The sequence below is a fragment of the Hemicordylus capensis genome, chromosome 16, assembly GCF_027244095.1.
Source record: "Hemicordylus capensis ecotype Gifberg chromosome 16, rHemCap1.1.pri, whole genome shotgun sequence".
NCBI lineage: Eukaryota > Metazoa > Chordata > Lepidosauria > Squamata > Cordylidae > Hemicordylus > Hemicordylus capensis.
In genome coordinates, this window is record NC_069672.1 from 4507808 (window position 1) to 4568238 (window position 60431).

At 49.1% G+C, this 60431-nt stretch overlaps 2 protein-coding genes across 3 annotated transcripts; both read right to left on the bottom strand.

Moving 5' to 3' along the window:
- Positions 1-1025: 1025 nt before the first annotated feature.
- LOC128338546 (chymotrypsin-C-like) lies at positions 1026-9757 on the bottom strand. Of its 2 annotated transcripts, XM_053281156.1 has the most exons (8): positions 9487-9757; positions 7804-7892; positions 6819-6916; positions 5254-5376; positions 4554-4690; positions 3382-3527; positions 2572-2721; positions 1026-1103 (listed from the first exon to the last, which is right to left on the bottom strand). In XM_053281156.1, the coding sequence occupies exons 1-8, from the start codon at positions 9524-9526 to the stop codon at positions 1086-1088; spliced, it is 801 nt and encodes a 266-aa protein (XP_053137131.1). In that variant the 5' UTR covers positions 9527-9757; the 3' UTR covers positions 1026-1085. The 2 variants fall into 2 exon arrangements, with proteins under 2 accessions (XP_053137131.1, XP_053137132.1); XM_053281157.1 differs by lacking the exon at positions 6819-6916.
- Positions 9758-13155: 3398 nt separating this feature from the next.
- Positions 13156-46118, bottom strand: EFHD2 (EF-hand domain family member D2). The gene is made up of 4 exons (XM_053281199.1): positions 45788-46118; positions 21209-21356; positions 18405-18539; positions 13156-17049 (listed from the first exon to the last, which is right to left on the bottom strand). The coding sequence occupies exons 1-4, from the start codon at positions 46099-46101 to the stop codon at positions 16915-16917; spliced, it is 732 nt and encodes a 243-aa protein (XP_053137174.1). The 5' UTR covers positions 46102-46118; the 3' UTR covers positions 13156-16914.
- Between the last annotated feature and the right edge of the window lie 14313 nt (positions 46119-60431).

Sequence of the window (60431 nt, forward strand, 5' to 3'; positions counted from 1 at the left end):
AGTAAGTTTTCCGTTTTTCTAGACAGTTTAGAACATCCTCTCCCATCACCTCAAACTGGCCCAATTTTTCAGCCTCCAAGCTTGAGAAGATCAGTTCCAGAGTGAGTATATGGTCAGTATCCTCTGCCATGAAGACAGATGCAAAGAATTCATTCAGCTTTTCTGCAATCTCCTTATCCCCTTAATAGTCCCTTTCACACCGTCATCATCTCAGGATCCAACTGCGTCCCTGGCAGGTTTTCTGCTTCTGATATATTTAAAGAAGTTTTTGTTATTGCCCTTGACACTTCTAGCTATATGCTCCTCAAACCTTCTTTTTGCATCCGTTATTCTCCCTTTGCATTTCTTTTATGTTCCTTTCTGTTCATTTGGGCAGGACTTCCATTTTCTAAAGGAAGTCGTATTCCCTTTTATAGTCTCCCTGACTCTACTTGTTAGCTATGCAGAACTTGGTGGTACCTTTCCTCCTTGGACTTGGCCCCAAATGCAATGCAATAAACCCCTGAGAACTGTAGTTATGTGAAAAGGCAGAGGCAGAGGCTCTTGGGAATTATAGTGATTCTAGGGAATCGTAGTTCCACGAGGGGACTAAGGACAGAAGCTCTTGGGAATTGTAGTGACTCTAGGTCATTTAGTTCTTTAAGGGGGCTAGGGGCAGAGGTTCTTGGGAATTATGAAACCATTGGTGGAGAGCCAAGTGGTGTAGTGGTTAGAGTGCTGGACTAGGACCGGGGAGACCTGAGTTCAAATCCCCATTCAGCCATGAAACTAGCTGGATGACTCTGGGCCAGTCACTTCTCTCTCAGCTACTTCACAGGGTTGTTGTGAGAAGAAACTCAAGTATGTAGTACTCTGCCATCTTCGGCTTTAATTCTTTGCTGCTGTTCCCCAGAACCACTCCCCTCTGTGCACCCCATAACAGACTGTTTGGGCATGAGTGTTCCTCATCCCCTAATAGTAAGAGGGTATGCAAATAGTGTCACATGTTTCAGGCAGGAAAAGACACAAACAACAAGGGCAATTGTGATTATTATTTTTTATTAAGCTTTTGCCGCATTGATCCACGACATAAAAGGTTGGGTTCCTTAGTTCTGGCTAATTTTCTAGTGGGTGGGGAAAAGAGAGAGGAAACAAATGTTAGAAAGGTTGAAACAATAATAAATGTTAAGACAAGCTTTGCAATTTCAGGTGATTATCCCTAGGAAGTGTGTGAAAGACAATATACATGTTTTATAGATTTTTAAACAGAAGGGTTATATGGTGCTCTGTGTGTGCACGTTGTTGTTTTTAACTAAATATATAGGTCAAATAAAATATCAAATCAGATCACAATCTATTTAGGGCATTTTCTGCAAAATGTGTTATGCAGATTTTACACAAACGAGGAAATGTCCTTGAACATTTTCCAGAAAATTTTCCAGGAAGTGTCTTAATTCAAACAATTTCCAGAAAACCCAAATCTCTGCTTGTATTCTTTCACAGAGCTGAACTATTGTTTCAAGCTTGGTGGTGATTTCTGTGGCCCCTCTGGTATTGAAGTGCTCTTCAAGGTGTTTTGGAATTGCACCCAGGGCGCCAATTACCACTGGGATTATTTGGGTCTTCTTCTGCCACAGCCTTTCAATTTCAGTTTGTAGATCTTTGTATTTTGTTATTTTTTTCTATTTCTTTTTCTTCTGTTCTGCTATCCCCTGGTATTGCTATGTCGATTATTTTGACTGGTTTTTCTTTCTTCTCGACTACAGTTATATCTGGTGTCTTGTGTGGCAGACGTTTGTCTGTTTGTAGTTGAAATACTAATTATAATAACAGATGATGATGATGAAGATGATGATGATGATATTTTTGTTCACCGCTGAGAGTCTTTGGAGGAGGCGGTATATGAGAAACTTTTAATAAACAAATAAACAAAATCTTCTGGAATGGTCCGGTTATGGTTGCCGCCAGCTCATTTGGTAGCGACTCAGGACCGGGCCTTCTCTGTGGCTTCCCTGGGGCTCTCTGGAATATACTCCCTGTTGAAATAAGAGCATCTCCTCTCTGCTTGTTTTTAGGAAGACCCTCAAGATGCACCTGTTTTCTCAGTCTTTTAACGGGAATTAATTTTAAACTGTTGAACTTGTTTTTATCTTATGAGAGTGTTTTTACTTTCGGGGGCTGAAATTTTAACTATTTTTCACTGTTTTATATTGTGTTTTAAATTTTGCACACTGCCAAGAAATGTACATATCAGGCAGGATTAAAATATGATAGATTGAGATTGAGATTGAGATTGAGAGATAGATAGATTGAGGCATTCACACAATCACAAACTGTGTTCTACCTGGGTTTGGGAGTTGTGTGTACTCCCAATTTTTGGTTGTATGGAAGCAAGGTAAGACGAAAACCTGGGAGGTTGTGTGGAAGCAAAGTAGGAGGGCAACTGCCCCTTGTTTCCACACAACCGAAAACTGGGAGCACACACAACTCCCAAACCCGGGTAGAACACAGTTTGTGATTGTGTGAATGAGCTCAGATAAATAATAAAGTGACAGGATCCAGGATCCTGCCCAGGGTTTCCTGCCCTCTCACCTCATTGACCCAGGGGATGTAGGCAGACACCCGTGTGAAAACGGTCGGCTTCTTCTTTGTGTTGCAGCCCAGCCCAGATCCAAAGCTCACGATCCCGTGCACTTCCCAAGTGTCGCCGCCTTGGCAGTTCAGAGGACCTCCGGAATCCCCCTGGTACAAGAACACACATTTTAAAAATCAGGGAAAATGCAAGAGGGTGATAGGAAAGCCAAGCAAAAGCATCACAGGCCATTCACAGCAGTCTGACACACAATGGTACCCAAACTAGCATGCTAGGAACATAGGAAGTTGCCTTATCTCAAATCAGACCCTTTTTTCCATCTAGCTCAGAACTGTCTACACTGACTGGCAGCAGCTCTCCAAGGTTTCAGGCAGGGGTCTTTCCCAGCCTTACCTGGAGATGCTGCCAGGGACTGAACCTGGGACCTTCTGCATGAAAACAGATGGTCTTCCACAGAGCTACAGATGTTCCCTTGTATGAGCTACTTTTTACTGAGCTAGACCCTTTCCCCATCTAGCTTAGTATTGTCAACATTGACTGGCAGCAGCTTTTCCAAGGTTCCAGGCAGGAGTGTTTCCCAGCCCTACCTGGAGATGCTGCCAGGGTGTAAACCTGGGACCTTCTGCGTGGAAACAGATGGTCTTCCTCTGAGCTACGGCCCCATCCCCATCCCCTTAAAAGGGAGCGGCTGTCTACTGAGTCAGACCCTTGGTCCATCTAACTCAGTATTGTCTGCACTGACTGGCAGCGGCTCTCCAAGTTTTCAGGCAGGGAGTCTTTCTACAGATGAGGAGTGGAGGGGAACTCACATTGCAGCCGGAAGTGACACCATCTCCTCCTGCACACACCATCGTGGTCCGGACCATGGAGCCCCACCAGTCACGCTTGGTACACGTCTGGTGATCCACCACGGGCAGCAGGGCCTGCTGAAGGTTGTCGGATATGGGCCCATTGGCTACAAAGGACACAAGGGGAGAATGACGGGTTGCATTTTCCAGGTTATGAACCGTTCTTTTTTGCAAAGGCATTTAATAGCACATGGTTTGACTAGAACAACGCCATTGAGGTGTCCCTGTGTGTCACTACAGCTGGAGCAAATTTGGTTCGAATCGGTGAGGTGGCTCACAAGTTAGCCCACTTGCACCTTGCGCAATTATACATCTGCCATCTTGAATTGAGGTTGTTGACATCATCACAAACTATGCCACTGGGGTATTCTTGTGTGCCACTCACTATAGCTGTAGGAAATTTGGTTCGAATCGGTGAGGTGGTTCTTATGGTTAGCCCACTCGCACCTTACGCATGTATACACCCACCATCTTGAATTCAGGTTGTTGACATCATCACAAACTATGCCACTGGGGTATTCTTGTGTGCCACTCACTATAGCTGTAGAAAATTTGGTTCGAATCGGTGAGGTGGTTCATACGTTCGACCACTTGTGTCTCCAACTTTTCCCCATCTGCCATCTTGAATCGGGATGGATGACATCATAATCTATGCCACGGAGGGATCTATATGTCCCTACATCTGTCGTAAATTTGATTTGAATCGGTTAGGCGGTTCACACGTTGGCCCACTTGGGCCTCAAACGTTTACACATCCGCCATTTTGAATGGGCATGGATGACATCATCACAAATGATGCCATTGAGGTGTACCTACAACTGTACCCAATTTGGTTCACATTGGTCTAGGCATTGTGAAGTTGATAGGGCAGACACACACACACACACACACACACACACACACACACACACACACACACACACAGAATGCCGGGTGATCTCATAAGCCTACTGGAAAGTAGGCTAAAAATGACATCATGTCCAAGAGAAGCCAAAGATCTTTCTCAGATTCAAATCTCCCCCCAAGCCAACATCGCTTCTCTGCTTCATAGCCCACCAGCCCTGACTGGGATGTCCTAGCACTGGATTCAAAATGCATCACCCCCAAGTCTGGGTAGTCAGCAATCCACTTACTCCACAGGCGGCCCCATCCGGTGATGAAGCATGGATAGTCCTGGGCCAGCACGGCCCCTTCAGCAGGCAAGCAAGAGGGCTGGATGGTGTCGCTGAACTCGACGTGCTCAGCAAGTTTGAGGAGGGCGATGTCATTCCTGAAAGACAGATGTTCAAGACAGATGTTCAAGAAAGACAGATGTTCTGCTTGAATGCCATAGCAGTTTTCTGCACTGATCCAGGGGTTGGCTAGAAGACCTCCAAGTCCCTTCCAACTCTGATGGTCTATGAACCAGGGGAGACTAAAGGGAGATATGAGGGTCATCTTCAAATATCTGAAGGACTTCCACAGAGGAGAAAGAGCAGGCTTGTTGAAGGTCTAGGACCCCTGAGTTGAAATGACAAGGAAGCATATCCAGGCTGCCATTTAGGAGAAATTCCTAGAAGACCACTCTAAGACTGTAAGAGCCGTTGGACACTGGAACTGTCTGCCTCATGCAGTGGTGGGAGCTCCTTTGCTGGAGGCTTTCAAAGGCTGGGTGGCCATCTCTCAGGGACGCTAATGCAGTTCCCTGCACTGAGCACTAGAAGACCACTAGAAGACCTCTGTGGCCCTTTCCAAGGTTATCATTCTGTGATCTAGAAATCGGCACGCTGCATGAACTCTTAATGCTCTGCAGTTCTCACTCCAGCCAGCCCTTTAGACACCAAGTGAACTTACAGCACCAGGAAGGAATTCCACTTCTCGTGGACAATCGTTTTCTCCACGGCAACAGCCACAGAACCAGCCTCTTCCTCTTCTAGGTTCTGCTTGCCCAGAAGCACCCGGTAAGTCCGGCTGGAGCTGCATGAATGTGGAGAAACAGAAAGGAACACATGGCATGCAAGACTCTTTGTTTCTTATGAACCTCGTTCTTCCTTTGGCCGCCATATCTCTTTTTTGCTAGATGTTCCCGATTCCCAGTTCCTTGGTGGGCTTACTTTGATCTAGGATATACTCCTTCTGAATTCCAGTTTAAATAAGTTAATTCCTAAAATGTATCCAACTTTGTTCGCTGCAGCCATAGCCTTGGGCTACGGATCACCGTTCAACACACACACACACACACACACACACACACACACACACACACACACACACACACTTCCACCACACCATCATGCCACACCTGCTGTATCAATAACTCATACGTCATAGATTTAAAAGCCTAAAAAGTGTTTGTTCTTTGAGTTAAGGGTGTATCACAAAAACACTGATTGCCCCACAATCAGTTGATAATATTTCCAGTAGACCTCAGCAGCCTTCTAGAATCTGAAGGGCCATCACCTAGAGCCAGGAGCGGTATTTAGGGGTGTGCACGAACCGGTTCGAGGCGAACCGGTTCAACTGAAACCAGGCCAGTTCGACAGTTCAATTGTGAACTGAACCAGAGGCTCGGTATCTCACCCATATAGCATCGTGCAGTTGAGCAGGCTCCTGGGATGCCTTTAGGAGGATCCCTCCACAACTGTGCCTGTAAAGGGTAATCCTCACCAGATTCCCCTTTTCAAGCAAGACCCCCTCGAACACCAAACTGGTTCGACCAGTCAAACCGAACCGGTGGCCGATTCGACCCCACACACTGACAGTTCGGTTCGAATATGGCTTGAATTCGAACCAAACCACCCTAACCCGTTCCCTGCACACCCCTAACGGAATTGTTCTCTGCTGCTCCTGAGGGCAGGACTAGAACCCGTGGCTTGAAGTGACAAGGAAGCAGATTCAGGTTAGACATGAGGAGCAATTTCCTAATGGCAAGAGCTGCGGAAGAGTGGAACAGTCCGCCTCATGACATGCAGCGGTGGGGTCTTCGTCGCTGGTTGTCTTCCGTAGAGGCAGAACAGAGATGCTGTAGCAGTTTCCTGCACTGAACTCCCAGAAGACAAAACACCTCCAAGGCCCCCTCCAACTCCAGAAACCAGAATACTTTGGATACTGCAGCCCAACTGGGATGCTTTAACATCTCCAATCCATCGGGGGGAAACAATCTCACCTCAACCTCATAGGAACATAGGAAGCTGCTATATACTGAGTCAGACCCTTGGTCCATCTAGCTCAGTATTGTCTGGACAGACTGGCAGCAGCTTCTCCAAGGTTGCAGGTAGGAATCTCTCTCAGCCCTTTCTTTGAGATGCTGACAGGGAGGGAACTTGGGACTCTCTGTTCTTCCCAGAGCGGCCCCATCCCTTAAAGGGAAGATCTTGGTCCCCACCATAATCCCCATCCCTCTCGGGGATTCTGTTTACCTGATGCAGTGGGCGGCTGTCAAGACCCAGTTGGACTGAATCAGGGTCCCACCGCAGGTATGAGCCCAAACGCCATTCTTGTTGTACTGGAGGGAGACCTGAAAAGCCCCACAAATGACAAAACAGTGTAAGTGGCATGGTCTGATAGCAACTATTGCCACGCAGGGTGTCCTATGCCCCATCCAACCCAGGAATGCTCTCCCAGGAGACCAGCTAGTCTGGTGGTCACAAGCATGACTTGTCCCCTTAGCTAAGCAGGGTCTGCCCTAGTTGCATATGAAAGGGAGACTAGAAGTGTGAGCACTGCAAGAGATTCCCCTTAGGAGATGAGGCTATTCTGGGAAGAGCATCTAGGTTCCAAGTTCCCTCCCTGGCAGCATCTCCAAGATCGGGCTGAGAGAGATTCCTGCCTGCAACCTTGAAGAAGCTGCTGCCAGTCTGTGCAGACAATACTGAGCTAGATAGACCAATGGTCTGACTCAATATGTGGCAGCTTCCTATGTTCCTATGAATGGCTCTCCAGCTCTGACCACATCTTGTGGCTTCAGAGGTAACAGTCAGGGCCTAGAGGCCTCCTCTGAACCCTGTCCATTTTATCAGTTCAATATTTCATGAATGTGTGGGTGATCCGTTACAGTTACATTGTTCATGTGAGGAGACCATTTGCATGAATGAAGGATGAGAGGATGATTTTCCCTCTTCTGGTTCTATTTGTCCCACTAGTTCCACTTTTCCTGAATCCTGATATAACTAGCGCCATTTCTAAAACTAATTCTGGAATTGGTGCATGCAGCTCAACATGTTCAGCAGTGGAGTTTCCAGCCCACCCCACTCCATTCCTAGCAATATGAAAGCAGCGACCACATTTATTCATTATTTAATCAACTCTCTCAAATTGACATTGATTGATTGATTGATTGATTGATTGATTAACATGTGGAACAAAACCAGATGTGGGCAACCACTAAGGTAGCCGTCTCGTTACCTGCCAAGGCCAGCTGTGGGGTCTGGCATCCTCCCCGCCGACGACGCGAGAGAAGTGTGGCGGATACGCCGATTTGCCACAGCCGTGGACTGGGGGATCCAGCGGGAAAGAAAGAGAGAGGAGCAACAAAAGTGAAACATGCAGGCCACCCATGTTGGGAGGTCCTCACCGGCCCAATTGCAATTTGAAATAAATTAAGTCAATAAATAATACATAATTGAGGTTCGCTCCCTGCTCCTTTGTATCTTGCTACTGGCTCAGAGAGGCCAGATGTATTCCCCTGCCTATCCATCATTTTATGCTTTTGGGATTATTATTATTTAAATGGAAACTGTCACTACTGTCACTACTACCCCTGATCATGGAGGTTGGGACCCAGTGTAAAACCTTCCTTCTCCCCTATATCCTTCAGTGCAGAAGTTCCTAATCTTGGGTCTACAACTCGTTCCTGGACTACAACGTCCATCATCCCCAGCTGCAATGGCCTTTGGCCATCTTGACAGGGGACGATGGGGATTATAGTTCACCTGGATGATGGGAGTTGTAGTCCAAAGGCCATTGCAATGAGGGATGATGGGAGTTATAGTCCGACAACATCTAGAGACTCAAGATTGGGAAAGCCCGCTTTAGTAGAACATACTCTGTGAAACCTGCCCGATAGTGTGTTTCACCATACTCACTAGTGGACACCACATGGAACATAGGCGAGGCAACTCTGTTTGTGATGGGCAGGATTTAGACAAAGAGTCCAGGTAAAGAATAAAGGAGAACCTCGCTATCTGCATCTGCAGATTTTCATCTGCAGATTCTTGAATCTCGTATCCGCATCTACAGATTCTCAACTGCAGATTATCGTATCTCGTATCCACATCTAAAGATTCTTGTATCTGCATCTGCAGATTCTCATCTGTGGATTCTCGCATCTGTGGTCAGGTAATTGACACCTGATCTCGGTATCCACAGGAAAAAACCAAAGAAAAGAGAGTTAATCTGGTGCATCTGCGGGTTGGATCTTGGAGGTTATTTTGAGCGCAGGAGCCACTTTGCGACTCAGCTTTTTAAAAAACCCCAAACCCAGTGATTTTTTTGCAGAATTTCAGGGACTTTAGACTTGTGGGCAGGTATCACTAGACTCCTGAAGTCCACAAAGCATGGTAGGGCGCTTTATTTGGTCCATTTAATGGGGTTTTTTTTTTTTTTTGCTGCTTTTTAGTGATATTTTTGAAGTCCAGGAACCTAACCCCTGCAATCCCATTGACTTTAATGCCTCATTATCTGTGGTTTCATTACCCGCTGTAGTCTGCAGGAATTGAACCACCATGGATAATGAGGCCCACCTGTACCTGCAGTACCTGGCCACTGCAGGCCTTAGTACTAAATGTAACTCAAGCCATAGTTGGATGGTTTGTTCACAGGTTGGTTCACGAGAAAAAGCGCTATACGAAGTGGAAGCAGTAGAAATGGTCTGCCTTTTAAAGTCCCATTTGGCTCTGGATTTTGTATTGAACATAGGAAGCTGCTGTGTACTGAGTCAGACCATTGGTCCTCCTAGCTCAGTATTGTCTACACTGACCGGCAGCAGCTCTCCAAGGCGCATCTCGAGAGCAGAGACTGGCCATATTCCCAGTCTGGGACTCACCACCTCCCAACTCAACACCCAGAAATCCCGCCAAGGAGACTCACCATATCCCAGGAGTAAGGTGCAGAAAATGAGCTTCAACATGGTGACAGATGTGATGTAGACTCAGCCGGGGCATTATGGAGTATTTATAGCGCAAGTCGACCTCAATCCAAAGCCAAGAGGAGAGTACCAACCCTGCATGAGATAAAGGACCATATCTGACCTTGCTAAGTTATCACTTAGCAAATAGCAAACACTAGCAATTTGGAAGGCAGCGTTTCTCTCAGTGACCATGACCAGATTTCATGTTCCACTTTCTCGCTGTGGGGCAACATTCAGACTATTTGGATGGCTAGTTGTGCCGTCGAGTCGGGGTCGATTCTTGTCGAGTCGGTGTCAACAGGCCGTTCTGTCAGGCCGTTCTGGCCCTTCCTCTGGTGGCAGTGGCCATTTTGGAGGCCACCATACATGCCCAATGGGCCACGCAGAGGCCCATTGGGCATGACCCAGCCACTCAGAGGTTGAGCCGAACCGGACTCGGTCTGGCTAAAGGTTCAGCTCTCAAGCCAGCCCGGTTCTATGGCGAACCGGCTCGACCCTGAGCCGTTTCGCACGTCCCTAGTCTGCGGGCTCCAGGCCTCCTCCAGCCTCAGAGGCAGGATGTCTCTGAATACCAGTTGCAGGGGAGCAACAGCAGGAGAGAGGGCAGGCCCCTTTCAACTCCTGCCTGTGGCTTCCAGCGGCATCTGGTGGGCTACTGTGAGAAACAGGATGCTGGACTAGATGGGCCTCCTTGGACCTGATCCAGCAGGGCTGTTCTTATGTTCTGAAATCTCTGTCCTGGTTTTGTCTTTTGGGTGATGCTTTATGGAGGTCTAGCATCCTCAGATTCATGGAGGGCGTGGGTAGTGGTGGCTACAAGCCTTGGTCACAATATACTATCATCAGGATCAGGTGGGGGGCACCGTTCCCCTGAACACCAGGTACCAGCAGGAGGGGGTGGTGGTTTTCCTCTTTTCTTCACTTGTGGGCACCCGGATGGCTGCTGTGTGGAGTAGGATCCTGGACTGGATGGGGCCTTGGCATGATCCACCAAAGCTTTTCTGACGTTCTCCCCTGACTTATCTGGGCTTCCTTCCAAAGAAGAACTGATGCAATGAGGCATGGTGGTGTCCATCGCTGGTCCATGTTTAATTTCCAAATTGTATAACGAGCCTGTTATATAATGTAGAGCTGGCCTATGGGAGGAGAGCTGGTCTTGTGGTAGCAAGCATGACTGGTCCCCTTAGCTAAGCAGGGTCTGCCCTGGTCGCATACAAATGGGAGACCACATGTGATCACTGTAAGATATTTAGGGAGCCGCTCCGGGAAGAGCAGAAGGTTCCAAGTTCCCTCCCTGGCAGCATCTCCAAGAGAGGGCGGAGAGAGATTCCTGCCTGCAACCTTGGAGAAGCTGCTGCCAGTCTGTGTAGACAATACTGAGCAAGATCGCTCAATGGTCTGACTCAGTATATGGCAGCTTCCTATGCTCCTATGTTTGGGGAGGGGGCTCCAAAGGCCTTGAGGTCCAGGCTCCTAAATTACCTAGGTGCACCTCTGGTATCACCACTGCTGTTGCTTCGCTGATGCCCTCCCCTCTCTAGCATATGGGAAAACGCACAACTTTCCCTACTCCAAGAAGCAGACAGCTCCTGGGACCAAAAGGTTCCGCACACAGATGCTGCCCGGTCAGGATGCCAAACAAGGGAAACGTTTAAGGACATTTCTCAGTCCTGTCACAGGCAGCTGTGTAACCAGCTGGTCATTTCCAGTGCCCCACAGTACTGGTATCGAATTGGGAAAGGAGGAAGCAAAAGTTGTCCTGTGTGTGTTTAATCAACAGACTTCAATTCTGGTGTGTTTGACTCGGCCCTGCTTATATTGAATGTGCCTGTCTCTAGGGTTTTGCATAACTAGGCATCTGACAAAAGAGTTAAGTGGTCCTTAATGGCTGGACAGCTCTCTTCAGCAGTTGGAATGGCATATACCTCAGACTTGAGGGGAGGGATGGGCAGAAGTGCTTGAAGAACTTTTGAACTTTTGGTTCAGACTGGGAGTCACAGAGGTGGATAAACGGTTGGGAGTTCAGATATATAGATCTGGATATGTATTCAGTATTTATTGAGAAGGACTTGATCATGACGACAATGAATGCACCACTGAGAGACCTTCAAGGCCAAGCTGAAGACAGATCATCCTGGGGAGAATTTATCTATGTGGTTGCTAAGAGTCAACATCGACTTCATGGCACTTAATCAATTTATATAGGCATATATTTAGGTATATACTTAATATGTAATTTGTGCAGGTGTTTGGAAGTCCATGCATAATACAGGCACACTTGGGGAGATGGGAGTGACAGCAGCTCTGGAGAGCCACGAAGGATCCATTTTGCTATCTCAGCACCTCAAAATGCCACCAGCCTAGGTTTATGCACAATCTCTTATTTCTTAACCTCAATACCTCTTGGAAGGGCATCATTTAATCCGCCACACCACCCTCTGCACAATTCCCCAGCAGGCTGCCGTTTTTAAGAAGACCTGCTTGCCCCTTCCCATTCATGCCTCTGCTGCCACCAATGCTTGCAGTTATATATAATATAGAACTCTATAGAGCCTCCATGTTGAGGGGCAGCATACCACTAAATACTAGTTGCTGGGAAACAGCAGGAGAGAGCTGGGGCCTCCCAGCCCTGCTTGTGGGCTTCCCATTGGGTCACCAGGAAGCAGGATGCTGGCGGGACCTTTGGATTGATCCACAGGGTCTCCTTCTTCCATTCTCCTGCTTAATAAGTCAGCCAAGCATTCTGGAAGTTGAGAGTGTTCTTCTGCCCACAAGGGGGCAGCATTTTCTTGAGCCTGGAAGACACATCTTAGGAAAGACACCTTGCTTGGGCCGGTCCCAGAATGGGGCCTTCTTCCCACATTACACTGTACACGTAAGCTGGGAAGTATATGCTGAAATATGTAATTTGTGCAGGTGTTGGAAGGCTGGTGCATCATAGAGGTATACTTGGGGAGATGGGGGTGGCTGTGGTTTCTTCTGGGACAAACCCAGCTTCGTGGTTGTGCAATGTATGAAAAGGGAAACAGCCTTCAAGGGTGAAATGGATCGCAATTTTTCATTGTGCCCCATGAAAAGCACATGGTTTGATTGACATGCACGAATGAGTGGTTAAATGCTCAGTGTATGGAGCATCGAACCCCAGTGGAAACTACTAACAGTTTGCACAGTGGGCAGATTGGTTCACCCTGCAAGAAACCAGAACTGAATTAGGGATGTGCACGAAATGCACACAAATCTATTTCAATCGATTCAACTTGAAACCATTGAACAGAGTGGAGATTCGTTCAAATCAATTTGAATTCACCAACAGTCAAATCAACATTGGGCCAATTTGCTCAAATTCAATTTGACTTTGGGCAAATTTGAATCGATATATTTTAAAAAATCTCCACTCTGGTGAATGGCTTCAAATCAAATCAATTTGAATTCAATTTCAAATCGATTGGTGCAAATTTCATGCACATCCCTAAACCGAATCAATACGTTGAACCTGAAAAAGACGTCACAGAACAGGTCCTCCCTTGATTTTCCAGCGTAATGAAATCAAAAGCTTGGAACTCAAGCCTAATTCCAACCTGAAGTGGTTGGGTTTTCTGCAAGAGAAACAGCCTCTGGACACCACCACATGCTTATGAAATATACTTTTATTTTTGGTTAAAAAAAATAAATCATACCACTGAAATGGAGCAGCTTTTGGAATCAAAAGCAAAACACAGTTTTTAAATCCAGCCATTTGAACATATTGGAACAGCTGCAGAAGAATGGAAAGAGCTCTTTCATATAGTGCTTTCTCCCCATCCCAGGCACCCAAGACTGCCATATGAAAAAATAAAGGAAGCCTCTAAAATCCACCACTGGGACTTTACAATCTTTGACCAGAAAAATAAAGGGAGAGCCTGGAGACAAGTGAGCAATTCAAAACCTCCCATGTTGAACGAGGAAACACAGTAAAGTCTGCGGGGTGGGGGTGGGGCAGAGATCTTGTCATTTGCAAACTTTTTGTTTGCAAAGAACAAGATATTGCCAGTGTACAATACAATGAAATGTCAAAACTCAAGTTTGCTTTGGGAGCACAATACATGAAGGGTTTCCACTTCCTCTCCACCCCTCTCTCAGGTCCCCAAACATAGTTCTATTTAGGATTGCCAACTGATTTGTATCACAGTCTGCCCTGTTCCTGTGCCTTTAGCTGGATTCTTCTACAAGGAAACTTTGCATAGCATGGAGCTAAAGATGATCGCCTACTAAGATCAGCAGATCACAAGGCTTGGGGAAATGCATACTTTGCACGCCCACCTCTTTCAAACTGCAAGGACCCTGTGAGGGTGCACTGCACACACACACATACACTCAAAAACCCCTCCCCAAAATCTTGCTGTTAAACGCACAGGATCAGGCGCTGGGTTAGAAGTTGGCAACTCTATTCTATTGGGTTCCTTTACAAACATAGCTTGGTGAAACAACAGAACTTTGAATACTATTTCCACCCCCATTCAAACACGTTGAGATTTTCTATTACAAAACGAACCGGACACTTAAGGGTCACCCCTTTCTTTGAAGCTCACAGTGCATGCACAAAAAACCAAAACGAAAGGAGTCCAGATAGCCCACGTGAACATTCAAAAGCACTTAAGGATGGTCTCCCAGCCTGAATATTTAACACAGATGGAATATATAAAGAACACACATGCTGTATTCTGGAAACTGTGGTTCTAGATGGGGTGGGGGGTTCACCCCAAAGATGTAGGTATGGACGAGGTTCTCCTTTTCACAATCAGATCACACGTTCTGCCAGAATGGTTTGGTGTGGTGCCACAATGTCCGCACTTGGATTATTGCCTTGATTAAAAAAACAAAAACAAAACAAAACAAAACACACACACGGTCTGTTCGTAGCCCCGCCCACTATTGCTGTGACATCACTGCATCGTCCACCATGGGCGGGGCTTCAGATGCAAAAGCCCACCCACATGGCACAACCCAACGTTGGTACCATTGGTGCTCCAAAAGTGGGGGACCACTCCACCACCCCCTGAAGCATCCTCCATTGCCAGACGCCCATGGGCAGGTCGGTGTCTTCAAATGGGGGACGGAGAGAGACACATTGGACAACAGGGACTAGAACCTTAGAAACTGAAACTGGCGACGTACCAGAACAAGCCCTTTCTTTTTGCACTGATATTTGTGGGACTAGAACATTCACAGCACTGAGTGGGTGCAAGTGAAGAGTGGCACGCCGTGGAATTCAGCAGCAGAAGCGGCAACGTGCCAAGACGCCCAGCTCAGCCAGAAAACTCCCCCTCCCAGTTCTTTGGAACAACAAGGCTAAACTCTGAGGGCCGTCACTCCACCCCACTGCTTTGCAACTAACTGCAAAGCCCTCTTCCTCATTCCATGCACGTTGGAGCAGCTTACAGAATTTGAGAGTTGGAAGGGACCTTTGAGGTCATCTAGTCAAACCCCCTGCTCAGTGCCAGAATCTGTTGTGGCGGGACCATGGCCCTTCAGGTGTTGTCAGATGACAACTCCCAGCATCCCCAGCCACGGTGGCCCACAGCCAGGGCTGATGGGAGTTGTAGTCCAAATGCCGGAGGGACTGTTTGAAGACCTCCAGCAAAAGAGCTTCATGAGGAAGGCTGTTCCACTGGCAAACAGCTGTTACAGTTGGAAAATTAGCCCGAATGCCTAACCTGGATCTGTTTCCTTGTCACTGCACCCCACTGGTCAGAGTCCTGCCCTCAGGAGCAACCGAGAACCCGTCCACTCCTTCAGATATTTTAAGGGCGGCTTTCAGGTCTCCCCTTCTCCAGGCTAAACATACCCAATTCCCCATCCGTTCTTCTTAGGACTCACCATCACCTCTGAATCTCTTCCAGTTTATCAAGGTCCTGCTCACAATGCCAAGCATGGACACAGTGTGTGCCAAGTAAGGTCTCTTCTATGCAGCAAGGAAAGGGGGCTAAAATGGTGAGTGAAAACACCACATCACAGCCCTCCCCTCCAGGAAGCAGACAGGCAAAGTTTTGCAAAGACTCCCCCTGGGGAGTGGAAACACCACCACACAACCCACCCACCAGCAGCAGTATGTGATCAGGTGCCGTATGTGATCAGTACATCACAGCAGTATGTGATCAGGGGAAGAAAGCCAAGATGTGGAGAGAGGAAGAAGTCCCACCCTACGAGTGGGCAACATCAGAACTGCCCCCCACGGCTACTCGGGACCCTTTGGAGGCAGAGCCGAGAGGGAAAGGGGTCCTGACTTGGAGGCCCCTCGTTACGCTACCCCAGGCAGCACTCTTTGAATTTTTGGCAAAGCTTCGGCGAAGAGACTTTAAAGTGATTGGTTAAAGCATGATTAAGTGGAGACTGCACACGCCAACACTGCCAGAGGGCTTTTTTTCTTTTCGTTTGCAGAAGCATCTTCGAGGGGAAATTCGGTACCCTCCTTGTTAAGAACATAAGAAGAGCCCTGCTGGATCAAGCCCAAGGGGCCCATCTAGCCCAGCATCCTGTTTCCCACAGTGGCCCACCAGATATGCCTGTAAGAAGCCCACAGGCAAGAAGTGAGGGCAGGCCCCCTCTCCTGCAACTGGTATCGAGAGGCATCTTTCTTCCAGCTATAGGATGGAAGTGGCCTGTCACCCCAGTGGCCATTGTTAGAGCTGTCCTCCATGAACATGTCTGAGCCCTCCTAAAGCCACCCAGGCTGGTGGGGCCATCACCAGATCCTGTGGCAGAGGGTTCCACAGACTAATCCTGCTCTGTGTGAAAAAGGACGTCCTTTTGAAGGTTCGAAATTCCCTGGCCATCGGGTTAATGGGATGACCCCTGGTTGCCCTGCTTTGATTCACAGCCACAGCGGCCACCATACAGGACATGAAATGGCTCACCAGTGGAAGGTGCCAAGCCCGGGAGACCCCAAGTGGATACAAGGAGTTAGGTGATGCTCGACAGACAGACAGAGACATGTTGTTCACAGGAGAACAAGGAAACAGCCAACAGGCGAGTGGAGAAATCAGGGGGCCATGACTAGGAAAGACAGTAAAGAGGGACACGTTGCCCAGCCTGACTCCTGAACCGCTCCAGATTCAACAGCAATCATTTTCCAGATTGGTCCCCACGACCACCTGGGGGCTTGCCAACTTATCAGAAAAAACCCAGCCAGGTCTGCGCCTGTGCCTTCCACAGCAGCTTGATTCGCATGCAGCTTGCCACCCAGAGTGGAGCATGTATGGCTTGCGGATCAAGCTGCCGTCCAAGGCACGGTTCAAAAGCTGGGGACGCCGCCACCGCCACGGATCCTCCCGTGCTCGCTGGAGGACGCCGCTGGAACCGTTGGCGCCAGGAGAGGGGCCCTCTCGGCACCAGCCCGGCCGGCCCCCACGTCACTGCTTGAATGCCGACTGCAGCTCTTTGAAAGCAGCTTTCCTCTGCTTCATCTCCTCCGCTTGACGCCTCTTCTCCTCCTGTTCGGCTTTGATCTCCTCCTCGAAGCGGCTCGTGACATTCATGGCTTGCACCTGCAATAATATAAAATATAAAATAGCTAATCTAATAGGAAGGAGAGCTGGTCTTGTGGTCAAGTTCCCTCCCTGGCAGCATCTCCAAGACAGGGCTGAGAGAGAGACTCCTGCCTGCAACCTCGGAGAAGCTGCTGCCAGTCTGTGAAGACAATACTGAGCTAGATAGACCAAGGGTCTGACTCAGTTTACGGCAGCTTCCTATGTAATCTAAATAATTCATGAACCTGCAATGGCACACAGGAGCCCTGGAATCCAGAAGCCGCTGCTGCTCCAAGGAGCTGGCCTGTGGTAGCAAGCAATAATTCTCTACTTTGCAAAGCAGGGTCCACCCTGGTTTGCATTTGAATGGGAGACATCTATGAGCACTGTAAGCGATTCCCCTCAGGGGATGGATCTGCCGCTCTGGAAAGATTATCTAGGTTTCAAGCCCTCCCCGCTGGCAGCATCTCCAAGATAGGGCTGAGAAAGACTCCTGCCTGCAACCTTGGAGAAGCCGCAGCCAGTCTGTGTAGATATTATTGGCTAGATAGACCAAGGGTCTGACACAGTATATGGCAGCTTCCTATGTTCCAAATGGCTGGGGAATGCACTGAATTTTTGAATGGCCAGTGTATATTTATTTATGTATTTATTTGTTTTCTATACCGCCCTTCCAAAAATGGCTCAGGGTGGTTTACACAGAGAAATAATAAATAAATAAGATGAATGCATACACTGTACACAGCTTGCATGGGTATTACCAAGAACCATGTACAACATGTGCCCATTCACATGTGATGTCCAACCCTTGTACAAGTGTACACAGGTACAGTCATTCGCGTGTTATGTTCAAGCAAGATAGAGAAGTACACGTCCTATCTGTACCATGTGTTGGAAGGGTTCACCTTTAAAATGAACACAGGTACAGCCATTCACACATGTATGGGTGTACAGACATCTGTATACTTGTACAGCATAATGTCTGAATCAGGCGAACGAACCACCCTAGCAAGAGATTTTGTGCGCTGCCCCCATGGCAAGTTAGAGCTAAAGTGTGCCGTTGAGTCGATGTTGACTCCTGGCGCCCACAGAGCCCTCTGGTTGTCTTTGGTAGAATACAGGAGGGGTTGACCATTGCCTCCTCCCGCACAGTATGAGATGATCCCTTTCAGCATCTTCCTATATCACTGCTGTTCGATATAGGTGTTTCCCACAGACTGGGGGACATACCAGCGGGGATTCGAACCGGTAACCTCTGGCTTGCTACTCAAGTCATTTCCCACTGCGCCATTAGGTGGCCATAGCACGTTACCAATGTATAAATGGCGGCTTGTTTCTGGAGTCAATGACCCCACGGGCACCCCGTTCCTTACTTTGGCCTCAAAAAAGCTTTTGGCCCCTTTGACACCCTCCGTCGAGACGTCGATCTCCGACAGGCGAGCTAAGGCATGGAGGCCACTGTCTTCTTCCAACTCTCCCGCGGCGGCTTTGCGAAAAATCAGAAGAAACTGGAAGCGGGGATTGGGGGCGGGGGAGAAAAATAAATGCACAATGAGTTTCATTAGTCCAGGATCTCAAGGAAATCCTGGTGGCAGAAGGGAGCGGTCTTGCCAGGTCCCCCGGAATTGAGGGTCGCCCCCAGATTTTGGTTCCTCCACCCGGCTGCTAAATTCCACCCAGATTTACACAGATTTCAAATGCGCTGCCTGGATTTTACTCTGGATCCGATCACATGGGAGGGCAGAGAAAGAGGGGGAAAGTATACAAATCTGCCCAATAAATTTTAAAAAATGCAAATCAGTTGACATGTCATTTGCATAATATGCAAATTAGGCCACCCAGATTTGCTAAGCTTGAATATGGCAACACAAGAAGGGACGGATCACTGGATTTGCTTCTGATGACACCCCAAGTGAATCCCCATTTTAATGCAAAACCTTCATGGCCACCTTGAACCTATTTGAAAAATCAGGAAAACAAGAGACCACCGTTGGGGGAACAGCTCAGCTACAGCGGCGAGCACTTTAAAAAGTGACCATTCTCTTGTATTTAGCAGGGGGAGAGCAACTGGCCCTATCCGTCCCCAGCAGAGCATCCCTCCAGTGGCTGTTGCTGGTGTCTATCTTATGTTGCTTTTTAGATTGTGAGCCCTTTGGGGTCAGGGGACCATCTTATTTATGCACTATTTATTTTGGGGAACTTTGGTTGAAGAGTGGTATATAAATATTTATAGTACCAGTAGTAGCAATAGTAGTAGTTGATTTTGCATTCTGTGTTTTTGCCGACTGCTTTATAAACTGGGTTTTCAGATTTCTTATATTGGCACGTCTGTCTTTATGCAGGTCTTTCCACATGTCCCTGAACACTTTAGAGGTTTTATAATTGCCTCTGTCTCCACTATCCTCTTTGCTGTGTTAACCTGAAGGGTTTCCTTGTATATTTTGCATTTATTATTATACATTGGTTTTTAATTTTCACCTTGAGCCTCTTGGGGGGGAAAGTGGGATAGAAATTTCAAAAAACAAACAACATAAGGATATTAATATTTTTATGTATGTATGTATGTATGTATTTGAAACATTTAATATACCGCCCACTCCAAAGACTCCAGGCGGTGCACAAAAACATGCAAACAAGGTAACATTAAAAATTACATTCTAAATTAAAAACTAAAGTAACTAACAAAAAAGGAGGGGAAAAAAATAGATAAACTAGAGGGCAAAAGCCTGGCGAAAAAGAAAAGTCTTTGCTAGAGATTTAAAAATCGGTAAGGAAAGGGCTAAACGAATCTGAAGGGGAAGAGAATTCCAAAGAAGTGGGGCAGCAACCCCAACTTGTTACATGTAATGCTATATAACTTATAGCATTACATGTAACATAAATGGTATAACATAAACCAGTGGTAGAGCATCTGCTTGGCATGCAGAAGGTCCCAGGTTCAATCCCTGGCAGCATCTCCAGGTAGGTCTGGGAGAGACTCCTGCCTGCAACCTTGGAGAGTTGGAGAGTCAGTGTAGACAATCCTGAGCTGGATGGACCAAAGGTCTGACTCGGTAGACAGCAGCTTCCTCTGTTCCCAAATAAACAAACGTATGAGGATTATTAGCTGCCTCTAAGATCCCACTTGGGCAGAAAAACAGGATATAGTTTCATATATACATAGGTCATCCTGAAGAGAATCTGTCTGTTTGGTCGCTAAGAGTCAACACCAACTTGATGGCACTGAATCAATCCATCCATCCATCCATCCACAAGTCAACGGCTTGTCACTAGATTTGTTTTTATGATGGTAGTTATTAAGAACATTTAGATACTACTGTTCAACCAAAAAAAAAAAGACCACACAGCAATTTACAGAGAAAAAGAAATAGGATGGGCAAAGCACAGTTCTCAGTTGCAGAACTGGCATTTGGGTGCAGTCAACTAGAGGAGGCTAAAGGCCCAACTGAGATAACCAGATCTGAAGGCAGAAGGCCTTAAAAGACGAGAACAAAGAAAGTGTGTTGGAAACAGGGTGGGATGCTGGGATCAGGGCGGCAGCTGATCAGGTCAGAGAAATGAATTTTGGACTTGTGAAGAAGAGTCAGGGGTCCTCAGACTTGGGTCTTCAGTGGTTTTTGGACTTCAACTCCCAGAATGGCCTTTGGATTATGGGAATTGGTCCAACAACATCTGGAGACCTAGGTTTGAGAACCCCTGATATAAGGAGTTTGTTGCGACAAAATGCTATAATGGCCACTGGGTGGGTCCAGGCACAACGCTAAACCATCATTTATTTTAACTCAGGTTTACTTCACAAACCCAGATTGGCACCACAGAGGATCGTCCTATCTAGGTTTGTTTTGCCATAAAGTGGTTGTTTTGGGGCTTGCCCTTTCCCCTCACCTCCCATAATGTAGTCTCGCCTCTTTCTGTGCAATCACCCTGGAAGGACAGAGCTACTGAAACAAACCGAGATCAAACCATGATTGTGGGCTCAGATGCCAAACGGGATCCTGGTTCGGAGAAATGGATCGACTCCAAACCTTGATCACAGGTCGGCTGCCCAAAATAAACCACAGTTTGACTGCGGAGGTTCAGACATGCCAACTAACCACGGTATAGGACACAAACCAGGGTTCCGTGTGATGTCTGAAACCCTCCCTCATATTGCCTTTCGAGGGTCTTTAGGCTTTACCTCCCGGAAGCTCAGCTTGCTATCAAAATCTTCATCCACTTCCTTGATCATGTTTTTCAAGCCAAGGTGCGTCTGCGGGGCGCCCAGTTTCTCCATCATGAGTTTCAGCTCCATCAAGTCAATGAAGCCGTCTTTTCCAGCGTCGTATCTGGGAGACAAAATTGCCATCAGAGAACAAAACAAAATGCCAACCGCTGTTACCGGCGCAACACGAGGAAGGTCGCCTCCCTCCCAACAAGCCTCAGTTCCTTGCTTCAAGAAGTTTATGTCCTCTCTGCCCCCGAATAACATTTACTTCATGATATAAATACGGATTTGGATATTTATATACTGCTTTTCAACAGAAGAAAACAGATATAAATAAATGAATAGAATGGTCCCCAAAGGGCTCACAATCTCAAAAAAGAAACAGAAGGCATCACCAACAGCCACTGGAGGGATGCTGTGCTGGGGATGGATAGGGCCGGTTGCTCTCCCCCTGCTCAATAAAGAGAATCACCACTTTGAAAAGGTGCCTCTTTGCTCAGTTAGCAGGGGTCCAAAAATAATTTGGATTCCCGTCTTCAACACAAACCCCTTGCTTTTCAGCTGCCCAGCCATGATCGTTTTGCCTTCCTTATTTGTCATTTGGCTGCCAATATGTTTCCGGGTGAAATACAAAGTGCTGGTTATTACCTATAAAGCCCTTCAAGGGTTGGGTCCAGGTTACTTAAGAGAGCACCACCATTGTCATAAACCCTGCCGCCTCTTACAGTCTGCTGGAGAGGTCCAGTTACAGTTGCCACCAGCTCATTTGGTGGCCACCCGTGACCGGGTCTTGGCTGTCCCGGGGCCTCGGAATATGCCCCCTGCTGAAATAAGAGCATCTCCTTTTTTTGTTGGTTTTCTGGAAGACCCACAAGACTCTCCCGTGTTCGCAGGCGGTTAATTAGAATTAGTTTCTTAAGAATTTCAAAACTTGTGTTAAGAACTATTTTATTCTGTTGTTTTTATTGCCACGTATTGTAATCTGTGGCTTTTACATAGTTTAGATTTTGCACACTGCCTAGAGATGTATATATCAGGCGGTATAGAAATAGGATTGATAAATAAATAAAATAATCTTTGTCTGCCATCACTGCTCCTCCAATGCTCTTCCACTCCCTTGGACCCCCCCCCTCCCTATTCTCGCTCGCTGCCCCTCAAGCCTCAAGCCATCTACCCCCATTTCCCTTTAATACCTTCCCAGAACCCAGCTTTCCCACATGGCCTTTGGCTTTATCCATTAATGCTCACTCCAAGCTGTAACCAAACTTTAAGAACTTAGGAACATAGGTAGCTGCCCTCTACTGAGTCAGACCATTGGTCTATCTAGCTCAGTATTGTCAACACAGATTGGCAGTGGCTTCTTCTCCAAGGTTGCAGGCAGGAGTCTCTCTCAGCCTGATCTTGGAGATGCTGCCAGGGAGGGAACTTGGGACCTAGATGCTCTTCCCAGAGCGGCTCCATCCCCTGAGGGGGAATATCTTGCAGTGCTCACACTTCTAGTCTCCCCTTCATATGCAACCAGGACGGACCCTGCTTAGCTAAGGGGACGGGTCATGCTTGCTGCCACAAGACCAGCTCTCCTAAGGGGAGCAACAGCAGGAGAGAGAGAGAGCATGCCCTCAGCTTCTGCCTGTGGGCTTCTCAGAGGCACCACTGGGCCTGCTGCTGGATTGGATGGGCCTTGGGCCTGATCCAGCAGGGCTGTTCTTAAGAGCGACAACCTGCCCCACCATCCCCCTCCAAACTTAAAGCCAGAGATCTAACTTTCAGCCAAACTTCCTTAAGGCAGCTCAGCATTCAGAGTCCAGCTGCAAAGCGTCACCACTTGCTCAAACGGCTGGGCGTGAGTCTCTTTGCATTCCGGCCTCAAAGGAAACCGTATCGGAAAGTCCACAGCGCTTAAACCAACAGAAAGGTACCTCCAGGCAGACAAGAGGGTGTGAGGAGGAGGAGGGTGCTGGCGGCAGGCGGAAGCCTTCCTGGTTCAAAGAGGGTTAAAGGGAAAAGCCTTGCGATAACAACCCTCTTTTGCTCACCTGTTGCAACGGCAAATACATTAAGTCTGCACACCCAACTTTGGGCAGGGTAAATTCCAAGTCAGAAAGGGCGGCATTTTCTGAAGGGCCCAGTTTGGAAGCGTGGGCTGAATTTGGCAGGCAGCAATTGGCAGCTGCGGGGCACCGTATCCTTAGCACCAGCTATTTTGCTTTAATTTCAAGTTTCTAGTCCCTATGGTTGCAGGGACACTGAGACATGCTGGAAGTGGCCGGAAGAGGCTACAGTTTTCCTAATATGGAGCTATTGTGCCTGCCTGCATGCCTGCCTGCCTGCAAGCCTGTTGGTGTGGCATAGTTGCCAGCGTGTCTGACTAGAACCAGGGCATCCCAGGTTCAAATTTTTCCACTCAGCCATGAAGTTCCCTGGTGACCTTGGGCCACACACACACAATTTTCAAGCCTAGCCTACCTCTCAGGGTTGTTAGGATACAATGGAGCACGGCCGCACAATTTCAGTCCTCCTGCAGATGTAAAGACTACAACTCCCATCATCCAGTACTCTAGTCACTGTGGATGGAGTCGATGGGAGTTGTAGTCCAAGAACAGCTGGAGGGCTGGCATTGTGCCGCCCTGCAATGGAGACAACGGAGACCTGTGTACATTGCCCTCAGCTCCTTGGAAGAACAGCAGAATAATAATGGAACACAATGTTAATATTGTGCCAGAATATTATGCGGGAGCTCTCCAGTGCTGTCCATCATGAGAAGTCAGGGCAAGGCCCAACACAAATCCCCGCCCGTCACTTGGCCGTCCAAGAATTCAACAGTGCAAGTTAAGGAAAGGAGGGCCATCTGACAACATAGGAAGCTGCCATATACTGAGTCAGACCATTGGTCTCTCTAGCTCAGTATTGCTTTCACAGACTGGCAGCAGCTTCTCCAAGGTTGCAGGCAGGCATCTCTCTCAGCCCTCTCTTGGAGATGCTGCCAGGGAGAGAACTTGGAGCCTAGATGCTCTTCCCAGAGCGGCTCCATCCCTGGAGGGGATCCTCTCACAGTGCTCACACATCAAGTCTCCCATTCAAATGCAACCAGGGTGGACCCTGCTTAGCTAAGGATCCTGCGACCACAAGACCAGCTGACTCCAATTTAGCAGCTTGTGAAAAGTCAGCTTTGGTTGCGTTTCAAACCGCTGGAAAGAAATGTCTCGCCACGAAACCGTGCCCAAGAGAGTCCTTACGACAACTGTGTTTCGAGGCTCTTGTTTTCAATCCAAGTGGTTACTCCTCTGCACTCTCCGGCATGCATCCAAAGCATCCACTTTCGAGGCCTGAAGGCCTGTGGTGCAATTTGTGGTCTGGCCTAATCGGCCCCCTAAAGCGTTCACTTGTCGAAAGGATGGTTTTCATGCTGCAGAACATGCAGGCTCGGCTTCCGCTGCAAAGAAGCAGAAATCCTTTTTCAGCCCAGCAGGGAGAGGGGGCCATCTCAGCGGTGGCGCTCCCTCGCCCACTCCCGATTCTAGGGCGCGCACACAGAACAGACGTCAAAACCCAACGTGCCTTCTCTGCCAATGGAGACACCAGCCCCAAAACTGCATCAATGTACCCAAGCTCTCAGCAGCCTGAACAGCACAACTCATGAAGTCACAACTCTGGAGTAAGTTCTACTAACTGCAATGGGACTTACTCCCAGGGAAGCAGGCGCAGCATGGCAGTAAAAGCCGGGGCCACTTTGGCAAAAAAAAAAAAAGAGGTCAAGGCAGAGGCCATAACCGATTGTGCTGATCTCTGCACAGTAAAGGTAGACCTCGGTATCTGAGGAGCTTCCGTTCCACCCCCCACCGCCAATAATAACTGTCCAATTGCCCAAGAATTGTCCAAGAATAACTCGCACAAGCAGCTCTTGTGAGACTCCATGGCAGCCCCCACCAAAAAAAAGCACTCCGTCTGGCAAACCTCTAAGCCCGGGCTCTCTGTTCACACTTATTGAGGCTGAGATGGAGCCTCAAGGACGTTATTTCGCTGCTTAGACCTTCACGGTTTATGTTTGTCTCCACTGTGCGTGGGACCGGTTCGGCCGGTTCCGTTCGAATCCAAACCGGGTTCGAACCGACCTGTCCCGGTTCCGTCCGAACCGGTTCGCAGGCTGGTTCAGGGGATGTACTTGTAAAGGGGAAGGAGGGCCCTTCAGCAGGTAAGGGGTGGCCCGGCGGGGGGCGGGGTGAGATATATAAATACAGCCACATGGCTGCCTGCACCACCAGTGGCCACCCCAAGCATGCTCCCCCCTCCTTTTACCAAGCCCAAGAACTCAGCAGCGGTTCGGTTCTGGCCTCTGTGCATGTTTAGTAAAAGGAGGCAGCAGAAGAACAGATCTGGGCTCTGGGCCATAATGTGCCACCCATCCAATGGGCCCGCATCTGATTTCAAACCCAATCTGCGGATAGAAACAACACCAACATCTCTGTGTCATTCTAAGTAGGCAGAAGCTCTGGATTGTGAGCAGTGACTCATTCTCAGCCGGGTGGCAACTGCAGAAGTTCAGGCGGAAGAGGCCTTCCTCCCACAGGGCCCCCCCCCCCCCGCAAGCACAAGATTAAGCCACCCGATTATTCTGCAAAGCTGATTAAAGTTAGATACATGTCACAGAATTGCTCGCAACAGACTTAGCTAAGAAATTTGAGCAAAAAGGGCCCGGGGCTTTCTCGGCTGGCGTCAAACCCCCCCCCCCCCCCACACACACACCACTTTGATTCACACTAGCAGTTTATTGCTGGTTTCCAGTGAAAATCAGCCCCAAGGACCACCCCGCAAACATGCCTCCTTACTTCTCCGGGGCAGCCCTGGGCTGGTTCAAATGAGCACGGGAAAGACACCACCGGGCCCCTGAGCACTCCAAGGATCCTGAATTAAAAGGGACAGCTTGGGGATTCATAGAATCACAGAACTGCAGCGTGGGAAGGAACCTTGGAGGTCTTCTAGAACAACCCCCTGCTCAGTGCAAGAATCTGCTAGAACAGGGATTCTGAAAACGTCTTTCGGGGCCACCTGAAAATTGGTTGGGGGTCTCAGTGGACCATTTTTTGTTCTACAAACCAAAGTAAAGGCAAAGTGTGCCATCGAGTCAGTGTCAACTCCTGGCGCCCACAGAGCCCTGGGCTTGTCTCTGGGAGAATACAGGAGGGGCTGACCATTGCCATCTCCCGCACAGTATGAGACGATGCCTTTCAGCATCTTCCAATATTGCTGCTGCCCGAAATACGCGTTTCCCATAGTCTGGGGAACATACCAGTGTGGATTCGAACTGGCAACCCCTGTCTTGCGAGTCAAGGCATTTCCTCACTGCGTGAGTCATATACAATTTGGAAAATGTAAAAAATGAGCGGGCCACGAATTACAGATACAGGAGACCCTCGTTATCCCCAAGGGTTCCGTTCTCACCTATATTCACGGAGACTGTGAATAAAGAAACCTTACCCCTATGGGAATGCAGGTGTTCAGTTCCTCACCTCAGAAAAAAGGCCCCCAAAGCGAGGGGGTGGCAGAAATAAGAGAAAAAAGTGTATTACCATGATCTCCAACAATGTCCCCCCAAAGTCCAAAATTGGTCAGGTTAGGGGCAAATATTCCACAAAGTCACCATATTCACTAGGCTTGACTACTGTAATGCACTCTACGCGGGGCTGCCTTTGTACGTAGTTCAGAAACTACAATTGGTACAGAATGCGGCAGCCAGACTGGTTTCTGGGTTTACCCAAAGGGACCATAGAACACCGATTCTAAAAGAACTGCACTGGCTGCCGATATATTTCTTAACGACTTAGGTCCAGGGAACTTTCTCCGTTGTGAACCCTGTCACCTATTAAGATCTTCTGGAGAGATCCGTTTAAGGTTGCAGCCAACTCATTTGGTGGCAACTCGGAACCGGGCCTTTTCTGTGGCTGCCCCAGGGCTTTGGAACGCGCTCCCTGCTGAAATAAGAGCATCTCCTTCTCCGTTTGTTTTCAGGAGGACCCTGAAGACGTACCTATTTTCCCAGGCTTTAAACTGAAACCTAATTTTTAAAATTTTAATGTGTTTTTATCTGTGATTTTTATCTGTTTTATGCATTTTAAATGCTTTATATTTTATATATTATATTAAGCCATATACTGCCATATGGAAGCTGCCATATACTGAGTCAGACCCTTGGTCCATCTAGCTCAGTATAGCCCACACAGACTGGCAGCGGCTTCTCCAAGGTTGCAGGCAGGAATCTCTCTCAGCCCTGTCTTGGAGACGCTGCCAGGGAGGGAACTTGGAACCTTCTGTTCTTCTCAGAGCGGAGTCTCCATCCCGAGGGGAATCTCTTACAGTGCTGATAGATGTCTCCCATTCAAATGCAAACCAGGGTGGACCCTGCTTAGCAAGGGGGAGAATTCATGCTTGCTACCACAGACCAGCTCCTTGGAGCAGCAGCAGCTTCCGGATTCTGTGGCCCCTGTATGCCATTGCAGGTTCATGCATTATTTAGATTACATAGGAAGCTGCCATACACTGAGTCAGACCCTATTGTGAGTTAGACCCTTGGTCCATCGAGCTCAGTATTGCCCACACAGACTGGCAGCAGCTTCTCCAAGGTTGCAGGCAGGAATCTCTCTCAGCCCTCTCTTGGAGATGCTGCCAGGGAGGGAACTCGGAACCTCAGATGCTCTTCCCAGAGGGGAAGAACTTCCAGTGCTCACACATGTGGTCTCCCATTCAAATGCAAACCAGGAAGGACCCTGCTTAGCAAAGGGGAAAGCTCGTGCCTGATACCACAAGGCCAGCTCTCTTCCCATGAAAGGCGAGGAACTGAAAGTCAGCCTGGCCTCAGTCAGGTTACCTTTGCAACACTTTGGAAGGGAGAGGCGTTTCTAACACAAAGCCCACAACGGGCAAGTAGGTGCGGTCTGGCCAGGGACCCAGCGGCTCGGCTCCTGTTCAAACATCCTGCCTGCCAAAGAGCCAACCAGCTCATTCCGCTCGCTGGTTGCCGGCAGCCAGGCGGCTAAGATTAGCACAGCGTTGAAGCAGGCAGAGGGTGACGTGGCATCTTTGCTGGGCTTGTGGGAAATGGGGTTGAGATCGGCACACTCCCGATTTGACAGGAGATGGCAATGGGTGTTGCGCATCACCCACAGAAGAGCGCCCAGCACCCATCCTGGGGTTCATTGACAAGCAGGCCCTGTAAGCTTTACGGCTGATTGCAGAGGGGAGAGAGACTCCCCCCCCCCCAGCTGGCACGAGGCTGTACAGATCCCAACCAGTTCAGAGCACTGGAATATATTCCTATTAAACGTGTATTTTTTAAAAATCCACAATTGCCCTTACAATTGATCACAGAATTTCAGAGCCGGAAGGGACCTTCTGAGGTCATCTAGTCCAACCCCCAGCTCAGTGCTTGTGGAAAACGAGTTTGAGATCTGCACCCCCCCCCCCCGATTTGACAGGAGATGGCAATGGGTGCTGCGCATCACCCACAGAAGAGCGCCCAGCACCCATCCTGGGGTTCATTGACAAGCAGGCCATCAAAGCTTTACTGCTGAATGCAGAGGAGGGAGAAAGGGAGGGAGAGAGAGAGACTATTTTTCCCAGCTGGCACGAGGCTGTACAGATCCCAGCCAATTCAGGGCATTATAAAATATTCCTATTAAACATGTCTTTAAAAATCCACAATTGCCTTTGCAAATGATCACATAGTTTCAGATCTGGAGGAGGCCTTGGGAGGTCATCTTGGCCCTCTAAAGGAGTTTTAAAAGTGGGCAGAAGCCCTGCAGCATGTGCAAACCTGAGACAGGAGCTCTCCCTGCCTGGCCCTTCCTCAAGCAAGTCCATCGGACTCTGGGACCCGAGGGAGTTGGCATTCGGCCCAGGTGGGCCCCGAAGCAGGTGGGCGGAGGAGAGGCCTGTGTGCAGTCAACACCAGGCAAGGGTCAAGATCCGAGGCGGCAAATCTGGGGAAGGGAGGCGGCGGCAAGCTTCAGAGAGGGCAAGCTCCGAGGCTGGGGCTTTATAGGGCCTGGTAGGAAGGGGCGGGCCCCCGGGAACAGCTGACAAAGGAAGACCGAGTCAGACCCTTAGTCCATCTAGCTCAGGACTGCCTACACTGACTGGCAGCAGTGCTTTAAAGTTTCAGGCAGGCGTCTCTCCCAGCCCTACCTGGAGATACTGCCAGGGAGTGAACGTGGCACTTTCTGCATGCAGGCACTCTTCCCAGAGCAGCCCTGAGGGGAAAATATCTTACAGTGCCCACGCATGTAGTCTCCCATGCAAATGCAAACCAGGGCAGACCCTGCTTAGCAAAGGGGACCAGTCATGCTTGCCACCACGTGCTGCTCCTGGGGGCCGCTCCAGGAACATTCAATCTACCACCAAGCTGTGGCCCCATCCTCTATGGGGGGATATCTTACAGCAGACAGTGCTCATGTGTAATCTCCCATCCAAACACATACCAAGGCGGACTCTGCTTAGCAAATCAGACGGTTCGTGCTTGCTACCACCGGACCGGCTCCCCTCCCAGGCAGGCTGGCTCTGCATCCTAGGTGGCCCCCTTGATGCCATGACCGCCATCCTGATCAGTAGTGCAGAGTCCAGCCCTAAGGAGGGGGAGAGGCCAGGCTGGAAAGAGCCAGTCCAGTCCCAAGGCCTGACATCAGGCTGGAGTCCAAGCCAGCCAGCTAGGAGACACCAGAACTGGCATGCGTGGAGCCCATTCCCCCCCCCCCCGCCCCAAATGAACTGGCCCCTTCCACACCATGCAGCTGCACTCCCCAAAGCCTGGACAACAGTGCCAGCAGCAGACCAGGCTTGATGGAAGAATGCGAGAGTCCAGACCAGAGAGCTGCCCCTTTAAATCTATCTGCTCTGCAGACAGGGGGGCGGAGACTGGGCGGGGCAGACGGCGCCTGCCGGTATTTAAGGCCTCACTGGGTCTCTGGCCTTTGCTGGAGCAAGGCGCTTGCTGAGAGCTCTCCAGGGTGCTGAAAGTGGACCACCTCGCCTTTTGGGGCCGGCAGAACTTTTGAGACCCGATCTCAGTCCACCAAGTTTGCACTGGGAGATGAGGTGAGGAGGACACCAATTGCCAGGAGCCCCAGTTTGAGAGAGAGCAAGAGAGAGCAAGCAGACCTTACAGTCCTGGATAAATCTACAGCTACTACTACAACAAATATTTATATACCGCTTTTCAACAACGTTTCCAAAGTGGTTTATATAGAGAAATAATAAACATTTCTATCTTTCTGAACAGTTCTTTCTGAACAGAGCTAACAATTTTAAAAAGAAAAGAAAAAAGAAACATAAGATAGATTTTGTTTTATTGCAGTATTGTTACGGCAGCGAGTCCTTTTCGATTAACTTTAAAATTTTATTAATTATTTATCTGTGGAAATTTATTTACATATTTACAGATTTTCTTCTTCCAAATGTATCTCCCTATTTTATGACATGTTTTGTTTATGTCATATTATGCTGACCTTGGGTTGTAAATAAAGTATCACATTACAGACCCCAGCAACAGCCACTGGAGGGATGCTGTGCTGGGGATGGATAGGGCCAGTTGCTCTCCCCCTGCTCAATAAAGAGAATCATCACTTTTAAAAGATGCCTCTTTGCTGAGTTAGCAGGGATTAAATCTGGTTCAAGCTGGAAGGAAATCAGTTCACTATGACCTCCTGTGCCCTATACATCCCCTATTGAGAGCCAGCATGGTGTAGTGGTGAGAGTGATGGACTACAACCAGAAAGACCCGAGTTCAAATCCCCATTCGGCCATGAAGCTCAATGGGTGACTTTGGGCCAGTCATGTATCTCTCAGCCTAACCTACCTCCCAGGATTGTTGTGAGGATAAACATAACCATGTACTGGACTCCTTGGCAGAAGAGCAGGATATAAATGTAAAAATAAATAAAATAAAAATAAAATACTGGTACAGGGCAATTCAAACATATGTTCCCATCACTTGAATCCTATCACTTGGGTTCTCAAACTTGGATCCCAAGATGTTGGACTACAACTCGCATTGTGCACAACCACTGTGGCGGGGGGAAGATGGGAGTTGTAGTCCAATAATATCTGGGAGCCCAACTGCTGGCTTAAGCCATGGCAAGGCACAGAAATATCTTTCTATTGCTTGAAAATAACAAAAACAAGACCCCACCTCTGTCTTGCATCAGTCCCACTTAAAGGTCTGTAAGGGCACAGCCAGGGGCGGAGCCACCACTGAACGGACGGGTTCAAAGAACCCGGGCTGTTCCCCACAAGGGCTGCGCCCAGCACCCCAGACACGCCCCCCACCTCTGATGTCAGACGCAGGGGCCGGGGCCGCGGCGGCAACTCGGCAAAGCTAAATCCAGTTGACATTCATCTCAGCGGGGATTAAACAAGATGAGGTCCCAAGGAATCCCTTAATATACAACTAGTCTGGTTAATTAGGCTTTAATCTAATAATGAGATTAGACTGATAAGATGGCAAACCTTCCAGAGGAGCAGCCCACCTTCTCTCCCATCTCTGTACAGTGCCCAGCAGTTTTGGATGTTTTATGAATAAACACGCACATGGAAACGCCACATGACTCAGAGGGCAAACCTACGCATTCAGAATCCACACAGGACAGCTTAACCGGGACTTCGAAATGCAGCATGCTCCCCCATAGGAAGCGGCCATCCACCGAGTCCGACCCTTGGTCCGTCTAGCTCAGTATCGTCTACCCAGACTGGCAGCGGCTTCTCCAAACATCGACACAGCCTCCTGTAAATATATCCACACATAGGGACATCGGAAGCTGCCATATACTGAGTCAGAGCCTTGGTCTATCTATCACAGACGGGCAGCGGCTTCTCCAGGGTTGCAGGCAGGAGTCTCTCTCAGCCTGATCTTGGAGATGCTGCCAGGGAGGGAATTTGGAACCTCAGGTGCTCTTCCCAGAGTGGCTCCATCGCCTGAGGGGAATATCTTAGTGTCCATATGTAGCCTCCCATTCAAATGCAAACCAGGGCGGACCTTACTTAGCAAAGGGGACAATTCATGCTTGCTACCACAAGACCAGCTCTACTTCCCTACACAAGCGTGTCCCTATTTCCATTCATTTAAATGTTGGGCGGTATGCATTCTGCACCCTTCATCCCACTCAAGAACTGGCGTCACAGCGGCTGCCGAGATCCAGAGCGAGGCTTGCTTCTCAGAGGCTGCCGTGTACAAACAAAACAAAACAGAAAAACCTTGCCAGTTGCTACTTTCCAGGGATCAGTGCCTCCGACTTCCTCCAGCACCACTCCAAGTGGAATGTCCCTTATGGCACTAACCCACCCGAAGGAACCCCGCAGTCTGGCTTCCTGCCTTCCACTCAGCCTTGGAGAGATCTCGGACTTTCCATCGACCAGGCTGAAAAGCTGCCAAATGACTCCATGAAACACAAACAGTCCCAAGAAAAACAGGACAGCGTTCAACAGGAATTTAACAAAACCGGCCATGGAGTTGATGGTGCTGGATGCCCGTTTCATTTCCCTCTCAGCCTAGATAATCTATGTAAAGTAAAGTGTGCTGTCAGGTCGATTTCGACTCCTGGTGCCCACAGAGCCCTGTGGTTGTCTTGGGTAGAATACAGGAGGGGTGGACCATGGCCTCCTCCTGCACACTATGAGATGATGCCTTTCAGCAGCTTCCACCGATAGAGGTGTTTCCCATAGTCTGGGAAACATACCAGCGGGGATTTGAGCCGGCAACCTTCTGCCTGTTAGTTAAGCATGTCTCCGCTGTCCCACTTAAGGTGGTTCTCGATAATCTACAGATCATTATTTTAAAAGGAGGTAGTGAACAGCATCAGTTTCACATACAGGAGGTCAAAAGGCCCAATCCCTGGCAGAATCTCCAGGTAGGGTTGGGAAAGAAGCCTGCCTAAAATTTAGGCAGCAGCTGCCAGTCAGTGTAGACAATACTGAGCTAGATGGATCAAGGCTCTGACTCAGTATACGGCAGCTTCCTTTCTTCCTATGTCCTTTTCGGGGATGGAGCTTACCTCTCTCTACACGCGAGCCCTACAAGGAAACAGCAAGGAATAAACCAAGAATATACCACAGTTGTGGATTCAGACATGATGCAAGGCTACAGGTGGACCTTGTTATCCGCAGGGGTTCTGTTCTTGGCTGAAGCCATGGATTGCAAAACCGCAGATAACGAGGCATTGAGGCAATGGGAATCAGAGGGTTAGGTTGCTGGAGGCTTGAAAAAATCCCAACTAAAAACTGATGAAATAAGAGAAAGAAAATGCTCAGCAGGTCTGTCCGGCAATGCCCAACAAAAGCCAAAATTGGGTTTTTTCCCTCCCCAATTGGAAAAATTTTCCCAAGAAAAACCAGCCCCCTCCCCCAACTTTTGGTGGCCAAAAATCACATTGGAGGTCATTTCTAGCCACCTAGGAACCACGGATGTGAGGTTTTTAACCATTTTAAATTGACAGATACTGAGATTGGGTGTTCATTGCCTGTCTGCGGATACACGGACCTGCACGTAACGAGGCCCACCTGTACAGTTAGGCCCTCCAACAGTCCAACTGCAAACCTTGGATGTGGTTCCACTGCCTCACAGAAACCATGGTTTGACAACCGGCAGGGGTTCAGACATGAAAACTAACCAGTCGGACAACATAAACCGTGGTTTTGCATGATGAAGAAGAAGTTCCTGCTGTGTCTCGGTGTGAGTTTCTGTTCTGCAAGTCACACAGAGACACACGGAGAACTCCTCTGAAGGCTTCTCTCTCTTAACACACACACAGCTGAAAAAGTTGCATTTCAGAGTGAAGGATGGCTCCCATTTCAGTTTGGAAGGAAGTGAAAAGAGGTATTAGCCGTTTCCCCTTCCCCCACCAGAGACGGATGCTCTGGGGAAAAGGGGAATGCAGAAGTCTCTGAGTTACAGGCTTGAAAAATGACTTAGGTGCAAACAGACAATGTCAGGATGAGGCACCGTAATGGCATTTTGGGTGAGGGGAGCTCGAACCTTGTGAGCTGGTCTTCTGGTAGCAAGCTAGAGGTTCCCAGTTCCCTCCCTGGCAGCATCTCCACGACTGGGCTGAGAGAGATTCCTGCCTGCAACCTTAGAGCAGCCGCTGCCAGTCTGGGTAGACAATACTGAGCTAGATAGACCAAGGGTCTGACTCAGTATACAGCACCTTCCTATGTTCCTATGAGTCTGCAGTTCCCATAAAGAAACTGCTTGGGCAAAGCAGAGAGAACGGAAAGCAGGGCAGGTCAGAGCTTTTCTGATCCAGCTAGAAAGAGCGTGCTCAGCGCCTCTGTGTGTGTGTGTGTGTGTGTGTGTGTGTGTATCTGTGTCTGAATAGGGCTCATGCCAAAACGAAGAGGAGTGTGCCAAAGTTCTTGCCGCAAAAGGGCAGCATCCGAATAACGGGGACCCAGTTGCAGAGTTCGTAACAGAAGAGGAACAGCCCACGTCAGAGGAAGGAGAAAGCAAATTAAGGAAACTGAGAGATCGGAAGCCGAGAAACCAGATCTCCGTGTCCTGTGTTCTTGGACTGCTCAGAGGAGGCGGTTTCAAATTTGCCAGGCTGAGCAACCTGCCATGCCGTTTCTTCCGAAAGAGCAAGCTGTGTGCCCTACAGCTTTGGATTTTTAAAAAAGAAAAAGATAGGGGGCAGTGTATTATCTAGACCTATGTGGTACAGTTATGTTCCTGGCTGCCACAGCAAGCACGGCCCCTCCCATAAGCCAAGGGAAGAGAGCTGGTCTGGTGGTAGCAAGCATGACTTGTCCCCTTTGCTAAGCAGGGTCTGACCTGGTTTGCATTTGAATGGGAGACCACATGTGTGGGCACTGTAAGACATTCCCCTTAGGGGATGGAGCCGCTCTGGGAAGAGCATCTAGGTTCCAAGTTCCCTCTCTGGCATCTCCAGAAAGGGCTGGGAGAGACTCCTGCCTGCAACCCTGGAGAAGCTGCTGCCAGTCTGTGTAGACAATACAGAGCTAGATGGACCAAGGGTCTGACTCCATAGAAGGCAGCTCCCTTTGTTCAAGGATCACTCTAGGGTGTGGACTTGTACACTGGTCCCACACTCGCCCATTTTATGGCTTTTGATTGTTCAGGGAGCTGCTGGTGGTTTGAGTTAGGAACACAGGAAGCTGCCATATACTGAGTCAGACCCTTGGTGCCTCTAGCTCAGTATTGTCTTCACAGACTGGCAGTGGCTTCTCCAAGGTTACAGGCAGGAGTCTCTCTCAGCCCTCTCTTGGAGATGCTGCCAGGGAGGGAACTTGGAACCTTCTGCTCTTCCCAGAGCAGCTCTATTGCCTGTTCAGAATCTCTTCCAGTGCTCACATCTCTAGTCTCCCATTCATATGCAACCAGGGTGGACCCTGCTTAGCTAAGGGGACAAGTCATGTCCCCTATCAGAAGACCAGCTCTCCTCTCCTCCTATGCAGGAGTAGAGGCACTATGCAGGGGGCAGCTGTATAGGTTTCATCTTGTGCTAAGATTGCAGTTCTCAACGCATTAAAACCATCTCTAAGTGCTTTTGAAAAGGTACAAATTTGCTCCTGGAAGTGAGACAGAGATGGCCTAGCCAGTGTGCCACGATACAGGCGCTAGCCAAGTGGTCCTCCTCTCCTGACTTCCTCTTAGGGCTGTAGACGGCCAGCTTGGATGGAGCCAACTGAGAGCAATCGGCCAATGAAGCCAGGCATTCGACGAAGATCGCAGCAGAGCCAGAGACTTTGACAAAGAGATCTTATTAACTGCCTGCCCAAAGCAGATTGGCCCCATGTTATTAATTGCAATGCCTGCTGAAGGATATAACAAACGACACGGGTGCTTAACATCTGTCAACACCTCTACATGCAGAGACATCTGTACAAGCTGCCCGTGCCCCTTACTACCTCCTAAGAAAAACATGTGGGGGGAAGAAGGGAATGGTGGGAACTGATGGATTACAGAAATCATTATAGAGTCACTGAACGAGTCTGTCTACACCAATGAAATAGCAAAGGGTCACAATTTCAACCGAAACTCTGCAGGTATGGAACACAGGAACATAACATAGAGAGCTGCCTTCTACTGAGTCAGACCCTTGGTCCATCTCACTCAGTCTTGTCTGCACTGACTGGCAGCATCTGTTTAAGGTTTCAGGCAGGAGTCTTTCCCAGCCCTACCTGCAGATGCATGCTGATGGTCCCAGGTCCCAGCAAGTCCTACGGTGGACGGGTGTCAGGACATCCTAAAAACGAATGACAAGGAATGCCCACTGAAATGCCCGGGTTCCTTCCAAATGGCCATGGAAATCTAGGTTGGTAGCTACTTGCAGGTCCCTGTCTGTCAGACAGCAGTGATGGCTCAAACATCAAGTCAAGCCATGAATTCAAGACTGAGCCATCCCGAAAGAAAAAGATACGCTCTCTTTTCCTCCTAGCTGCTCAGCCCTATATGTGAACCACCTCCACACACAGGACAGCCAGGAAAACAAACAAATGGATCCTAGAACAAATCAATCCAGAATTTTCACTCGAGGCACAAATGGCCAGGCTCAAACTATCACACTTTGGACACATTATGCTCCCTTGAGAAGTCCATCATGCTGGGGAAAGTGGAAGGAAAAAGAAGAAGAGGACGACCAGCAGCAAAGTGGATGGACTCAATGACGACAGCAATGAATGCACCACTGAGAGACCTTCAAGGCCAAGTGGAAGAAGATCATCCTGGAGAGAATCTCTCTATGTGGTTGCTAGGAGTCAACACCGACTTGATGGCACTTAATCAATCAATCAATCAATCAATCAATGGACAGCCAGGAAAGCAAACCAATGGATTATAGAACAAATCAACCCAGAATTTCCACTCGAGGCACAAATGGCCAGGCTCAAACTCTCATACTTGGAACACATTATGGGAAGACCCAGCTCCCTTGAGAAGTCTGGGGAAAGTGGAAGGAAAGAGAAGAAGAGGACGACCAGCAGCCAGGTGGATGGACTCAATGACGACAGCCATGAAGGCACCACGGAGAGACCTTCAAGGCCAAGTGGAAGACAGATCTTCCTGGAGAGAATCTATCGGTGTGGTCACTAAGAGTTGACACCGACTTGACGGCACTTAACCAGCCAACCAACACAAGCTACAGGAAAATCTCAGTATTCACGGGGTTCCATTCCCGCAAATATCAAGTAATTGGGGCAATGGCATCGCTGGGGGGAAATGGCCAATAAAGCATAGGGGGAAATGCTGTAAAGTGCCCTACCGTGTTCCATAGGTCCCCAGCTGTCATGCGGTGCTCTCCAAGAGTGCCCCCCCTTTTTACAAATCAAGCCACAAAATGGCTCTTCTCCTCAAAATGGCGGCCAAAAATGACCTACGAGGTCATTTCCGGCCATCCCCCCCCGACCAGCGAATACGCAGGTTTAATCCCTTTCACCCCAGATTTTTAACCGTGTAAACTGAGGTGGGGTGTCCATTACCCGACCACGGATGTACGGAATCGCGGGTGCAGGATCTGCGAATATCGAGGTTCTCCTGTATCGCGGGACTGTCTGGCCCAACAAATATTTGATTGTAAATGTATACATTTTGAAGGGCTTGTGCCAAATAAAGTCACTTCCCAACAACATACAGATACCAAATTTTGCATACACAATCCTGCCACTGAAATTATCTGAATGCACTACTTTTTACACTGGAATATGCTGGGGGGGGGGAAGGTTTAAATAAATTTTTTGGGGGGGGCAGAAATTCTGAATATAATTCTATTTTAACTCTTACTGTTTTCCACAGATTCTCATCACTCAATTACCAGATCAATAATTCAAAAGCAACATCACAACCGGGAGAAGCAGAAGGTCTTTCTCAGATGCAAAGTTACTATGATTCAAATTTACTATGGGGCAGTTCAGATGATACTTTTAAATGCTCAGTTAGTAGATCTTTGATTTTTTATATCCACTTGGGGGGGAAATTCAGACACACAGACCAACATGGGTATAGTGAGCAATCCTATCCTGAGCACTGTTGTGTTTACAATTCAAACTCCGTGATTGGGGTGTCTGGATGATCATCTAATCACCTGAAAGTGACTAATGCACATTTTAAATCTTATATTTAGATCCTGGATAGAGAACGTGTGCTTGTCCATTTGCACACAGATGAATCAATGGCGCAGTGGGGAAATGCTTGACTAACAAGCAGAAGGTTGCCGGTTTGAATCCCCGCTGGTACTATATTGGGCAGCAGCAATATAGGAAGATGCTGAAAGGCATCATTTCATACTGCGCGGGAGGAGGCAATGGTCAACCCCTCCTGTATCCTACCAAAGAAAAGCACAGGGCTCTGTGGGTGCCAGGAGTCGAAATTGATTTGATGGCACACTTTACCTTTAGAGGAATCTAATTGTGTGTTGAAAATATCATCTGAACTGGTATGATAATTATTAAATAAAATCAATGGTGCTTGGAGTTCCTTATGAGGTAAGGCTACAGCATCGGGGGCATTTTTGTTTGGAAAAGAGCAACTATGGGGAGAAATGAAAGAGTTGTATAAAATTATGTATGGGAGTCGAGAGCGTGGATGGAGAGAAATTTTTCCTCCTTTCTCGCAACACTAGAACCAGGGGTCACCCCATGAAACTGAAAGCCGGGAACTTTAAGACCAACAAAAGAAGCACTTTTTCAAACAGTGCATAATTAATCTACAGAATTCTCTGCCACTTGATGTGGTGATGATAGCCACTAGCTTGGATGGCTTCAAAAGGGGCTTAGACAAATTCATGGAGGAGAGGTCTATCAATGGCTACTAGTCTGGACACTATAAATAAAATAAAATAAAGGCCACCTCCAGCCCCAGAGGTATGACGCCTCTGAATCCCAGTTGCAGGGGAGCAAAAGCAGGAGAGAGGGCATGCCCTCACCTCTTGCCTGTGGGCCTCTCAGAGGCATCTGCTGGGCCACTGTGGGAAACAGGATGCTGGACTAGATGGGCCTCCTTGGGCCTGATCCAGCAGCAGGGCCATGCTTACGTTCTGAAGTTGAAACCCTACACATCTCAGACTGTTCTTTCACTTCCCTTTTGCAGGCAGATTCACAAAATGTTCTCTGATGTCGATTTCCTTTCTTGAACTTCCCTATAAGCGTAACCGACACAAAATGACTTCAGGCTGGCCAACAACGGGCCTCACCTTCTCCTGGTCTTTGAACAACACGACCGCAAGTAACAAGCAGCAGAGCGGAGAAGGCTGGACCCTGATTGCAACAGTGAGCATCGCTGGCGTTACGGATCCGTGCACGTCTCTCTGTTCTCCATCAGGGTGATGAGTTACAAAACCTGCCCCAGCTTGCTTACAGGATGTCTAAGACCGCAACCTTTTGCTCACACTCATTTCCTCTCCTCTCCCTGCCCCCCAAGTGTTGTGGTCTGCCGTGGCACATCAGCAACCCTCCCTTGGGCCACCACAGAGAAGCCAAGGAGGCGCTGCAAATAATGCAACTTCAGAAGAAGAGCGTCCAGGTGCACTAAAAATGGCTCTGTCTTTGTTTCCGTTGCAAAAGACAGCTGGGGCCTCTTTGCTAGAACAGACCTTGGCTCAGCAAAACCCAACAGCAATGTTCAAATGAGACATCGGAAAGGAGAAGCTCGGAAGCTGCCTTGTACTGAGTCAGACCCTTGGTCCATCTCGCTCAGGATTGTCTACACTGACTGGCAGCAGCAATCCAGGGCTTCAGACGGGAGGCTCTCCCAGCCCTACCTGGAGATGCTGCCAGGGAGTGAAGCTAGAACCTTCTGCACACAAGCAGGCAGATGCTCTGCCACTGGGCTACAGCCCCATCTTACTGTGCACGGTCTCCCATCCAAATGCAAACCAAGGTGGACCCTGCTTAGCAAGGGGGACCATTCATGCTGGCTACTGCAAGACCAGCTCTGCTCCTCAAATGGATCTTGATGGAAGCTTTGGTTTGGTGCTAAGTCAGAACGTAGAAGTTTCATTTCAGATCGTCACAAAACCTCCCCTGCTCAGCCAGGGCAAAGAGGCACCTTTTTAACATGGCGATTCTCTTGTATTTAGCAGGGGGAGAGCAACTGGCCCTATCCACCCCCAGCACAGCATCCCTCCAGTGGCTGTTGCTGCTATCTGTCTTATGTTTCCTTTCAGGTTGTGAACCCTTTGGGGACAGGGAGCCATCTGATTTATTTAGTTAGTATTTCTCTATATAAACCACATTGGAAACTTTTGCTGGGTGGGGGGAGGAGAGGAAAGGTTGTGCTGTCGAGTCGGTATTGACTCCGGCCAACGACAGAGCCATGGTTAGCCAGCCTCCTATTTGTCTCAGTCTCTACTCATCCCGGGTGAAACAACTACTTAGAAATCTGCGTTACACAGCAATCTCCTTGGGGCAGGGACCTATCTTCACCTATGAGGAAAGACTAAAGAGCTTTTTAGTTTAGGAAAAAAATATGTCTGGGAGGGGGCATGACTGAAGATGAGCAGGGTGGTGCTTCTATGGGGTGAGGTGAGGCAGTCAGCAAAAATGGCAGAGTACTGGGGCAAAAGGGGGGGTGAAATGCCCCCTGCCACCCCCCGGCTGCTTGAAAAAAGGAGGAAAAATCGGCTCCCTGGCTCAGGTGCAGAGATGTCTTGGGTTGCTCTTGCAGCTGAGAAAAGTATGGAACATAGAAAGCTGCCTTATACTGAGTCTTCCTCCAAGGAGCCCAGAGCGGTGTACTACATACTTACGTTTCTCCTAACAACAACCCTGCGAAGTAGGTTAGGCCGAGAGAGAGAGAGAAGTGACTGGCCCAGAGTCACCCAGCAAGTCTCATGGCTGAAGGGGAATTTGAACTCGGGTCTCCCCGGTCCTAGTCCAGCACTCTAACCACTACACCACACTGGCTCCATATCTGGCAGCTTCCGATGTATCTCTCAGCCAAACCTACCTCACAGAGTTGTTGTGAAGATAAAAAATAACCAATGTATCTGAGCTCCTTGGAGGAAAAGCCAGATGTAAGTGTAAAAATAAATGATAAATACATAAATAGTTGAATTTCTAGGCACTAGGCACCAATAGCTCCCTGGCACCAGGAAATGGTCAAGCCCTGCCTATCGCTACACGCAAACGGGGCACAAGGATTATTTTATTTTATTTTATTTATTTATTATAAAACCCACAATTCAAACACAACGCTAAAAACAATATAAAAACCATTCAAAAATGATTGAAACTATCTAAAACCAATGAAAATACTTTTAAAAACACCACCACTTCACAAGAGTAAGAAGAAAGCCACCGGATTTCTGATGCAAACGTTCCTCGGCATGGCTCCTTTCAACATCAGAGCGACAGGAAGAGGAAGTGTCATGACAGGCGTGGAGAATTCTGCAAGCGGCCAGCTCCAGGGTTGGGCCACCTCAGCCTGGGCTTGGGCAACCACTCTCCTGGCCTGCTCTTGGCAGGTTCACAAATGCCACTGAGAGCCCAGCACAGGAAGCCTGGAGGTGGAGGGAGACGGTTTCTTGGGGGCGGAAGAGGCCAGTGACTCAGAACAAACGACGCTGCAGAATCTCAGATAAGCCCACACTACGGGTCTGCGGCCAGACGGTCACAGGAACATAGGAAGCTGCCTTTTACCGAGAAGTCCACAGGCAAGAGAGAGAGAGCCTTCTCTCCTGCTGTTGCTCCCCTGCAGCTGGTATTTAGAGGCATCCGTGTGTACATCGGGACATAGGCAGCTGCCATATACTGAGTCAGACCATTGGTCTATCTAGCTCAGCATGGTCTTCACAGACTGGCAGCGGCTTCTCCAAGGTTGCAGGCAGGAATCTCAGCCCTGTCTTGGTGAGGACACGGAAGGAACATAGAACCTTCTGCTCTTCCCAGAGCAGCTCCATCCCCTAAGAAGGGGAATCTCTTACAGTGCTCATGCTTCTAGTCTCCCATTCATATGCAACCAGGGTGGACCCTGCTTAGCTAAGGGGACAAGTCATGCTTGCTACCACCAGACCAGCTCTCCTCCTGTGCATGCAACTAAAGGCCTCTATTTCCATTTGCAAATGCTAACCCTTAAAGCTTGCAAAGCTAACACACAAGGCTTATATCCCCTGCTTAGCCAGGGCAAAGAGGCACCTTTTAACCATGGCGATTCTCTTGTATTTAGCAGGGGGAGAGCAACTGGCCCTATCCACCCCCAGCACAACATCCCTCCAGTGGCTGTTGCTGGTATCTGCCTTATACGTATATTTAGCTTATATAGCCAGCGTGGTGTAGTGGTTAGAGTGCTGGACTAGGACCGGGGAGACCCGAGTTCAAATCCCTATTCAGCCATAAAACTAGCTGGGTGACTCTGGGCCAGTCACTTCTCTCTCAGCCTAACCTACTTCACAGGGTTGTTGTGAGGAGAAACTTGGGTATGTGTAGTACACCACTCTGGACTCCTTTAGAGGAAGAGCGGGACATAAAATGTAAATAAATAAAAATAAAAATATTTCCTTTGAGATTGTGAGCCCTTTGGGGACAGGGATCCATCTTATTTATTTATTATTTCTCCCTGTAAACCGCTTTGGAAACTTTTGTTGATAAGCTGTATCTAAATATTTTGTTGTTGTCGTTGTTGTATTGCATGCTGTTTTGTTAAGAATAAGCATATGGCCTTCCCCTGTTGCTTGTGGGCTACACTAAGGTAGTCTGCCTCTGAACATGGAGGTTCCGTTTAGGTGCCTCCACCGAGAAGGTTCTGTGGGCAACAGCACTAGTAGTCATTTCCGGCTTGCTGGGTCTACAGATGGACGTAGAATTAAGCACCCGCCTTGCACACAGCACCAGCGCACAGAACCGGAGAGATGGAAACTTTCCACTTCCATTAGCCCTCTCTTGAAAGGCACACAACACACCAGCCTCGACAGCTTGCCGCTGGCAACCAGCAGCGACTGACTTGGATCAAAGGAGTACAGCCGTCCTCCGGGGGCAGGCCCTGGGAAACGCACATTTGGAGAGCGTCCCAAATACAGCGGCTGGCAGAACAGCGCAGCGAGCTGTGGAATTCATCGCAGCGGCCCCCAGGAACGGCAACCCAAAGGAGAAATGCTTTTGCAAAGGACGGCCGAGAATGCCAAGAATGCTCTGATTTAAATGGGCATGGTGGGATTTACTATTTAAGGCCCCCCAACAAGGGGGCAGACCCCCCAAACAGTGGTCCCTCTAATTTTTTTCATCTGTCTGCGGAATGAGTTTTGTTCCGGGCAGCAGGATCAAGGCAGTGTGTGCGCACATGCGCATTTAAAGTGGGGCCTTCCTGATTCCACCTGAGCGGGATCTGAAATGAACTGAGTGGACATCCAAAAACGTGTGAGTGCGCACGCACATGCGCAGGCCATAGAAGGCACAGTGCCCCCAAAGGTGGGGATTTTGGTTCAGTGAACATCACTCCTAAGAGAGGAGAGCTGATCAAGAGAGGAGAGCTGGTCTGGTGGTAGCAAGCATGAATTGTCCCCTTTGCTAAGCAGGGCCCACCCTGGTTTCCATTTGAATGGGAGATTACATGTAAGAGCATGTCGATATTCTCCTGAGGGATGGAGATATTCCCCTTAGGGGATGGAGCCACTCTGGGAAGAGCACCTACCTGCTTGCAGGCAGAAGGTTCCGGGTTCACCCGCTGGCATCTCCAGGTAGGGCTGGGAGAAACTCCCGCCTGCAGCCTTGGAGAAGCTGCTGCCAGTCTGTGTTGACAATACTGCGCTAGATGGACCAAGGGTCTGACTTGGTAGAAGGTAGCTTCCTAGGTTCCTAAAAGGACCGGAAGTTTGCACTTGGAACAGCTTTCTAGGCCAAGAGGTGTAGGAGGCAACATCTGCCTCACAGCCCTGTCCTCTAACTCCAGCTCTGTGGGGCAATTCCTCCAGGGTGAGGAAAGGGCACTCTGCACATGCCCAGAGGCCCCCCTTCCCTTGATGAGGATTTCGCACCAAACCCAGGCCTGACACAGCAAACACATTCCGCTGGGCTCAGAGGGCCAGCAGGCCTATGTCTGGGGGTCTGCTTCTTGGTTTTTGATCTTCCCTGCAGAACTTCAGAGAGAGGAGACCGGTCAACGTCTGGATCCCACACTGCTCAAAACAGGCCACTCTTTGCCGCAGCCCTCGTGGAAAGAGAAACCAGATCCCTTTTTTTGAAGCCAGAAACTTCAACACCCTCTCCGGTTCCACACACGGGAACACTGTCCCTCCTCCCTCCTGGAGAGCCCAGATCCGGGTGTACAGAAATGTGGGGCAGGCAGTGGGGGGAGATCTTGCAAAACAGATAAGGAAAGCAATACAAAAAAAATGCCCCTCTCTAGAACACCCCCTCTCCCAGCATCCTGGTGCAGCGGTCTTTGATTTGACGGAAGGGTGTGCAAAGACCATTTCTTGGGGGTGCATTTATTTTGCACCCCATGCGCTGCCGACGGGGCGTTTGTATTTATGGCATCTGGCACCAGCCCGCCTGCAGTGGGGCCCCCAAACGAATGCACCTTATGAAGCAGGGCCTGGATGGAGAAGGAAGGCACGGAGGCAGATTCCGCAGCCTTCAGCCCCACCCCCCACCCCACAGAGGCCACTGTTCTAAGAAGGTTAGGGGGCCCACGCTTGGAGATGTTATTGGGGGCCCCGATCCCCTCCCCTGCATGACACGAGTTATTGCACCACCAGACTGCAAACCGGGAGAAGCCATTCGGAAACACAGACTCGCCCCTCCCAACCTCACCCCTCAGCAGAGACGATCCGGCAAGATCCTGCAAGCCACAAGCAGGTCTACTCTAGTGTCAGGGGGCATGTGTAGACCCCCCTCCCCAGATACACATCTCCCGACAGCCTCAAGTAGGAGGGCTGAATTTATTGGCCCCCACCCAGATGTGTCAGAGTGCAGGCCCTGGGGTGCAGGAAGCCAGACAGACAGCAGTGCCCCTGAGCACGTGCAGAGTGCACCGCCACAGAGAGCCCGCCCAGTGCTCAGGCATGCGGGTGGAGAAAGGGAGAGAGAGAGAAAGGGCTGCGAGGCCACAGGGTCTTGGCCACCTGCTATCCCCAGCCTCTCTCCCCCCACCCCCACATCAAAACACCCTTGCCAGGTCCTCGGCCCATGTGCAGAGTGAGGCAAACCTGAGTGAGTCCCAGTACCTCTTTTCTCTCGAAATACCATCCCCGACTCCATAAGGGAAGAGGGGTGGGCGCTTGTCCCATGCTCAGAGGCAAGCTCACCCTCCGAGATTGTCCCCGCCCCCACCCCGCACCTCTTTCTCTCCAGTCTGACTCCACCCGGAGAAGAGAGCGAGCGGCGGGCGCTCAGTCCATGCTCAGAGGCACTCTCGCCCTCCCAGGCTGACCCTCTACAGTCTGACTCTAGCGGGAGTGGAGAGAGAGAGAGTGCTCGGCCCATGCTCAGAGGCACTCTCGCCCTCCCAGGCTGACCCTCTGCAGTCCGACTCTAGCGGGAGAGGAGAGGGAGCGCTCGGCCCATGCTCAGAGGCGCCGTGGCCCTCCCAGTCCCCGCCAGGCGGGCGCAAGCCGCCGCACTCACTGCCGGAAGAGCCGCTCCATGTCCTTGATCTGGCGGCGGGAGAACTCGCGGAACTCGGTGTAGGGGCTGAAGACGCGGTGGCCGCCGCCGGGCGAGAGCTGCTGCGCCTGGCCCGGCTCGTTGAGCTCGGAGCGCCGCTGGAGCTTGGCGCTCAGCTCGCCGTCGGCGCCGCTGTCCAGGGCCGGCTCGGCTGCCGCTTCCAGGGACTCGGGCGCCTCCTCGCCCTCCGCCGCCTCCTCCTCCTCCTGGCCATCGGGCGCCTCCTCCACTTGCAGGCGGCGGCTCAGCTTGCTGGCCAGCTCGTCGGTGGCCATCGCGGCGGCGGCGGCGGCGCTGGGAGCCCAAATTGTGCGCGCAGCTGCTGCTGCTGCCGGCCGCGCCGCCGCCAGCCCGGCTCAGCCCCCGACGGCCCCGCCCCGGCCGCCGCCGCCGCCGCAGCCCACGCAGCAGGCCGGGCGGCGCGCTCCGCTAGTGCGCCCCCGCGGGGACTGGCGAGGCAGACGGAGGGGCGCCCAGGAGGAGCGCGCGCCGCTCACCCGCGGCGGCCCCAGCGCTCCCGGCCCCGCGTGGACGTGGCGGATCGGGGCCTGCAGCAGCAGCAGGCATCCTCGCCATCGCTGGGGGTTTCCTCGCGAGCAGGGAAGGGGACTCCGGCAGGCTGCGCACGGGCTTCCTTGGCGAGGAGCCCCACTGCAGTCGCCGGCAGGGACTCCGGCGGGGTCCCCCTGGGCATCATCGCGAGGCTCCTCCCGCTGCGGGCGTTTCGCGAGGAGCCCCATGCCATCCCGTGGGGTTACGCCCGTGTCAGTGCGCGCGATGGGGCCCGGCGCCGTTTACGCCCGAGGGAACGCGCCTTTGGGGCGCGCAGGCTGCTTGAGCGAGAAGCCCCATTGCAAGCAATGGGCGGGGGGGGGTGTTACTCGCGAGTCAGTAACGGGGCTCAAGCGGCGGCAGACGTCTTTTGGGGGAGGATTCCCACTGTGACCGCAGGGATTTACTTACGGGCCAACATGCATGGGGCTCGGGCCGCCAGACTGCTCTAAGCTGTGGGGGGTTTCCTCGCGAGTTCAACGTGCATGGGATCGGGATCTTGGTAGCGCCACTGCCGCCAAAGCCCGGCGGGCATAGTTTGAGTCAAAGAGCTGCCAGGCCCTGGGACTTACTCCCCATCGGCCGCGGTACTGGATGAAGACGGAAGAAGATTTATATACCGCTTTGCAACCCAAGTTCCCAAAGCGGTTGACCTAGATATAAATAAATACATAAATGAAAATGGCTCCCTGTCCGCAAAGGGCTCGCAATCCGGAAAGAAAGAAAAAAAAGAAACATACGAGAGACTTATGGCAGCAGCCACTGGTGGGACGCTGTGCTGGGGACGGATAGGGCCAGTTGCTGTCCCCCTGCTAACAACAAGAGAACTACCACTTTCAAAAGGTGCCTCTTTGCTCAGTTAGCAGGAGTCATAAGCTATAAAGCCCTGGGGCGTAAGCGACTCCATTGACAACCTGGGGTTTTCTTTTCCAGTCAAGCATGCACGGGGATCTCAGTCCTGTGAGTGTTTACTTGGGAGTAACCCCGCGGTTAAATATCCGTGAAATATCACCATGAAATATCAAGGCAAGGCACAGGAAGCTGCCATATCCCGAGTCAGACCATTGGTCTATCTAGCTCAGTATTGCCTTCACAGACTGGCAGCGGCTTCTCAAGGGTTGCAGGCAGGAATCTCTCTCTCAGCCGGATCTTGGAGATGCTGCCAGGGAGGGAACTTGGAACCTTCTGCATGCAAGCAGGATCTAGGCCTCCACCCACGCCCAGGTGTGGGTGACACAGAGCCCCACCCCCCATGAAGGACCAGTATCAAAACTGCCTCCCAACTCCCCTGGCCATGGTGAGAAGGTTGTTAGACTTGTGCCACCTGATCCTCTACAGGGGAGTCAGTTCCACTGAGTTTTATGGGACCTGCTTCCAAGGAAATGTGCCAAGGATTGTGGCTGCTGCTGAAATTCCCCACACTCAGGTAGACTGCCGCTACCCAATGCTGCTCGTCTCTGAGAGCAGCAGCAATATGTAGCTGAATGTGCCTTGAGTTCTAAGGCAGCAAAGGATGGTTCTATTGGGTGCTGTTAGAAGCCTTTGAGTCGTTTGATTAAGTGCTTCCGAACCTTTTTAATCAACTAAAAAGACACCCCGATTCACTGTACCTTTTCAAAAAATATAATCATTTTCAATGTAACCACCAATAAGAACTGCAGATAGGAGGTGGATTTTAGAGAAGGCACTCCCCCTTTGCTGACCCTGGCCAACACAGCAGCATAAAGAAAGAAAAGGAAAGGGTGTTTCCTCTCCTTGAGATCCATTACTTTAGTCCAGAAAGAAGACTTGGGGCTTCACTCAAAGCACACAACCAGGAAAAAAGTGGGAAGCATCCCAGGGCAAGGCGCCCGCTCTTTCTGCTGCTGAGCACAGGGCCTGGTGCCAGTCTCGCCAAAGGAGGCTGCTGGTTTGCTCGTCAGCGCCCCCACTGTGGGTGGCCAGACGTTGGTACTGCAGTCCCAGTCCAGCAAGGATCAGGTGACACCAGTAGCCAATACGGTCCAAGAGGCACCTTTTAAAGTAGCGATTCTCTTATATTTAGCAGGGGGAGAGCCACTGGCCCTATCCAAGCCCAGAACAGCATCCCTCCAGTGAAAGTTGCAGGTGTCTCCCTTATATTTTGTTTTAGGCTGGGAGCCCTTTTGGGACAGGGAACCCAATTTCTTTTCAAAGCAGCTGTAGGGACATCCAAATTGGATCCGGGAAGTGGTGCATAGCGCTCCCCCCCCCCATTTTAATTTGAGTCTCCTGTCCTGATCCTGCAGTAGGAAAGCCCACAAGGTCTGGAAGGCACACCAGGTTTCAGCACCACAGACAGCTCCAAGGGAGATGTTGCTCCAACAGAGGTCAGAAGCAGACTGAGCCCTTAAGAAAGAGCTCCAAGCTCAGGCTGCCCCTCCAGGGCTCCACCTCCCTGCCCGGAGAGGAGAAGCCTAACAGGGGCCGCCCTCTGGAGTTCCGCACTCCTCCTCCTCCCTAATGAGCTGGTTGCTGGTGTGGAGATATCAGGCTGCGCAACTGGAGAGGCCTGGCTCATATTCATTCATTCATTCATATTCATTCATTCATATTTATCTACTGCCCTTTGTCCTGAGACCCCAGGGTGAGCAGCAAATGACTAAACAGCACACTTGTTGAGACACTTGGCCCTGCGCTTTTGCGCTGGTGTTGGTCTTGGTCTTCTTCTTCATCATCATCTCCTCCTCCTCCCTCCCTCCCTCCCTCCCTTCTTCCTGGTGGGCTACTTTGTGGAAACAGGATGCTGGACTAGATGGGCCTTGGGCCTGATCCAGCAGGGCTGTTCTTATGTTCCCTCCTCCTCCTCCTCCTCCTCCTCCTCCTCCTCCTCCTCCTCCCTGTGCTTTACATTTTAGATATATTCTTCCCCTTGTTTTTAGGTATCCAAATCATTTTGGTGAGTTTTACATAACTTTACTTTAATTAGCACCTCTGCTAATTGAGCAAAGAGGCACCTTTTAAAAAGTAGTGATTCTCTTATATTAACCAGGGGAGAGCAACTGGCCCTATCCATCCCCAGCACAGCATCCCTTCAGTGGCTGTTGCTGGTGTCACTCTTCTGTTTCCTTTTTAGATTGTGAGCCCTTTGTGGACAGGGAGACTTACTTACTTATTTATTTCTATGTAAACTGCTATGGGAACTTTTGTTGAAAAGCGGTATATAAATATTTGTCTAATTCGCATTCTTCTTTCTGATAATCACACTGAGGTCTCACAGCAGGTAGCCAGATTTTGTATGGCTGCGATTAAGAGCCAGACATGGTGTGTTCGAAATGCTCTCTCTCTCTCTCTCCCCCCCTACACACACACACACACACACACACACACACACACCATATTTCTCTACCGCCTGATATAAACATCTCTAGGTGGTGTACAATTTAGGTTTTTTAGGTTGTTTCATCTTCTTTAAAAATCTCATTTTACTTTTATGTCATAGCTTCTATATGTATTTACATATATATTCATATGAATATTTACCTTTAAGATTCTTTTCATTTGGGTCTGAGCTGAAATCTGTAAATGTGATCCAAGATCGTAATGAACTGAACTGAGCCGCAAACTAATTAAAACAATAACCGCATTTCATCGACATGCATTTGAAAAGCCCCCAGCACAGCCCCAAGCCCAACTGAAAGGAAGAACAATGACTCATTAGCCAAAGGACTGAGCAGAAAGGACCAAAAGTCTGGGAGTGAGGGAGCCATGAAGCCGGGGCGGCCCTTTCATGGGGCGGGGTGCAGCCAGTGCCTCGGGCAGCAGATTATTGGAGGGCAGCAGGATGGCCCCCTCCACTGCCACCATCAGAGCAGCTTTGGGACTGATCTGATCCTTGCAAGCATTGCAAGGCGCACTTTTCTTCACACTCCTTGCAAAGCTGGCAAGAAGCACAAGGAGAGGCGCCTGGCAGCCGTCCCCTCTCTGCCCTTGCCCCCCACCCCCACCCCACACATGCACTTCTAAAGCTTGCAGATATTGGCTTGGGGAAAGGCCTGCCCCCTCAGAAGTGTGGAGAGAGGCTGCATTTTGTACATTACTTCAGGTACCATGATACCTCAGGCCATCCTTGCATGCAGATCCTCCCTAAGTGAGTTCCACAGTCTGGGGGCAGTCACCGAGAAGGCCCTGCCCTGCTCACTCAACAAACCCGCTTCAGCCAGCATCGACATGCAGAATACAGCCCTCCAGCTGACTTGGGGGCAGGTTCAACCAGAGCAAGCACTCCTTAAGATAGGGGTTTCTCAAACTTGGGCCCCCAGCTGTTGGACTACAACTCCCATCAGCAAAAAGCCGCCCAAGATCACTGTGGCTGAGAATGATGGGAGCCGTAATCTGACCACATCTGGGGACCCAAGATTGAGAACCCCTGCCGCAAGGTATCTGGGGCCCAATTCACGGAGGGCTCCAAGAGCAACAACCACATTAGAAGGTTGGGGGTGCAAGAGTGCTGTTTCAGGGCACATAGGGACTAGGGGTGCTATGGGGGGTGTCTTTAGTTCTGGTGCTCTTTCAGGCTTTGGACAATATCAAGGTTGGGGGGCTGGCTCTAGTTTGAGTCCTCTCCTGTTCCTCAGGGCCAGACTCCAAGCCACTGATAGGCAGGAGGACTTTCTCTGTGGCCTCCCCTCTTATCTGGAACACACTTCGTGTGCCGTCAAGTCAGTGTCAGCTCTTTGCGACCACATAGATAGATTCTCTCCAGGATGATCGGTCTTCCACTTGGCCTTGAAGGTCTCTCAGTGGTGCATCCATTGCTGTCGTCATCGAGTCCACCCACCTTGCTGATGGTCGTCCTCTTCTTCACTTTCCTTCCACTTTTTCCTTAACAGCCCTTTTAAAAGCATTCAACGTTGGGGAGGCTCTTCTTTCCGCAGGGAGCACATTCCAAAGCTTTGGGGTAGCAATGGAAGAGGCCTGTCCCAGATTAGCCACCAAATTTATGGCAACTGCAGACAGACCTCCCAGGACAATTTCAAAGGGTGGCGGGGCTCATAACGAAGGAGCTGTTCTCTTAAATATCCTGGGCCTATGTTGTTTTGGGCTTTATAGGTTATAACCCCTGATAACTGAGCAAAGAGGTGCCTTTTTAACGTGGTGATCCTCTTTGTTTAGCAGGGGGAGAGCAACTGGCCCTATCCAACCCCGGCACAGCATCCCTCCGGTGGCTGTTGCTGGTGTCTCTCTTATTTATTATTGTTTATTTATTGATTCAATTTTTATACTGCCCTTGCAAAATTGGTTCAGGGCGTTTTACAATAAAACAAAAACAATCAACAATTAAAAATTATAAAATACCATAATCATCCAATGATAAAACAATGTAAAAATCCTGAAAAACAGTTACAATTAAAACCCTTTAAAACAATTTAAAAACCCTGGGAGGCCAGGCCAAACAGATAGGTCTTAAGGGCTCTCTTAAAAACCAATAAAGAGTTAAAATTACTCCCGGATTTCTGCCAGGAGTGCATTCCACAGTCCAGGAGTGGCTACAGAGAAGGCCCGCCTCTGAGCCTCCACCAGACGTACTGGTGGTAACTGGAGACGGACCTCCTCAGCTGACCTTATCATGCGGTGAGGATCAGATCATGCAGAAGAAGGCGTGTCATGTTTCTTTTTTAGGTTGTGAGCCCTTTGGGGACAGGGAGGCATTTTATTTATTTGTTTATATTGATGTAAACCACTTTGGAAACTTGGGTTGAAAAGCGGTATATAAATATTCATCGTATTCGTATTCGTATAACCAGCACTTTGTATTTTGCCCGGAAACATACAGATCGCCAATGCTGTTTTTTTAAATATAGACATTTAATATAGATTGTCAATGGCTTGGCCAAGAGAATCCAACCAGTCCGGCGACTGTCATGTGACTCCCTTGTCACATGACTACTGAGGGGAAGAGACCATCCTTGGTGTGTCTCTGGCATTCCCGCTGACCCTTCGTGTCGGCAGTTTGCAATAACTCCTAGCTGTTCCACAGATGGATGCTGAGACCTCATAATTCATGTGGCTTCCAGACCTTTGGGGATGGCATTTCTTATCTGGCCAGGCGCATTGACCTTTTCCATATGTGACATTTGTACGGTTTGCTTTGGGACAGAGCAGTGGACATGTGGGGAGGGAGAAAGGGACAGAGGCGGGGTGGATTTAGTCATCATGCAGGGACTTGACTCTGGTTACACCACTCTGCTTTTTTAGAAAAACAGAAATCGTCATTGTTGGCTGCAGACTGTTAGATCATCAATTATCTACTTTTTAATAGATTCCGTTTAAATGGAATCCACGCCCCCTGGAATTCTGGGTCTCACCCGGATTTTAAGCATCACACCTGGATTGCTTAGCCCACCCAGATTTGCCCAGATTTCAGCTTTCATTAATTAATTTATTTTTAAAGCTAAGCTGTAGCCCTTGTAGAAGTGGGGTTACGGAGCAAAATATGCAGTCACTAGTCTGCTCAAAAATTATTTTCCAGCCAATTAACATAATATGCAAATTAGGCACCTGGATTTGGAAAGCCAGAATGTGGCATCCCTAGTTTAAACAAATGTGCATATTGACAAAACTTCTGTCGGTTTTTGAGATGACTTACTATTTTAATAATCATGCAAAAGCTACCACAATGTTGGAAAGAAAGGCCATTATTAATATTTTCTTTCCCACTCCCTAGTACAGTAATGCATCAAATAGATTAAAGCCCGGTCCACACGTTATGGTCAACATCTGTACAATCTGTGTATACAGATGCTTATCTGTATGCAAGTATACTTATTCACATGTGATTTTGAATGCAGGTATACCAGTACACTTCTGAGCTATATCCTGCATTTCAGGGGGCTTGTAACTAGATTCCTTGTCCGTCCCCTCCAATGGATGTTGCTGGTGTCTTTCTTTCTTTTTAGATTGTGAGCCCTTTGGGGACAGGGAGCCATCTGATCTTTCTTTCTTTATGTAAACCATTTTGGGAACTTTTGTTGAAAAGTGGTATATAAATATCTGGAGGAGGAGGAGGAGGAGGAGGAAGAGGAGGAAAGAATGAGGAGGTGGAGGAGAAGGAAGAAGAAGAAGGAAGAGGAGAAAAGAAGGAGGAGGAAGAGGAGGAAAGAAGGAGGTGGAGGAGAAGGAAGAAGAAGAAGAAGGAGGAGGAGGAGGAGGAGGAGGAGGGAGGGAGGGAAGGGGGAGGAGGAGAAGAAAAAGAAGACGACTCTTGTACATCTCCTGTCTGTGGCCTTCCCAGAGAGATCTGGTGGACCACTGTGGGAAACAGGATGCTGGACAGGTAGGTCTTCGGCCTGATGCAGCCTCTACATTTCTTACTTATTTATTTATATTTATTTTTAACATATTTTTATACTGCCCAAAACTTACGTCTCTGGGCGGCTTACAACAAAATAAGAACAGAAAGTAAAACATTAGTTAAAACAAACAACAACCACCTCAAAAACAAAACAAAACAAAATCATGCATTGCAAAAACTAGTTTATACTAGTGTGTATAGTGCTGAAGAATAGGGAATTAGATAAGCCAATGCTCAACTTCCCAACATGATTGACAAGTGGTGCCCCAGCCTGAGGGGACCACGGAGTGTGTGTGTGTGTGTGTGTGTGTGTGTGTGTGTGTGTGTGTGTGTGTGTGCGCGCGCACATTTAAGGTCATGGTTGGGCTGGCCGGTGAAGTATCATGTGCATTATGGCATCAGGGTTCTTCTTTTGTGGAGTTTTACTGATGACTGCCCTTGGGTACATGGGGAAACATACTGCACCATGTTCCATGTGCATTGTTGTGCAACATGTGCACAGTTGCACCTGTGCACTCTTGTGCAAATACAAACACGTGCTTGTGAAACAGTTGCATTTTGGGAGCGCAGTTTTGCATGACTTCGTATATGTTGCATTACAACGTGCACAGAACATTCATTTATTTTTTATTTTATTTTTACATTTCATATTCCGCTCTTCTTCCAGAGCGGTGTACTACATCCTTAGGTTTCTCCTCACAACAACCACCCTGTGAAGTAGGTTAGGCTGAGAGAGAGTGACTGGCCCAGAGTCACCCAGCTAGTTTCATGGGTGAATGGAGATTTGAACCCGGGTCTCCCCGGTCCTAGTCCGGCACTTTAGCCACTACACCACGCTGGCTCCCTGTATACATAGCGTTGTATGTCAGCCATTGACAAAACGCCACCAAAAGCTAACTCAGCTGTACATACAGCTGTAATACAGCTGTAGAAAGTTAATGTGTGTTCTTGGATGTTCTACCAACACGTCCGCACATCAGTAAAAAAGAAAGAGGATCTTGATTCCGTCACATCCAGATGGTCTTTTTCTTTTTTGGCAACACATACGCATCAAAGGAACAGAGGAAGCTGCCATATACTGAGTCAGACCCTTGGTCCATCTAGCTCAGTATTGTCTGCACAGACTGGCAGCGGCTTCTCCAAGGTTGCAGGCAGGAGTCTCTCTCAGCCCTAACTTGGAGATGCTGCCGGGGAGGGAACTTGGGACCTAGATGCTCCTTCCCAGAGTGGCTCCATCCCATGAGGAGAATATCTTCCAGTGCTCACACTTCTGGTCTCCCATTCATATGCAACCAGGCTGGACCCTGCTTAGCTAAGGGGACAAGTCATGCTTGATACCACAAGACCAGCTCTCCTCTCCTTAAAAGACCTTCATAGGAACATAGGAAGCTGCCATATACTGAGTCTGACCATTGGTCTATCTAGCTGAGTATTGTCTTCACAGACTGGCAGCAGCTTCTCCAAGGTTGCAGGCAGGAGTCTCTCTCAGCCCTCTCTTGGAGATGCTGCCAGGGAGGGAACTTGAAACCAGCCAGCTCCGGCAGCAACAGGCAGGCGCGTCATCGACGCCACCCCTACGTAGTCCGTAGCAGGGAAACAGCAAGACAGAGCTGGTTGCTGGCATGTACTCATGTCTCACACAAGAGCTTGGGAGCATCTTGTGAGATCTCAGAGAGGTCTAGCAAGATTTCGGCCCGAGATCTTGTGAGATTTGCTCCAAGTGCCAGGGCTTATATAAAAGACAATGGTGAGGGGGCAGTTTCCTGGGACGTGAATTAAAGCATGGGGCAGCACCCCCCTAAGGGTCTTGTGCAAGCCTGGAGGGAGAGCATGCCTTCAAAGGGGCCAGCGTGGTGTAGTGGTTAGAGTGCTGGATTAGGACCGGGGAGACCCGAGTTCAAATCCCCATTCAGCCTCATGAGACTTGCTGGGTGACTCTGGGCCAGTCACTTCTCTCTCAGCCTAGCCTACTTCACAGGGTTGTTGTGAAAGAGAAACTCAAGTATGTAGTACACCGCTCTGGGCTCCTGGGAGGAAGAGCGAGATAGAAAAGGTAAACAAACAAACAAACAAACAAACAAACAAACAAAAGAGCTCTGAGGCCCGTCTGGACTTCCCAAAGCCCGCAAATGTGAGCTGTGACCTAAAGGGGAGGCGTGGCAGCTGAAGACAGAGGCCAACGGTGCCTGCTCCAATAATGGAATTAATTTTAGAAATGATTCTGTTTATTAACTTTAAAAATGGTCCTTCAGATTAATTTTAGAAGCAGCTCTATTTATTAATTTTAGAAGTGGTTCTATTTAGGTCAGAATTTAGGGCAAGTGGAGTGCAGGGCAGAATGAAGCAGGGGAACAAGAACAGAACAAGAGACGGGAAACACTCCCTTCCCTACATGAGGCTTGTGACGGGATCCCTTGCTAAGAGAACCGAGTATTCTCGTGGGCTCTGGCTCGGTGATAAGGCACCAGCATGGCACGCAAAACGTCCCAGGTTCAATCACTGGCAGCATAGGAACAGAGGAAGCTGCCATCTACTGAGTCAGACCATGGGTCTATCTAGCTCAGTATTGTCTTCACAGACTGGCAGCGGCTTCTCCAAGGCTGCAGGCAGGAGTGTCTCTCTCAGTGACTTAGCAATAGGAAGCTTATATCAGGGAGCCGTAGTGGTGGTAGATAGCTTCGCATGCAGAAGGTCCCAGGGTCAATCCCTATATGCATCAAGATGGTTAAAAATTGGAGAGGAGAGCTGGTCTTGTGGTAGCTAGAATGAGTTCCCCCTTAGCTAAGCAGGGTTTGCCCTGGTTGCATTTGAATGGGAGACTACATGTGAGCACTGTAAGATATTCTCCATAGGGGATGGAGCCACTGTGGGAAGAGCAGGAGGTTCCAAGTTCCCTCCCTAACTCTTTCCGCACATACAAAAAGATCCCTGTTGCCTGAACCGAGCCCCGTTTCGGAGTGCTGGTACTGAACATGCCCGGTTCGGTTCGAATCTGGTTCGGATTCGAACTGAACAAGGCAGACTGGTTTTTTGCACCTCCCTAGTTAGCATGGGTGCAGTTTCTGTGTAATCTATCACACCCGCCGTTTCCAAGACTCCCATCACGAACACAGAGGCATGGATCTATAACAGATACGGGCATGACCGTTACCTCTTATTTGGGAAAAACTCCTACCAGATACTGCCTGTCACAGCCCCAGCTCGAGATGCTTCCCTTTCTGAATTTCCTCCTTCCACATTGGGAGTTCCGAATCTGCTGGTCTTATTTCCAAAGTGGAACTACTGCATTAGGAATTTACGGTTCCGCTGTTGATTGCTTCTGCATTTTGTAAGCAACATTGCAGTTTGTCACCACGGCCGATCCCTTCAGGTTATTTGCATTTCCCCCACCCCTTGAATCAACATGCACACTTCCTTACAAAAAAATAATCAATGTGATTGATTGTCCAAGCGTATCACACTTCATAGAATCAGATTGTATTAGGGTCAGTGACCAGACAAAAGCTTACAACAAGCAAATCATAGAATTTTACAGTTGGAAGGGGTCTTGGAGGTTATGAAAGAAGGTCCCCTTCACACGACATTTTGTGGGAAGGCTTTTAATCTGCTCTGTGTCCTTTCCAAGTTCTGCCAGGGTTAAAAATGCAACAACATCTGATAGCCTAGACTGAGGCAAAACATCGTCAGCTGTAGAGTTTTGGAGGGGAAGTTAAGAACATCAGAACAGCCCTACTGGTTCAGGCCCAAGGAAGCCCATCTAGTCCAGCATCCTGTTTCCCACAGTGGCCCACCAGATGCCTCTAGGAAGTCCACAGGCAGGAGTTGAGGGTATGCCCTTTCTCTTGCTGTTACTCCCCTTGAAACTGGTATTTAGACTAGTAGCCACTGATAGACCTGTCCCCATGAATTTGTCTAAGCCCCTTTGAAAGCCATCCAAGCTATTGGCCGCCACCACATCCCTTGGCAGAGAATTCCACAGATTATGCACGGTGTGGGAAAGTGCTTCCTTTTGTTGGTCCTAAATTTCCCGGCCTTCAGTTTCATGGGATGACCCCTGATTCTAGTGTTGTAAGAGAGGGAGAGAATTTTCTCTTTGTCCACCTTCTCCACTCCATGCACAATTTTATACACCTCGATCATGTCTCCCCTTAGCCGCCTCTTTTCCAAGGTAAAGAGCCCCTGACGCTGTAGCCTTGCCTCATAAGGAAGGTGCTCCAGGCCCCTGATCATCTGGGTTGCCCTCTTCTGCACCTTCTCCAGTTCTACAAGGTCCTCCTTAAGAGACACTGGCCAGAACTGCACACAGTACTCCAAATGTGACTGCACCATAGATTGGTATAAGGGCATTACGATATTAGCGTTTTTATTTTCAATCCCTTTCCTAATGATCGCTTGCACTGGAGGGATCAATGCAACATTGTTGTAACAGTTGCAAATTGTTACTGTTGCTTGTCTCTAGGCAGAGATAGAGAGCCCTTTCTCACGATCAGTGAGAAAGGTCTTGAGGGAGTGCGCGGAGGAAGGTTGTTAACACCTCCTCTGCAGACAAGCCCTCGATTCGTGCTGGGAGAGCCGATCGGAGGAAGAGGAGGAGGCAGTGGTGGCAGCAAGGTAGGGGGTGGATCAGAGCAAGCAGGGCTGGGTCCCCACACGATAATAGGTAATAATAATGAATTGCTAAAATTAATTCCATAATGAATAGAGGTGTGCACAAAATGAATTTTTCAATTTGTTTCAAATTCAATTCTAAAAATTCATTTTGAATTTGAATCAGATTAAAATCTGTTCTGAAAATTTGAATCAAATTTGAATCGAATTTTAATATATTCAACCTTGTTTTGGTGCCTTTTTTAACCAATCAGGGGCCTGAATGGTTTGGAAAAGGTGCCAAATGGCTCTCAAATCGAATTTGATTCAAACTTTATAAATTCGATTCATATTCAAATCGAATTTCCCGTTTAATGGGTGATTCGATTTGAATTCGAATCATTTGAATCACCCAGATTCAAATCAATTTGCACATCCCTAATAAAAGAATTTGTTTTTAATGCAGATTTCAGTTTCTTCTGCTCATTTGTGTCTTTCCCCTCTTCTGTACATTATTGATTGATTGAGTGATTGATTGTTAACTTTATATACCGCCTTAGATTAAAACAATCCCAATTATTACTGATTGATATCTTATTAATGACATTATTGATATTAACAAAATTATTACTGATTAGTAACTCATTTCCTCCTTCTGTACATGACAATGAATTGCTAAAATTGATTCCATAATGTATTCCTTTTTAATGCAAATTCCAGTGTCTTCTGTTGGTTTGTGCCTTTCCTCCCTTCTACTGCACGTTATTGCTGATGCCCAAATTTCAGGCTGGCTCCTCTAGAGTAGGTGCCTCGTATCCTTTGGATGCCCAATTACAGCTCCACCCCTGCCTGGTACAACAGCACAATTCTGTACATGACTGGTTTTTAGCGCAGCGACACAATCATTTTGCGCTGGCCCAACTCTGCAGGTTACACAAATGTTTTGGTGGTTGGGCTGCCCGCTGGAGATTTTCTAGGGACAGGCATCAGAAAACTAGGGCAATACGTCCCTGGTAAGCAGGAGCCATTGGAGTGCGTTGACATGCAAACACAACAATCCGTGCTTTTGATCAACTGCGGGCTTTTCAACCAAGACCGTGATTTTTTGACGGCCTCGGGCTGGTGGAGCTGTTTTTGCTCCATGACCCAGCTCTGCCAGGGCGAGGGGAATTAAGAATGCCAGGGCAGTGACATCATAATCCCTCTCGTGGTGATGGCTCCCGTGTCACAAAGGAGGGATTAGGGCATCGCTGCAGGGGATTCCAGTGGAACGGCTGAGCTGGAAAGGAGAAAGCTCATCAGAACTCAGATGGCTGAGAGAGAGAGAAAGAGAAGCAGCCCAGAAGATGAAGCAGCCGACCTCTCTGCCTCCCCCCCTCTCTCTAGGAAAGGAGGCTCTCTTCGCTATCCCCGCTTCCTCCCCCAGCAAAGCATTTTCTCTTCCCATCCAATGACGCCTCTATTCTGTTTTAGCCTGTTGCCTGCCTTGAGGGAAGCCTTCCTTCCATGTTCTGGGTGTGCCTCCTGATAGAGGGAGGGGGGCAGGCGAGTGAGACACCCCCCCCCCGCCCCCCACAGATCACAGGGGGCTTGGGTTCTTAGAATGCATCTGCACAATTATAGCTCCACCCCTGGCTGCATATCTGAAATAATTAATACTGACATCACCCCCCCTGGTGTGATGGGGCAGGAATACTCTCCAGACTACTCACATATATCCTCCCATTCAAATGCAAACCAAGGTGGACCCTGCTGAGCAAAGAGGGCAATTCATGCTTGCTACCACAAGGGCGCTTTCCAGATTAGACCCTGCAACAGGGTCACGGTGTCTCTCCGAAGTGTGCTTCCGCACTTCCTGGCTTGTTGACACCACAGTCCCTAGGCTGACAGCAGGGTGCCGTTCACATTTCTGATGCCTTGTTTTGGTTTTAATTGCTGTGATCAGGGGCGTAGCAAGGTTGGAGTGGGCCCGGAGATGAGATTTTTTAATGCCCCCCCCAACCACTGCTTTCCTCTCTTTCTCCTGGCCTGATGTCTCTGCTAACTATCCCAACTCGTTAAAAGGTGTAAATAACAGCAGAACCAACTAATACAAGGATTTAAGTCTGATATTCCAAAATAAGCATGCTGCCTGGAAATCCATTTCACTGAATG

Coding starts and splice junctions, on each gene's coding strand:
- LOC128338546 (XM_053281156.1), bottom strand. CDS start 9,526: ATGTTGAAGCTCATTTTCTGCACCTTACTCCTGGGATATG. Junction 6,917..7,803: donor CCCACAGCTGGCCTTGGCAG/GTAACGAGACGG, acceptor GGGGCTTTTCAG/GTCTCCCTCCAGTACAACAA. Junction 2,722..3,381: donor GTGTCACTTCCGGCTGCAAT/GTGAGTTCCCCT, acceptor TTCTTGTACCAG/GGGGATTCCGGAGGTCCTCT.
- EFHD2 (XM_053281199.1), bottom strand. CDS start 46,101: ATGGCCACCGACGAGCTGGCCAGCAAGCTGAGCCGCCGCCTGCAAGTG. Junction 21,357..45,787: donor ATGGAGCGGCTCTTCCGGCA/GTGAGTGCGGCG, acceptor TTTGTCTCCCAG/ATACGACGCTGGAAAAGACG. Junction 17,050..18,404: donor AAAGCTTTTTTGAGGCCAAA/GTAAGGAACGGG, acceptor ATATTATTGCAG/GTGCAAGCCATGAATGTCAC.